This window comes from Stegodyphus dumicola, chromosome 8 (genome assembly GCF_044657685.1).
Source record: "Stegodyphus dumicola isolate Sdum_Otavi_A_Nest chromosome 8, ASM4465768v1".
Lineage (NCBI taxonomy): Eukaryota > Metazoa > Arthropoda > Arachnida > Araneae > Eresidae > Stegodyphus > Stegodyphus dumicola.
This window is the reverse complement of record NC_140775.1, coordinates 11,372,361-11,444,449: the sequence shown is the minus strand read 5'-3', so window position 1 is coordinate 11,444,449 and position 72,089 is coordinate 11,372,361. Positions and strand designations below refer to the sequence as shown.

The 72,089-nt window shown below is 32.5% G+C and overlaps 2 protein-coding genes and 1 non-coding gene across 3 annotated transcripts; 1 reads left to right on the top strand and 2 right to left on the bottom strand.

Moving 5' to 3' along the window:
* Positions 1 to 28,203: 28,203 nt before the first annotated feature.
* On the bottom strand, positions 28,204 to 33,526 carry LOC118197019 (TD and POZ domain-containing protein 5-like). Its single transcript, XM_085821581.1, has one exon. It carries the CDS (start codon positions 33,392 to 33,394, stop codon positions 31,685 to 31,687), a length of 1,710 nt encoding a protein of 569 aa, XP_085677707.1. The 5' UTR covers positions 33,395 to 33,526; the 3' UTR covers positions 28,204 to 31,684.
* A 4,582-nt stretch (positions 33,527 to 38,108) lies between these two features.
* Positions 38,109 to 48,628, top strand: LOC118197017 (uncharacterized). The gene is given in 3 exon segments (XM_085822964.1): positions 38,109 to 39,935; positions 45,419 to 46,478; positions 46,481 to 48,628. Coding segments are annotated over 3 exon segments (3,084 nt in total). The 5' UTR covers positions 38,109 to 38,243; the 3' UTR covers positions 46,813 to 48,628.
* A 9,840-nt stretch (positions 48,629 to 58,468) lies between these two features.
* LOC118197020 (U6 spliceosomal RNA) lies at positions 58,469 to 58,571 on the bottom strand. The gene has a single exon (XR_004759497.2). It is a non-coding gene; the product is annotated as a U6 spliceosomal RNA (small nuclear RNA).
* Positions 58,572 to 72,089: the final 13,518 nt, after the last annotated feature.

Sequence of the window (72,089 nt, the reverse complement as noted above, 5' to 3'; positions counted from 1 at the left end):
ACCAGATGTTGATTTCACACGAGACTATGAAACTGATATTATTACAGCTATTTCTATTTATTTGTCTTCGGGCAGACTGGGCATCATTACAGTTTACTTCTCTGCGGCAGAACACATAGAGGAATCTCTCTCTCAACTGGAATCTGTGATGAAAAATTATAATAAATTCATTGTTACCGGTGATTTTAACTCTAAACATCCAAGCTGGGGCGCAGGAGATGTTGATGCAAGAAGGCGATTGGTATTTGACTTTATCGTCTCTAATAATATAATTTTACTAAATGATTTGAGTTTTCCTGCAACTTTCAAATCTACCATCGGTGAGGGATAGACTGATCTTGTTATGACCTCACCAGGTTTGTCTATCAATTCTGGAGCTCTGCAAGTTCTGATGGATGAGAGTCTTAGTGATCATCGTTATTTGCAGTTGAATTATGATGAAAATATTCATTGTGCTCCTAAGATTGTTTTAACAAGAGATGTCCACCGGATTACAAGATATTGTTATAAAATTGCTCCGATAATGCAGAAATTTAAATTAGATTTATTGAAGTGTGAGGACTCTGATACAATTGAAAAAATTTTTGAGGATCTGTCTATCGATGTTAAAAAGAAGTTACAAACAAAACAAAAGGGAAGTAGGCAGATTTCGTGGTAGACTCCACAACTTACTTGTATGCGACGCCGGATACGTGCTTTGAGGAAAAGTTCGCAAATTTTGAATTTAGCGGACAATATACGTAATGAAAGGAAAATTGCATATAAAAAAGAATTGGCAACTTATAAACGTCTAATTCGGAAGACAAAATTTGAAACTAAGAAAAAATTTTTTCTTAATAATCTTTATTATTATGATGGTTTTTATCGAATTGCCTCTAAAAAAGTGAGACGTGCTGTTGCTCTGTATAATCCTCAGCCCGTTGACAATTTGATTGAACTCAATAGACAGAAGCTTTTGCAATCACTCAAATTGGGAGCACCTGGGGATATTTCATTAGATGAGGATAGACTTTCTGATTGTCCATTGGATGACGCTGTAATTACAGAGGCAGAGATCAGAAGTGCAGTTGAACAAATGAGGCGTCGAAGCGCTCCGGGCCCGGACTGTTTTAATCCTATATTTGTTCAGATTTTAATTTTTGCATATCTGGATATTTTTATAATGCTTTTTAATTACTGTTTTAAATTTTATGTGTTTCCAAGAAATTGGAAAATCGGTGGAGTTGTTTTAATTCCAAAGCAGAATGACAGATATAGACCAATTGTACTTTTGAGTGTTTTTGGAAAAGTGTATGAAAGAATCTTGGTTGAGAGATTGAAGTTTTACCTGAATAGTAGAATGATACTCAGTCGGCGACAGTATGGTTTCACAGCTGGCTGTTCTACAGATGATGCATTATATGATACTATTGACTTTATTAGAAGCTATAAGAGTTCGCATCGCGTAGTGCTGCTGTCCTTGGATGTTTCGTCTGCATTCGATTCAGTGTGCTGGAACTCTATTTTACAAACCATGATTAACCTTAAATTGCCAAGGAATTTGATTCAATGTTATAGGAGTTATTTTAACAATCGCAAAATCTTGTTTAATGCTTTTAAGGATGAAACTGCAGAGATAGAACTAGAGATTTTCATTGGTTGTCCGCAGGGCTCCTGCAGTGCTCCCCTGCTCTGGAATATCATATTAAACAAATTTCTTATTTTGTAATTCCCCAGTGATGTTAACTTTATTGCATATGCAGATGATCTTGCTGTTTTGATGTATGGTGCATCATTGGAAAAACTCGAGAAATCATTTGAGAATGTTATGTTAAAACTGGAAAACTGGAGAATCGGCGAGGGTCTTGAATTCAACTTAGAAAAAACTTTTGCAATCATTTTCCCGCGGGCTGGGATCAAAGTGAGAGCTCCACGATTTAGATATCAAGGAAAAAGAATAAAGTTCGTTGATGTTATTAAATATTTGGGAGTCAAAATTGATTGTAAGTTGACCTTCGCAGATCATTTTAAAACAATTCATCGGCTCTCAGATGATATGTTAATGTTTTACAGGAGATCTTTTTCTAGTGAGACACTTTGTAACAAATCATGCATTCTTAAAGATATTTTGAATAATGTAATTATCCCTAGAGTTTTCTAAGGAATTGGTGCCTGGAGATCCAGAGCCGGGGATTTGGTCAGGTTGAGGAATAAACTCGATGCGATACAGAGGAGCTGGTGCTTAATGATTACAAGATGTTTCCGTACTGTCTCAACTGAAGTGCTCTGCGTTCTAGTCGGCACGCCGCCTCTTTCAATTTTATATAAATTATATTTTGAAAAATTTTTGTTCAGAACTGGTAGACTTGATTTTAAATTGTATAAAGATATTTTGATTACAAGGCATATGTTTGAAAGAATTAATAATATTTTGGTACATCCTTCTGATTTTTGTGTTTTGGAATTTGATTGTAAACTTCCAATAACTGGAGAATTGTATATTTATACTGACGGGTCCAGGCAAGATGATAAATTGGGTGCAGCATTTGTGATTTAGCATTATGGAACTGAAATTGAAAATAAAAAATATAAGCTTAATAATTATAAGTCTGTATTTCAATCGGAATGTTGTGCTTTACTTAAAGCCCTTCAATGGGTTAAGAAAAATTTGACTTGTGTTAATTCTATTCATATATATACTGATTGTATGTCTTTGCTTCAATCCTTGACCTCGGCCCGTCCTACTAATTTATTAATATTTGATATTAAATGTCTATTGAAAATTTTGATGTAGAATATGTGCATTCATTTACACTGGATAAAAGCCCATGTTGGCTTTGTTGGAAAGGCCGACGTGCTGGCTAAAGAGGCGACCACTAATGATGATTGTGAATATAAATAGAAATTTCTGGTTCGAGAAGTTATGCAATTAGAAACATGAAAAATTTTTATGATGATATTTGGAATACTAGATGGAATGAATCAGAGAGGTGCGTGGGTCTTTTGAAGTCTATTAAAATTCAAAATGGTATGCGACCAATTAGTAATATTGATTTAAACAAGTTTTTAACTGGGCATGGAAGATTTCCCGCGTACCTCTCGAGATTTAATTTACAAAATTCAGACTTGTGTGGTCATTGCCATCAAGTTGAACGCAGATCTTGGTAACCGCCGTAGTTGCCTGAACGGTGTCTGGTTCTGTTGCCTTTTCCTGCGTTTTCTGTGTCTGCAGATCCGGGCAGAGAGAAACTGTGTGAGCCTTACCACACACATAGCAACGTACAAACTGTTTACACGACTTAGCAACATGTCCAGGCGAAAGGCACTTTAGGCAACACCTCTTAAGCCTAATTTTATTATTTTTCTCGTCTAACGACAGAGAGCGTGCTTCGAAACAGTTTCGAAACAGTGATGCAGTTTATCGCAAAAAAATACAGTTATTATCTTTCGTCGTAAGGAAACCTGCCGCCGTAGGGACATTCGTTAACAGTTTCGATTTAAATTTGCTTTTCAATTCTCTTTTCGATTTATTGCAATACTTGTCTTTTTGCCCAAAAATTTCAAATCCACTCCTCGCTAACTTAAGTCTTTCCTCCCCTTCCACTTCGCATCATAAAAATTTCATCAAATTAGTTAGGCGAGAAATATTCCGACTTTCCTTTACTTCTCCAAAAACCAGGCTTCTTTGCCAGGCTGTGAGGACTTCCTCCGAGAGGCATGATTCTACCATGGGATATAACCAACAAGCATTGCTTTCCGTTTTAATATCTAAGGATTCGAGAGCTCTTAGTTGTGCTTCAGTCTTATCAAATAATTGCGGCAATGGTAATTTTTCACTACTGCCTGTCTTAACATTCGTTACAATCAACTTTACAAGCTCTCTCACGTATACCTCAATTAATAAATCATAATTCCCAAAACGTTCCTTAAGAGCACTAATAGCTTTTGAATAATTTTTCGCAGACATTGGGTAACTGTCAATAAAGTCTCTAGCGCGCGTCCTTTGTTTCATGCTTTGCACAAGATATTGAAATTTGTCAGTTTCGTGCAAATCAGGGTCCTCGTGTATTTTTTCGAACTGAGACCAAAACGGAAGCCAGTTCAATAATTCGCCATCGAACTTCTTAAGCTCTATTTTCGGGAGCTTCAACGATCTAGTATTACAGGGTGAATTAGTAGAAACAATACCTTGCGACCTAGTTTCTAAATTTATCTGTTCTAAGGCACCTAACTTCTCACTAACTAAGCGAGAAATGGTAATAAATTCATCCTTATAAATATCCCAGCTTTCTATTTCATCGTTAACTTTTTTCAGGCGTTACATGAGTCGAAATTATAAAATTCAAAATCTGCTCGTTAAGTTCCTCAATATCTTTCTGTAACATTTGTAACTCTGTAAATTTATCTTTAATTATACCTGCTGAAAAATCATCCTTACCAATTTCGCTTTTCAAAACATTAACAGTCTTGGTAAAGGAAGAACACAATCCTCCGCGTTTTGCAGTTAAAGGATTCATAATAAAACGATCCTATTCATTCAATAAAGTTATTCATAAAACTGTCTCGTGGATATCTTCCGAAGTTTATTGACGGCATTACATAACACAGTGCTTCGCAGGAATACCTTGATAAGAAACTGCAGGAAGATTGTGTAGATGTGGCCCAGGCCAGTGTAAATGAAGAAGTCATACTTTGAAACTTCAAAATTGGCTGGCAGAAGTTAGGAGTATTTATAGTCTCCAAAGCATGTGTGTTTCGTTAGTACTGTCTAACCCTAGCATGGTTTATGCTTCACGAATGAGCAATGACAAGCTTCGTTAGCGTTATTGGCTGGCGTCCGCTATACAGACTTGGCAACGTATCCTGAGATTGACAACTAAAGACATACTGCTATTTCATTAAATTTTGTCACTTTGCAGAAATTAAACCTGAATAAGAAGCTTTGAACAAGTTAAGCTGTTACTGATTTCTTATATCTAGCGTGATTAGTAGGGAAGGCAATTTTGTATGTTTGGAATGTTCGAAGACCTATTTTGGGTTATCTTTTAGATTACCACTAAGGTAAAATAATATAACCAGGAATATGAAAAGAAAGGACCCATGTATGTTATTTTGTTGAATGCCTGTCCAAAGATGAACTCTTATGTTAACTGTAAATATGAAATAAAAATCAAATTTGTAAAATGAGGTTAAATTAATTGATTATGTTATGCTTTATGGTGACATTTCTGTGTTACTTGGCAACATTTATAACCTATCTTGACCTCATCTGACGACTTTATTTCTGTGAATAAAACTTATTCTGCAATATATAGATAAAATTACCCCAATTGTTGATCACATTAAGCGAGGTATTTTCCATGATTTCGCACACAAACGGGTACGACTTCGTCAAATCGATCACAATATCCTAGTGAGCCGCTGTGGCATTAAGCTGTGTCTACAATTGTTTTCTTTGTCAGAAGAAGTTATTCTCCGAGAGGTGTTGTAACTGATTTCGAATTTTTGTTCTTATTCATTGTCACTGCTAAAAAGTTTTTTGTTTGCTGCTGACGCATGGGGAAGACGGTAATTGAAACATATTTGCGTATTTTTGATCATACCTTATTCTGATCATAACTATTCATTGTTACATATTTCCACGTATAACCAGTAAATAAACTATATTAATTAATTATTAATTCTTCTTAGTGCCAGATAAAAGTTGATTACTGGCATAGTTAATGTTTATTATTGGTAAAAATCAGCTACTGACTTTTTCAAGTTTCACTTATCATATCATGAATATAGCTTACAGACATCGCAGAAATTTATTGAAAGGTTTACTTTCAATCTCATTGGAAAAGTAGAGAATATACAACTCAAATAATTCAGAATATAACCAAAACTACTATAAACAAAAGACTCAAAAGACCTTTTTAAATAGTTTTAATTAACAAAACACAATTAAGATAAAAAGTTACAATTAAAGGCGTTATAATTACACATTTAAGTTACAAAGTAAATCTCGGGGAACCAGCATGCTTAGTTCATGACTCCCTTTACATCGACTGAAAGCTGTTCTTTTTTTGGCTGGTGTTTCTTCCGGAGACCGCTAGGTGGCGCTCGTTGAGCCATGGGGTTACAATACAATGAATATTAAATATAATTAATGAAATTTCGAGAAAACTGGAATTAGAGGTTTGAAATTTCTTTGAGTTCATATAGGTTCTAAATTATTAGTAGTTTCAAACTTTTGACTTATGATTTTTGTTTCAAACTTTAAACTTTCGAAATTTTGACACAATTTAGGTAAGTGATTTCACATTTTTCAGCACAAACTATGTTTGGGAAAAGAAAAAGAAAAAAAAAAAAAAAAAATGAGTCCTTTTTTTAGTCCAAATGGGGAATTTGCCCTGAAGGACTATTAATTTCGTTTTGGCATTTTGCGTTGAAAACTATGAACGGCGAATCCCTTTTCAAATTGTTGCCACCAATATTTAAAGAAATTAAATAATGAAGGATCTGCATGTATGTATGCATGTTTCTCGCTCGCATTGTGATATAACAGCGGTACCTAGAGCCATCAAAATTTGAATTACGAATCTTCCATAGGATATTGGCATGTGGAAGCCCTAATTTGAATTTGAAATTTGTTTTATTATTGATTTCCCATTTTTTAACACTTCAACGAATTGTTGATTATCAAACTCAACGATTTCAAGGCGAGCAATGGCAACACTCCATGAAAAAAAAAAAAAAAAAATTCTATCTCCAGCGTATGAGACTCTGTATCAAATATTCTAAAGATATGCTCATTTTAAATTTTTTTTGCGATATTGCTGTTGAGCTGAATTTAATGGTTTGAGTACGTAGAACATGATATTTATTAAATAAATGTAAGACACAAAACGTTAAGAAAACGCCCCTTTAGACGTAATTTAAATTCTGAAACCTTTCAGATTTTTTTTGGGGGGGTGAGTTGTTACTGTGCTCTTCATTTGAATTAAAGTGACAACTCGAGTTTTCCTTGATACGGCATCGATTTGATTTTTTAACTGCAAATTTTTCTAAGAAATTAAAGATATGAACGTTAAATGGTGCTTGCATATTTTTACTTTTTCCTATATTTACTTCATTTTATAGAATTTTATCTATTTGATGTATCAGCAAACTGATCGGTGTATCTTATTTTGAAAAGGCATATGTGTATATGATATTTAGGCAGTCGGGCAGATGAGTGAAGCTTGGCAATTCGGTCACATCAGTATTCTGATGTGACAATTCTCACATCAGATTTGCTGTCGCTGAGTGTAAGGCGGTATCCAATGATGACACAGAAGGATTTAAATTTATAGCTTCATATCTTTATTCATTTCAAACGAGATTCAATAGATTATTCTTTACTAATAAGATTAACTTACTAATAAGAGACATTAAGAGTATGAAAAAAGACATGAAGAAAAACATCTAGGACACAGTTTACAGGCTTTAACTGTCCCCTATCACAACTCATGATCTTTCTCATATAATTAGAATTTTTTTTAATTATATAATTTTACAATGGAACCTATGACTTATAAATAAACATATAATATATAACTAGATTTAGAACTATAAGACAATAATATATGAAAGAATAATGCTAAATAATAAATTACAATCATAAAAATCCTCAATTTTTGTCAAAATCTTCATTGAGAAGTAAAATTGTTGTTGTAAAGTCCTTTTCATAAAAATAATTGAAATCGAATGAAAATACTGGTTAAAGTCTATTGATGCCAATACGTCCACAAGATAAAAATAAGCTCAAAAATATTATGCACTTTTTTCAATGAATATGGTTCCATAATAAGTTTTGAATAGAAGATGTTTAAAATTTTTGCGGGGAGCATCTCTTCATGTAAAACTTAGAAGATATACAATTTATGCATAATGCATTATGCGCATTCATTCTTCTCATTGTAGGTAATTAACAATACATTGACATATTGACCTTAAAAAACAATTCAATATAAATCTTAATAATATGACACAATATTTAATAAGAACTATAAGATATTTAATAAGAACTATAAGACAATTATATATGAAAGAATAATGCTAAATAATAAATTACAATCATAAAAGTCCTCAATTTTTCTCAAAATCTGTTTTTGTTTGCTGATGGTTGGAGGTGTGCTAGGTACAAAATATCAAAAAACCTCCGTTGCCTAAAAAAAAGGTAACTGGTTTTTGACATTGCACATTGTATCAAAATGTTTTTGTAAAAATACAAAATCCTACAAAATTAATATTTAAGATAAATAACTTGTATGATCAAGTTAAAGCCTTTGCTAGAATTTTGGGAAGTAGAAATGAATATTACCCTACAACAAGAAGAAAAAGAAAAGTTAAGTGGGTTAGAAAGGGGGTCCAAATTTTGAACGGGAAAACTCTAAGAAGAAGGAAAGGCAGGATAGGCAAGCAGCCAGACTGTGGGAAAAAGTCAAGATCGGGAAAATAATTTGCCATAGTTAGGGTTTAGGTCTAAATCAGGTATTAAAAGGTCATAATCAGGAACATTTTTAATAGAGAATTTTGAAAAATTAAAATTAAAATAATTTTGGACAGAGATAGGAATTCTACTAGTTCTAACAGTTAATTTAAATTCACTTGCTGGCTTAAATGGTTTTAGTATAGTTGAATGAACAATTTCTGATTTCTTTTTAGTTAGAGGATTAGGTTTATCAATTTCAAAAGTAACTTCGGAATATTGTTTTAGAATTTTGTAAGGTTCTGAAAATGGAGGAGAAATTTACGTGTATTAGGGTAATGAAATTCTTCATACATTACTAAATCACCTATTTGAAAAGTACTCGGTTTGTAATGACTATCATATCTTTCTTTATTTACATTATGATAATCATCAGATCTTTTTTATCTATTTTTCTAGCTTCTTCTATTGGTGGATATAATTCTTGATTTTGAATTAAGGAATCATAAGATAATTTTCCATACATTAAGTATGATGGTGGCAATTTTGTTACAAAATGAGGGGTGTTATTATATTCTTCAGTTACTTGGGGTAATCATTTTGTTCACGCAATATTACCTTGATAAGAATTTAGTTTACATTTTAATCTATTTATAATCGTTTGATTAACATGTTCAATTTTACGGTTAGTTTGGGGGTCTATTTGCAGTAGTTAATAATTGTTTTACATTATGGTTCCTTAAAAAGTGCTTAAATTTTGAAGATGTAAAAGCAGCTTTCCTATCACTTAAAATCTTTTTAGGGACCTGAATTTGGAAAATTTGTTTCAAGCAATTTATATAAGTATCTGTAGTTACACTTTTAGAAGCAAAAGTCCAAATATACCTGGTTGCATGATCAATAATTATGTGAATATACGTTTTAGTAGAATTATAATATTTTAAACCATCAACGGTATCAATAGTTCAAAAGATTCACTGACCGATGGTAAGTTTTGCAGTAAACCAAATTTCTTTTGTTTACTTTTCTAATTAAACTGACATACTTCACAATGCTTGTAATAATTTCTAACATCTTGAGCAATTCTTGGCCAATAATATTGAGGAGATAATAAATTTAGCATTGAGGACACGCCAATATCACCAAATTATATATGTGCTTTTTCAAGTAACTTTGTACGAAGAGACATTGGAATTGCAATTTTATACAGTCCTTGTTTTTTAATAGTTAACATCATTCATTTTCTTATATTTAGGATTACAAATGTTGTCTAAATTTTGATTTTCTTTTATTTCTTCTAATGATAATAAATTAACTTGCAGTCTTAAATGCTGACAAATAGGATTTCTAGGTAGCATGTCAGCTTCAACATTAGTGGATCCCTTTTTATACTTTACACCAAAATCATACATAGATAATTTTAAAGACCTGTAGGATGTTTTATATTTTTAAGCCAGACTAGAGCAGCATGGTCAATATCTACATTAAAATAATTACCATGTAAACAATAATAAAATTTATCGATTGTATCGATATAAAGAATCCAGCTCAGTAATTGCATAATTTTGTTCATAAAATCTTAATTTTCTAAAATGAAAAGCAATTGGATATAAATTACAATCAGGATGTTCTTGTTTAAAGACAGCACCTACAGCTTTTATAGAGGCATCAACAAATACATGACAAGGGTATTTAGTATTAAACAAAGTTAAAATAATCCTAGAAATTAATGCATCTTTGAATTTTTGAAAAATTTGACATTCATCAGTCCATTTATAGGGGGTATCTTTCTTAAGTAAATTTGCTAGAGGAGCTTTAATTTTAGCAAAATTTTGAATAAATTTATGAAATACATTAATACTTCCTAAAAATCTTTGTAACTCTTTAACATTGTTAAGGGGTTGCAATTTCTTAATAACCTCTATATTTGCATTACTGGGCTGGTATTTACCTGCTTGAATTTCATTTCCTAGGAAATTTATTTTTTCTTTAGCAAAATTACATATAGTTTGTTTTAATTTTATATTTTTGCTTTTTCGCATATATTAAATATTATTTTAAGATGATTTAAATGTTTATCATCATCAAAATAATTTAAAGCAAATTGAATCTGATATTTGTTTAAAATTTGTCTAAGAGCTCTTTGAAAAACAGCTGGGGAATTCTTCCAACCACAAGGTGAAAATGTCTAGTAAACTCATAAAGTTCAAAATTTGTTGTAAATGCTAATTTTTCAGTATCCTTTTTCATTTAATTTTATATGCCAATAGCCTGATGCTAAATCCAATATATTGTTCCGTTCCAGTCTAATATTTGAGCAGTATATTTCATAGTACATAAGTCTGAAAAATTATCATTTCTGGTGACGTAAACGCATATATATTCATAGCAATCCTGGGCAAATATCTCAACATGCCATTTCATGCCAGAGTGAGAATTAAAAACAAATTCTGGACTGCGTAGACTTCCCCCTCTTAACCCACGGCACATACTAAAGTTTTCAATAATCCACGTGAAAGTAAATTGGTTGTCTTTTTTCTTCTCCATTACATACAACGAGTTTCGTTTGGCACAATGATGTAAAGTAATCTGCGCTTTTCTTACCCAACCTGTTATCAGTTTTTCTTTTATGATATAAAGAGATAAGTCTTTATCTGTCGTTTACGTGGCGACGATAACAGTCAAGGGGAGCACACCCACTTTATTGATATTTCTCCAAACTGCATTGCTACTGAAAAGAATTTATAATGAGAGTGTACTTATTCTCTATCCTGCTGTTTTGTATCTCCCGTTCTACTGGGCCGATTGACAAAATTCTAATTGCATTTCTCATGTCTCGTAAGCGCGACTTAGGATATATATTAGATTTGTATATAGCATTGTTCTAACATAGGTTAGGTATTTTGACACAAAACCGGACTTTTTGTGAAACAACACACCATTCCCCCCCCCCATTTTCTGATTCTACGACTCAAATTATGCCTAGATATTAAATTCTGTAATTTTTAGTGAGAAATTTATGGAGAAATTTAAAAATTTGCTTAGGCCCATTTTTTTCAGTTTGCGCCAAGAATAATTCACTTGGAGAACTTCTTAATTTATAGCAACCTATTTTCCTTCCTTTTTTTTTTTTTTTTCTTATCCACGAGCGGAAAAAAAAATCATCGTTCATACTTTCAAATAATATTAACAAACCACATTTTCGTTATTATCGCTTATAATAAATACGCCAAATTTCAAAACGCGCCAAAATGTAAATTCACGTATATCTTAGAAAATTTTGAACAAAAACTCTAATTTTTTGCAGGTATACTTAGAAATACATCTACTTTAAAATGATGGCGAAAATTTTATAGGTTGCAATTCAAAATTTTTTTCGAAAAATTCATAAAAAATTATTCAAAAATACAAAAATAAATCAAAACAACGGGTGAATTTTGTTTGGAACGAAGCTAAATTTCGAAATATGAAAGGAAGAATCAAATAAGTTTAATAAAGAAGATATTAATAAATAATATATCAAATTCAATTAACATTGAGGAGCTAAAATATTGAGAGCTATTTTTTTTTTTAACTACTCGTGCGAATTTTACAAAAACTTGGCAGTCTGGTATATTTTGAGTCGTAGAATCGAATTATGTAAAAAAATAGGCATGCCATTTCAGAAAAAGTCCAATTTTGTGTCAAAATACCTATGAAATCTAATACATATTTTAAGTCGTGCTTTCGAGACAGGAAAAAAGCTAGTTGAATTTTGTCAATCGGCCCAGCAGAACGGGAGATATAGAACTGTCCCTTTTTTATTCGCAGTGTACTAATAGTCACTTTGTTTATGCTTCACCTTCACCCAATTTTGCATTCCCATTCTTTGGTTGCAGCCCTTAATTGTATTTCTACCGAACTTGGCGACTTTGCATTTCAAAAATGAGCGTCGTCGACTTGACGGAAGTAACCCTGTTGGCAGGAAGGAAATGAAGCATTCGCTCGCACCAAGCCGAATCGATACAAAAATTCGGGGTGTCTCAATGCAGTCTTTCCCAGTTCAGGCTTCCTGCAGGCAACAACAACAACAATAAAATCGTGCCATTTCATTCATTTATTTCTTTTCTGCAGGTATTCGTGATAAAAAAATAACAAAAAATCTGCCCTTTTAGCTACTTTTTCAGATGATGGAACAGTTTTTAAAAAAAATTATTAGCCTTAAAAAATTCAGAGGAATTCCTAGTTTAAAACTCTATTATATGCCTACCACACTGACCTCACTCATTCAATATTAAATCTGTTTTCTATTTGGGAATCAAATATTTATTAACGAGACAAGCAACTAGAAAACAAGGTAAAAAAAAAAAAAAGGAGTATTTTTTAAGGGGATGAAGAACTTAGCACTTAAGTCAAAAATGGAAGCCAAATTAGTAGCTCCGTTTCGTAGGTATTCGGGGGGAAAGTGAGGATTTTTCAGCTTTGCCTAGAATTTCAAATGTTTCTCTGCAACGAAACCCATATTGTTCAAAAATCAGTCACTAAAATAATGAAACTGTTTTATTAGATAATTATGTTAGCAGCATGGCTTATGATTTTCGCGGCTCTTCGGACATTTTTTAGTTCACGAGACGGACATTTTTAGTTCAGATGTAAGGTTAGCTCAATCCCAAAAAATTCCCAGCTTTCGCTTTTATTTAAGGTACAGAATTCTCAAAATATTTTAGGGACTATTATATAGAAATCGATTTGGTTAAGGCAATAATAAGGCGAACGCGCGCTAGTCAGAATCTCTGGCTCTCTAACGAAGTCAGTGGATCTTCGACTTAAATACCGCTCTTACTCATTTGCATTAACCGTGATTCTAAAAACACATTCTGGTAGGAAATTGTAAGCTGAAATTAGGAGGGACAGGAAAGTAGCTTGAACTAAAAGATAATATTAAAACCTTACAACATTATTAATATTTGCGGAAAGTATATTTTTATAATGGTTTAATTGAGTGGATAACTCTTGTAATAACGACCTTTTGCTTCCAACAGGAAAAGAATATTATAAAGTGTGGCCATTACAACAAAAATTGCTTTAATACGCAGTTGGGGGCTCTTTGTACCACTCTTTGCAATGGAATAGTATTGACTGTCCTAATATTCCCAGCGTCCTTCAATATAGACAGACATTATCTTCGAAAATCAAAGAAACGTTAAAGATTCAACATTCAACTATTTAGATAAATATTGTACGTTTTCCTTAAAAAAATGAAAAGACATAACAAGATATTTTATTGTAAATCGAACAATTCATTTTCCCGCAATATTTTAATAGATTTAAAAGCTTTTCATACACAGTAGAGCTTAGAGTAATTTGGCACTGTATAGGTAATTTTCACAAATATTTAGGGAATTATTATATGTAATGAACAGTTGACTGCATGTTTAATGCTTAGCTGAAATCAAAGTTTGGCATTTTCAAATAATTGAAAATTATAATGACAAAGGTTTTCAGAAAGAAATGCAAATTCTATAAACAAAGTGAAAACTCTTTATTTCATTCTATAAATTATGATCATAAAATTTTTCTAAAATCTTTAAGTTTTTCGGAAATTTTCTGGAGTCAATTTCAGTACCTACCAAATCCCTAAATTAAAAGTAAATACACTCAAATATATTCCCTGTTCTAAATATTATATTTGAGAACTTCTGCACGTATTTTAAAAATTTCATGTTAAAACAAAATCAGGTAACTTTCGAATCTTACATCTTGTTTAATTAGTTTTTAATTAATTTTATGCATTTTTGGAATTTAATAAAACTTTCACATATGATAACATTTTACTGAAGTATATCAAAGAAAGACCATTTGTTTCCTACTGCAGTTCAAATCCTAGTTTTTCTAAGATTTCAAAATGCTACTTTTACAGTGTCTACATAATTATGCCTCACTAGAGGCCAAGCGATTAAGATCTCTGAGTGCTGGGGGTTTCTATCTGGGTTCGATATCAGGCGAATGGGTAGGCTGCATTTTTTTTTTTTTTTCCCCTTCTGATGTGTAACAAACAAGAAGCCAATTTTCTTAAGAAGTCCTCCGAGCAGGCTTTCTTTCATCCACGCAGATATTCCAATAACCTAATCCTAGGTAACTGATCTTCGGAAGGTTAGGTTAGGTTAGGTTATTTTGAATATCACAGAGCCACACGGGTTATCACCATAAGATGAGGGATGCCTTAGTGGGGATTTTCTAAGGGAAATTGGCTCGCATTCACACTAGCGAGGAAAACCAACCATGCAGCCAGCTCTTTCGCCTGGTATCGAACACAATCGAGGTCGAGCTACCGGTCTTAACTACTAGGCCACAGGTGGAAAATATTAAAAAAAAATATATATATTCCATTTTTTTTTAATCCATGATTGAGTTTCATTCGTTTATGTTTTGTGTAATAATTATGCCTACTGATTTTGTTATCAGCCAATCAAATAATTTTTTTATCAGCAACTTTTTACACATTTACATCAGTTTCATGCAAGAAGGGTTTTCTCCCCCTTAATACTAAAAAATTTAAGGTTTAATAACTACAATACAATTCTGAAAATTATTTTTTGATACTGAAATTTTAGCACAGTACAAACGATATTCACTCCATAGGATAATAAATCGGCTGAATATTTATTAAATATATTTGTATACATGAAGTGTATTGAAAAACTGATCGAAACTACAGCTTATTCTAATAATATATATTGTTTAAGTAAAGTATCAGATAAAAAATTGTAGGAAACTGCAGTCTGCATACCAAACACAAATCAGTTGCAAGATCAACTTGTAACTAATAAACACTTATCGCTATGCACAAGTTATTCGATCCCATCGATGCAGGAACATGAAAAATGTACAATGCCCTCGCCGCAGCTTGAGCAACAAAAACAGTTGATAACACTTGATATAAAGAACGAAACTGAATGAAACAATAGCTGGGCAACATTCACATGATTAAATATAACAAAAGCATACTAAAATTCAAAAATCAAAATTTGAGATTATTTCTATGGTGAAAGAAAGATATAATCGAACTTCTTCTGATATCTTTTAAACGACATAGGAATGGGTCTGAAGAACAAGTTTGATAATATAACGCCCTAAATTAGATACAAAATGTTAATCGTGGAATTAAGTATTAGATACATTTTTAACGTAATGTAATATTCATATCTGGTAGACGTTTAAACATACGTTATTTAACCAGTAGCATGCAAAGCAATTTCTTTTACCCGTAGATCTCAGTGCCATTTAAAAAACCGCAAAGAATCAGATGAAAAAAAAAAAAAATGTTATTATTAATAACGTGATACTGAACACAGAATGGCATACGCGTGTATTAGCCGTCAGTTGCCAAATACACAGCCGACTATAGGCAATAAAATATACTTTCGACATGCCTAGACAGATACTATAACATGAAGTTTATTCTTCGCATATAGTTGGGCAGTGGCATTAAACGGATTGTTATTTTCCGAAACTTGTCTCTACTGTAACGTCAGAACACACGTGTCGGGTGAAAGAAAAGACCGGTTTTCTTTTAAAATATTTATTTTAAAAACTTAATAAGAAATTCTTGAATTGTAATTAAAATAATCAAATCATTTCAGCCATAAATCATACAAAGGCCGCTGACGCGGCGACGACGCTGAGACAAAAAACGTCTAGGTATAATACATATTCTTTGGCTGAGATGCGTCTGCTTTCACTCGTTTACAGCATCAAAATCTCACACAAAAGAGACTCTCTTTTGTTTTATTCAAGCATTGTCGGAAAATACCTGGAATGGGGTAATTACTGCCCCTTATGTCCGGAAACCGCACCAGAGGTTTTCCGCGACACCTTTCCACAAAGTTCTGTTATCAATTTGTCTCTGAACAAAACAGGAGGTTCTTATCATTAAGCATCTGTGTGTCCGAGGTGTGCATATGTCGTCACACTACCGCACCAGTGGCCGAGTGGTTGAGGGCACCAGTGGCGAGTGGACTTTTGAATTTCGGTAGTTCGAGTGAACGAATGCATGGTTGGCTTTCCTGGTTTTTGCAGTATGTAACGTGAATACGAGCCACTTTCCCTTATAAAAGCCTTCACGAAGGTATTCCTCCTCTTGGGCAGATAGCCCTTGGGTACCAAGCCTGGTTTGGTTATTTAAACGACGAACGAACTATACGAACTCTCTTAAGCAAGAAACCAAGTCATATCATCGAACTAATTATCAGTTTTTATTCTAACACTTTGTTGGAATTTGTCAGCATTATGTTTCCAATGTATATCTCACATCATGGGCAATTTCATTCCGTGAGAATTGGAATATCGCAAATTTTCGGCAAAATAATACTACAAGCTTCAAAACAATGGATTAACTGCACTTTATTTATTTCTAAATATAGTAAATATGTGATGCAAATTGCACTAATTAATGAATACGATCCAAACAAATGTTGTCCCCAGCATTTGCAAAGGGAAAAGAATTGACAAAAATATGACGCAAAGTTGTTCTAATCGCTGTGCTAATTGTAGTAATGCTGTTCTATAATGCTATGATGTTCTAGTATGAAGCAATACTGTTCTTATATGTGCTTGTCCTAAATGGTCCGATGCTGATGCTGAAATAAAAAAATATTTGATGTGAGGAACACATGACTGTCTTGTACGGACTATTAGATTATGCACATTTTTTGCTGCATCATGTTTAAACTTATTTCCTCGAATTTAATTGAAGATATATTTCTCATGCAATCAATTCACTTCTCACTTCGCTGCAAGGCAAAAAAAAAAAAAAAATGTATAAAAACTCTAACCAACTTCATTAAAAATTTTTAATTACAGAAAATCTTAAAACACTAAATATGGTATCAGTTAGAAAAGCAATTTTTACCATGTAAATGAAAGTTTCTAGGGGAAAAAAAAAAAAAAAAGCAGTTCGACCAGCGGGCAGGAAGACAAAATTGAAAACGAAAGTGACCCCACTAAGCGAAAAGACACTGCAGCTGACTAAAGTCATTATTCTACTTCGAATTTAGAATGCAAATAAACGGCGGCCTCGTTAAACTTATCGCCACTGAACTAAATGCATAAACACCTTAACCAGAATATAAGAACAACATAATTCAGTCACTTTTAAAGAAAAAAAATCACAATTCATCAACATGAGACAGAGTAACCGAGTGAGAATATATATGCGTTTGGGTGAAGCCCGTTTCAACGGAAAAGGGAGGTGCACAACTAGATGTTATAGCAATCCCATATACAAAATTTCAACCTTTTGAGGCTATTCGTTTTTGAGTTACGCACAGACGTCACAAAGAAAATCTCTTCTGAATCCCTTTTAAATCCATATTATTCCATTTTAGAAAAAAAAAGAGTCTTGTACTCTCCGTAGGTAGAGAAGTCATGCAAAAGCATCGTTGAAATGGATATTTTCATTGAAATAGGATATCAGAAATTTTTCGCGATTGCAGTATTTCCTTTACTTCGGACAAGAAAGTAAAAAGAGTCCTAAAACTTTTTAAGTGCATTATGTATAGGAGATATCACAAGAAATCTAAATGAGTTTATTTAAAGAGCTATGTCTCTGGCTGTTTGCAGTTATTTCAGATTAACCTATAGACAGGAAATGAAATACTTGATTGAAAATTTTATCACAAATATTGATTATTAAGAATAAATTCTGGCGAGTTTTACTAATAAAGAGGTTATGTTTCGTAATAAGAAATTTTAAAAAAGAGGCTTGAAATCGTCTTTTCAACAAATAAAAAAGAACACTTGCAGTCCAAAGCAATTAAAAATATATTACTTCTTCCAGCATGCAATTAAAGTTAGCTCCTTAAGTTAGCTTATGTATAGCTGTCATCAAGTTCCTTTTTAACATCGAGTTAAAATTTTTATTGCAGTAATATTTGATTGCATCAAAATTTGCTGTCATTTTGGTTGCCGACATCACATTAGGAAGAAAAGTCCTATGCGATATTTATACTTCATTTTCACCTTTCAAAATGTAAATGTACTTCATCGTTTTGACATGTATAAAATATCCTATTGCATAAGATAGTGTGGTAGAAAGTATTTTTGCATATCTTCTAAGATTTTTTGCGTTGTCCTGCGCTTGTGGTGTAAGTGGTTGAAACATACATCTGGGAGTATGGAGATCCATGGTTGGAATCCCGTCGAGGAGAGTTTGTTTATCATGTTTCTTGATCCAAAAAGTCAATAATTTTTACAGTGGCATTCGAACGTAAAACGCAGTGGATGATAGGTCTTCACAACGTAAACAGAGTCGACAGAGTTTCGTGCCTCTCTCTAGTCGTTCATTATTGGAAAGGGCATACAAGAAATTTTTGCATTCCTCCGTGCGTGATTGCCTTTAGTAAGTGCTTTTGTAAATGATTGTCAATGGGTAGATAACTGGTTCGAATCCTAATTAAGGAATGGTTCATTTTTCATATTTCCTGCTCCGAAAAACTTAACAATCATTAATTTATATTACAACCTTGTTTATTCCGAATAATATAATATAAATTTATGTATATTTGTCTTACATATTTACAACTGGCCGCCGAGACGGTGTAGTGGTTAGGGGAGCCTATTGCAGTACCGAATGGCCCGGGTTCGAATCTCGGTCTTTGAGGCATGAGGGCACTCTAAATATACATATAATGAGCTAAAAGTCCTCCTGTGTGTATTTGTGGTAGGGAAGAGGGTATGCTTGCTGAAAATAAAATGAAGATTTTATGGGCCTCGGCTGTCAGTCACCTATTCATTATGGGTCAACATTTCTAGCCATCAAAGTTCCTGCTGTTTATTACTTTTGAGTTTGTTTCTATTGCATGTTTGTCTTCGAGTGTCATCTTTCTAACAAATGCAATAAAGCCTCTTCATGTTATAATGGAGTGAACCATCGTCAATCCGTTGCAACTTTCTTTCACCAAGTCATCTTATTACATATTGTTACGAAATGTACAGGAGCGGTAAGATGGCTTCCCCACAAAGCAGTTTTAGGGTTGCCATAAAATAACAAGGAAGGCACGGTTGTCACATTTGGCAAGAGATCGCCCGTTTGGCGACAAAATTCGCGATATGCCATGGACGGATGGAGAACCTTCTGGAACGCATTCTTACTGGTTTCGCCCAGAATGGTCTCAATACAAGCCAAAAGCTATATAAACCCTGCTTGTCCGCAGTCACTGAGTGTGTGCCTCGTCTAGCGAGCTGATAGTCAGTCATTGAGTGAGTGTGCCTCGTCGAGAGGGCGAGAGTGTGTGCCTCGCATAGAGTGCAAGATAGTTAGTATCGAGCTGGTGTCTCGTCTAGCGAGTCAATCCCTGCGGAGTCGATCATGTTGACAGCCGGGCAGCGAGTGCCGAGTGGGTCGTCGAGTGCACCGAAAGAGTCTCGTAGTGTATCGCGGTTAGTCCATCATCGAGAGAGCGTGTTGAGCTCCGGTAACGACTGAACCAAAGAGTCGGGAGCTGTGGTGTGTCGTCGACTGCATCGCGAGTTGTAGCGTGAAGAGTCTCGAGAGTACGTGGAGTTCCGAGGATGACCAAGCAGAGTCGGGAGCTGTACTCTGGTGCTTTGCCGTGAAGCTGTCGTTACCGTGATAGCCTGATAACCTGGAGCCAGTGTCGCTGATCGTGTCAGCATGTTTATAACAGTTCGACGACTGTAAACAAAATTTTAGAGTTGTCCTGATTAATACCGACCAATAAAGTGTGTTTCGATACTTCATCAAGTGCCGTGGTTATTCACTCCAAATCCACACGAACATGAAGGAAGAAAATAACCTAACAACTGGTGTCAGAAAAAAAAAAAAAAACGTAACAATATATACACTATATATATGTTATATATATATATAATCTTTCTATTATACTTAAAGAAGGTGGCTCAAGTGCTAACGCATCGCATAGCAGCTTGGAACTTTGGGATTATAGTGGCGTACAGCAGGTAACTTTAGCCTCCTCTTGCCAGCCTCTCATATGGGTGGTCAAGAAGGGGAGGTTGACGTTAATGACGACGAGAAAAGTAAACGGGTGTGTTAGAGGTCATAAGGGGAGATATATTGTAAGAGAAAGTTGTTTTTAGGTCTCGTTCAATATCAATATATCAGGAATAAAATCTAGAGTGGAACTAGAGACAGAACTTTCCTCTACTCTTTATTGTAAGTCAGTTGTTACCAAAATGTGTACATGGTACCAAAGTGCAGATAAGTTATATAGGTCGCGAAAGTTTTGAAATGCTCTTATATTCTTTTATTATATTCTTTTATCTCTCTTATTTTCTTATATTCTTTTATGTATTATTAAGCAATTTAATAATATCAGTATGAACGTTTTGGATTATTAATAACATATATCTACTTATAATAGCTAATTAAATTATATTTATCGGATGATTTTATTGATTATACCTATTTATTTATTTACATTTCATCATTACATTATTTTCGCCTGTAGATTTCCTTTTCCTTGCTCCTGAGCAATATATATATATATATATATATGTTGGTCTCGAAACCGAAAAACTTGGGTGTGGTGTGGTGTATTTAATTATGGCAAAGCACACTAGGGCTATCTGCCTAAGGGATGGGATGCCTTCGTGGAGGACTTTCTAAGGAAAACTGGCTGGTATACGAGTTACACATGGAGAAAACCACGAAAACACCCATGCGGCCAGCCCGTTCGCGGCATTCGAACCTCGGACCGAACTACTAGTGTTCAGCGACTTTACCGCTCGGCCACTGGTGGGGCCGAAAAATTTGAGAAACGCTGCTGTAAACAAATAATCCGATCCAATTCAAACTGAACAGCATTAATTAGCACTAAAATAGTCTATGAAAAGCATCATAATTTTTTAAAAAAGCTTTGTTTATCTAACATGAAATTAATTACTTAATCATCTTACGAGTAAGGAGATTTTGTGTGTTTATTTAATTGAATACGGCGAACTATATGAGAGGTGGCTAACAAAGTCATGCTTTCGTGGAGAATGTTTTAGGGAAAATAGGCTCATTTTTTCATTAGACTTAAAGAAAACCAGGAAAATATTTATAAACAGCGATAAGCTGTAGCGAAGTTCGTGCAGCCCCTTTGTTATTTTTGCATATGTTCTGCCAGTCCAAAGCTTGGATAAAAAGTGGAGGAAAGCTTTCGAAATTCTTTGAAACTCAGAAATACATTTTAAGCAACTTATCAGCGTCATAAATTTTATTCAATTATGAAATTTAATTTTGACTTTTCGAGATGTTTATCATACTTGCTGTTTCATTTCACATTATTCTGTATTAAGGTACCATAGCCTTAAACATTCGTCTCTGTCGCAAATCGCGATTTCTGCGAGTTGCTGTCATTCTCTGAGCATAAGCTCTTTAATTTATCTTTGAAATTATAACAACTCATTGCTTTTCAATTCAACAAGTGAGTAGTTTAAAAACAGTCACAGATACTCTTTATAGGTATTGTCTAATGACATTTTACCAAATATAAGCAAATAATTAATTTTCTTTCTTTTGTTTTTTTTTCATATAATAATAGTTTATAGCTTATCATTACAAAAATTGAGGTAATTAAAAAATAAGCGTTTTAATAATATAGTACATAAACATTAATAATTAAATATTTATAACTGTTTTACCTATATTTCTTACATAAACATTAATCATGAATTATTTATAACTATTTTTACCTATATTTCTACGAATATTCACACCATTAACGAAATTAATGAAAACCGTTTGAAACCAAAATATGATTTGCACTAGTGAATTCTAGTTCAGAATAATGGACTCTCCATTGTTTTGTATATTATTGGAATAATTTAAAGATTACATCTATTAGATTAGTCTATTAGATGGTTTTGCAGTAGGAAAAACGAAAATGCAACTCATTTTGATTAACCTTTCTTTCCTTAACAAATCTATTTACCGTACACTTAATCAATTAGTGTTTAGGTAGGTGGAATCGTGTGCGATGATATCTACTCTTAAGACTTTTGCAGCTATGCTCCGTACTTGCGCTACCAGAAACAACACTTGGAAGCTCGCAAGACTGAGTATTGCAGTTGTTGGCACAGTCCTGTACTAGCGATATTTCTCAGATACTTGGATACTTCGTACTGATATAACATAGCATTCGAAATACAAAATCTTTACAATGTAATTTATTGATGTGACAAATATGTGCCTTAAAAAACGATGCATTTGACTTATAGTTTATACTTATAGCTTTCATTAGCTTATTTTCGTAGTACAAAATTGCATTCATTCAAAGAATACCAATTTTATATATTTCCCTCTGTTAAGCAGAATGCACAGAAGCTAGAAGACCCCTCATATTTTCCTTCAAACCCCATCTCCCCTTCTTCTAATGTCCCCCTTTCACCTCTCTTGGTAACATGGAATTAAGAAGTAAGACTTTCTTATCTCCATGCTTGATAATTTACGATTTAATTGCAAATGATCAGTATTCTCCTTCCACGTAGCAGCACCACAGGTTCGGGGTTTTATTCCCGGGCTGGGTAAGGTCAACACCTTCTTCAACAGCAAGAGAGTGTTAAGTTTGATCCAGCCGGGAAATTGAGTGGGTCGACCAAGTTCGATTGGGGGCAAACACCAGTGGTCCGGTCATGAACTTATCTCCTAATTCCATGGGTCCTGCGGCAAGCTCATTACTTGTTCAGGGTCGGTCGCCACGCGGTGAGCAGTTGTGTCGCCAATGAATGACTATTCAACTATTGCTCACTATGCGGAAAATGTCTACTATCTGCGATAACCAGGCCGAGTGAGCCTGGAGATCTGCGGCATTATTTATAAAAATATCAGAGTTGTAAAGAAAATTACATACACAGAGTTTTACATTGAATATGCATTGTCACCATAATTCTGTAGATATATATATATAAACAACTTCTGATTAATACATATTTGTTTTGGTTCCTGGAAAATTGAACATAATAAGCGGTTGATTTTATTAACCTGCGAGTTTAATAAACAGTGGATACGGTAATCTCTCTCTATATATAAGCGGCTGAAGTGTTTGTCGCCGATAGTTTATTGGTTGCTTCCGTAACTGTACTAGCCAATGGTTTCTCATATACATTTGGTTTTCAAATTTAAGTTCAGAATTTTCTTTTATTGTTGCCAAAACTATGAAATACATTGTTGCCAATAAATGCATTTTCCTTTAAAATTATTAAATCTGTTTTTGTTCTTTAAACTGAATTTTTAGCTGAACGCAAATTGAGCGTGTCAGGGGGAACGTGAACACTTGTTTGCATTGGCAATCATCTGTTTTTGAAATGGTTTACAACTGTAATTATATCTTTATTCCACGAATTCTGTTCACGAGTATATTTGTTATTTAGTATTCTCGCCAGATTGGGATCACGTATTTACACTTTGCATTTTAAACAAAAATTCATTTTGTGCAGTAAATAAGCTAATTCAGATTAATTCAGTTTGAATTAGCAAAACAAATATGTATTAATCAATAGCAAAATCACCGTCGTTTATTAAACTCCTCTCTACCGCTTATTAAACTCGGACTGGCAAAAAAAGAACTGATTGTTCAATTGCAAAGTATCTTACTTTTATCTATTAAAGCTGTTTGTAGTTCATCCATTTAACTTCTTGTGGACGTTGCTTATTCATGGTTTAGCTATGGAATGCTCCAATAAAGCGAATTTGACTGAGAAAATGCTTTCAGAGCTTTTTGTCCGCAAAACAACAAGATTTGAATTATATATTTTTGCGTAACATCTGTATGTACGCATACAGTAACGAACTCTTTTTCCCAAAACGGATTGTAAAATGGTTTCAAAAGAGATTTCTTCGTGACATCTGAACGCACGTGTGTATGTATCTCGCATAACTCAAATACGAATAGCCGTAGAATGTTGAAATTTTATATATGGATGCAGATTTCTTTGCAGATGATGAACAGTGATCTGTCCTGTTTGCCCTCGAAATCAGTAGTCTTGACTAATATCTGCCTCAAACACAAGGTCAAAAACATAAGAGAAGAAAAATATATATAAATGTGCACAAATTTTTACAAAGCTAAAATTTTCTATTTTAAAATATAATAGAACAATTACATAAGTACGATAACATTCACGAAATCATAGTATACAATTCTATATATACCAAGACATCATTATAAGAAAATATACACAAATTTATAATACACTATTTCGATAATATACAATTCGGCAAAATAATAGAACATTTACATAGATAACACAGACATACACAAATTCACAACGTTAAATTTCTTAACCCAAAACGTATCTATAAGGCAAACGTACGCAAATTTATAACGCTAAATTTCGTACCCCAAAATATAATAGAAAACTTATACATGTAAGACAAATCATTTTAATTACAATTTATAATAGCTAGGACAGCGGTCATTTCGTATGACCGCCGGGCTTTCTAGTTGTTTTATAACTATATGGAAATTTCAGAAAAAAGAAAAAGGAAAAAAAAAGAAAAAAATCTGAAATTTTTCAGATTTTAACGGTTGCCTAAAAGGTTTTCTTAAGGTTTTTTACGCTCTTGCTGAGATCGCAGTCTACCAGTCCGTATCACTCACTCCTGATGACATTTTTTTTTTTTTTTTTTTTTTTTTTTTTTGTGTGTGTGTTTCTTTAGCTTTATTTTTAAGCATAATTTTCTTCGCACTTACGCCATATACAATTGAACAGCAAAATTGCAAAAATTTCAAAAGCAGTATAGCAGTTTACTTTTAGTTCCTGATGCGGCGTTAAGTGTTGGCATACATTTGTCTGTAATTTTCAGTTCATCATATCAATGTTCAGTTTTCTGACTAAGATGGCTGTACAAAGCACTCTTTTTTTTTTTTTTTTTTCCTTTTTTGTCTTTTTATTGTTAACGTTTCGGGTGTTTACTTTATTTATTAAATATCCCGTTCTTGGCGCTAGGCCACGTAAAATTCGAATCAAGCAAATTCAGAAAATGTTTAAAAAGAGCATATTTTTAAAATTTGCGATAGACAGTCTCGCGCGCCGAAGCTAAAAATGTTTCATTCGTTACAGTATTGCCTCTGCTCGCTTTGATATCGTTGAGTTTTTTAATCAAAAATTCGTCAAATTTTTACAAAACATAAATTAGATAATAAAACAAATTCAAAATTCGGAATTCCAGGTGCCCATATTCGGGTGCAGGACTAAGTTATTCAAAATTGTATAGCTCTAGGTACCGTTGCTTTTTTGTAATGCGAGAAACAAGCAGACATTCATGTAGATTCTTCATGATTTAATTTCTTTAAATATGTTGCAAGATGATAGCATTTAGCGGTAACGATATGAAAATTGATACGCCATTAAAAGTGATTCAAAGCAAAATGCCGTTTCGAGAGTAATATCTCATTAGGGGCTAGCGTTCCTATTAGGCTTAAACAGACATCACACAGTCCCCCAAAAAAGCATTTTTTTGATTTACGTAAAACAGAAAATATATTAAAAATATCATGCAAATTTCATTAAAAAGATTTTGTTCCCGTGCATCCGATGGTGGCAAACAATAACATTGTCAGATTTTTTATTTATTCATTAAACGAAGATATGAGCAAAAGGTCGTTCAGACATTAAGCTAAGAAATAAATTTAAATCGATTATTATTATTATTATTTTTATTATTATTCCTTCATTTCATGATATTGTCATCCACAAGCAGTGTGTGCAAAATTTCAGCTCGTTAACTTATCAGGAAATTGTTTAAAAATCGACGAAATACTTCTGACCGTAACGGCAAACACCAGTGGGAGCTAAATAAAGGCTTATAAAAAAACGTATAATATTTATTTATGTACCAAAAATATACGTATTTTCAGTCTGAATTATTTTCAGAACTATGCTATCTATGGCTAATCTTTAGAATATGGTAACAGGTAGTTTGGCGACATTTTGGTAAGGCGATAAAGGTTACTAGCTAGGACTTTAGCAATAATCTGACAAGTACACAGTTCGAATCACAGATTATTTTGTCTTAGAGAAATGAGAGATTATGAGACATGTCATGTGACATTTTCCGAACAATTCCGATCGTGATTTTAGCTAATAAGCACTTAGAAACAATTTCGCTGCTAAAGTGCAGAATCGCCCACTTATTTGTTTGGCGCTTTTTACAAAAGTAAGAAGAACTGGATTTTTGTCAATTTTCTTTGACTTTTTAAGTGAAAATAGGTCGATGTGTACATGGACAAAGTCAAGCGTGTGCGCAATGCCATTTTTGTGCAATTCTGGGATGTTTTTTCAAGTGGAAATAGGTCGACGTGTACATGGATACCGCGTATGTGTAATTCTTAAAAACGCGCGAAGCAGGCTTATTCACAAAGCCTACAGACCGTTTCTGCTGCTGTTTCCTCCGATTGGTTAAAACAGGAAACGTAGGGTTACAGAATCTAGTGCTTGGCTGGCGACTTTTGGTTCATCGCCTTCACAATTTGTATTTGAGCGTCGTGTACCAAAAAGTGGGCACAATCTAGCGGAGAAACCGCAGCTCAGCGGTAACGAGCGCGGGAAAAGATCTTAGGCTTCTAAATCGCCGGTTCTGCCCCCGCTTGTAGCTTTCATAAACTCTGCTTTGCACGGATTTATTTTCATTTTAACTTTATTGAATGACTTTGTCTTTTTCGCCTTCGCGTGTGGTGTTAAAAATTAAACTCCTTTATTTTTCCTATTTTTGTTAATTTTAATTTTTCTTATTTTTATTTTTATTAATTTTATTATTATTGTACTCTTTGTAGTAGGTACCAGTAGCAAGATTACTATCCAAAATCCCGAAAAGCATTTCAATAGAAATAGTGCTTAATGGAATGAAATATAATTTTAGTTATACTTACTCATAATTTAGGTAAAAAGAATAGGTATCCGACGCCCTTAAATGTTTACTGAATGTTTTCCTTTGGTTCATTTTTTAATATTCCTTTATTTGTATAAATGAGCTACGGAAATTTACACGACAGAAATGACGAAAAAGTGCATATGCTATCTCCGTGTAAACACCTTTTTCTTTTAAAACAATTACGTACTTTTAAAAGTTTAAATTCAAATACAAATAAACTATTAATAAGATCAGTAGGTTATTTAAAATATATTCCACACAATTCCTCTAAGCTTTCATTCATAAACTGGCCCACCAGCGGCCGAACGGTAAAGTCGCTGAACACTGGAAGTTCGGTCCGAGGTTCGAATCCCGCGAACGGGCTGGCTGCATGGACGTTTTCGTGGTTTTACTCATGTGTAACGTGTATACGAGCCAGTTCCCCTTAGAAAGTCCTCCACGAAGGCATCTCTCCTCTTAGGCAGATAGCCCTCGAGGCTTTGCCATAATCACACACACACACACACATTCATAAACTAAAAAAATATCGAATGAAATAACGTTTGTTTGGCGTTAATTACCACGCCTACAGGGCGATAACTCGCCATTTCAAATATGACCGCCAAGCACATGTTTCCTCCAATCAGAGCAGCCGGTAGAGAAATGGTCTGTAGGCTTTGTGAATATGCGCGAAGCAGTGGGCGATTCTGCACTTTCTCCCAGTTTCGCACCTAATCTTCGTCATGATTAAGCGCTTTTGTTCCACAAAAGTTCTAGCATAAGCGTAATTCGGCTAGCAGATTGTTGGAAAAAATGTTGAGTTTAAAAAAAAAAAAAAAAGCCCCTTTACTTCGTGAAAAAAAAATGGCGTTCAAAAAAGTAACTAGCAGGTTACTGTAGCAGGGTTGGTCGCCAAATTTTCGCCACAAATCGCCAAGTTACCATAATGTAAAGATTCACTCTATCTATTTCTGAATAAGATTATAAAAGTATTTTAATTGCTTAGGTCAAGGGTTCTCAAACGTTTCAAATTTTGTACCACATAAACTTGAAACAAAAATATGTGTACCACCATAAAAGCATTTCGAAATTAAAAATGAATGCATCCTAAATGGACTGTATATAATCAAAGAATAAAACCCTTTAAATTTATATTATCTAATTACGAGTATATTCGTACATGAAACTTACATTACAATGAAATATAAATAAGTATACTACGAGTATACTGGAGCGCCGCTACAATTCTTGGAAAACGGGAAATTGGTTTGGTTTGGTTTATTAGATTACGGCAAAGCACTAGAGGGCTATCTGCCTTAAGGGAGGGATGCCTTCGTGGAAGACTTTTTAAGGGAAACTGGCTCGTTACACATGGGAAAACCACGAAGGATTCCAACCTCGGACCGAACTACCAGTGTTCAGGGACGTTACCGCTCGGCCGCTGGTGGGCAAACGGGAAATTTTTCGAAGCTCTTGGAAAAGTCGTCATTTCATATTAAAGCTAGAGTTGTAAAAGTGAAAAGCTTGAAAAATATTTGTGTTTTCGAGTAATAAATAATTAAATAAAATGTTAAAAGAGGCGCAATTTTACATTCATTTAATTTTTTCTGAAAAAATTGTACCGCTAAAAATACTGTAATGTACCATTAGTACCATTAGTACCACAGTTTGAGAACCGATGGCTTAGGTGAAACAGGAATGGGTCAGCATTAAGATAAATAAATTATTTCATATAAAGAAAGTGTGTTTTTTACTCCCTTCTGCAAAGTTTATACCAAGCTTCCCTAGCAAATCGCTGTCTGAGACGTTTCTCCTCTATGGTTTCATTGATGTTATACAGTAGGGTGCCCGCACTTATTGTTCTAACTTTATAGGAATAAAATGAATAATGAATCGTAATGCATTGCTTTTTTTTAAGCAGAACGTGGTGCCTACTCTAACACAAGAAAGTACCAAACCCAAGGTGCGAGAAGTAAGTAAAATACATACTACAGATTTATATAATACAATATACAAATGCAGTACAAAAAATATACAAATACCATAACCAAAATATATAAGAAATTATATTATTTTTAATGGGATTCTTAATTATTAATAATATCGGGAATTAAGATAGCCATTGGCCTTCTTTTGTTGCTTGAATCATTTGTAATTATAAATTCTAATTTCAAAATTATTAACATTTCTCTGTTTTTTATGAAAAGTTTTAGCAGGGTGACAGTAATGCGTTCTTAGTTGAACAATTTTGAGTTTCAGAACATTGTTCTGGACAGTTTGCAACTGCTTTCTGTTGGTTCTACAAGAATACATCCGGACTGGACAGGCGTCAAATAGCACGCGGCGCAAAATGGATTTGTAAATGAATAATTCGTTCTCAATAGATAGAAGTTACTTAGAACAATTAAGGCGTAGAGTCCAACTTTATACACTCCAAACTTCAGAATAACAGAATGTATATGTGAGAGACCATGCGAGCGAATTAGTGAGGATAATTTCAGGTAAGACCTCGGTTATGCTTAGATTATTAGTTATCTGAAGTTATTCAGATAACTTCAGTTATGTTTAGCCTAGGACGTTTCGCCTTTTAAAAGGCATGACTATCTTGGTGTCCTGTTCCATATTAGCCACAGAGGTTCCCCTCCTTGCTGCCTATGTAATTTTGGACAACCAATGAATGATGCTCATCTCAACTCGTGTTCTGGACTCATTTGTTTTAATTGCACGTATAAAAAAGTACTGGGAGGCCAGAAAATAAATGGTGTAATTGCTAATCACTTGCGAACTTGAAAGTAAAATATTTTGTTTTAAAGAAGCAAAAGTAATTTACTTTTCTAATTGTATAAATTGTTTGAATATAAAGACAACTGACTAAAAATTCGTCATTTTTATAACAAAATAAATAAGCACTTGGTTCGCGAATTCTGTATTCCGATTACCTACGACCTGAAAATATTTAGATCGAGTATGGACCCATTTACTTTAATTATTCGGTATTCTATTGCATTTTCAGGTGATTACACTGAGATAAAAATTACATAGCAAAACTGTGAAAAAATAAAGCTCTACTTGAAAATATATAAAGACATTAGTAGATATTATTACAATCAGTGCAGTAATTTCATCTCGGGGTTGGGGGGAGGGAGAAAAAAACGGAGCGTTCGCGTGTAGTGCAGCGAAAATTTGCAAAACTTTTCGCGCTTAGAATTTTAAATTCACGGTTAAGATTTTACATTACACTTTTATTTATTTATTTATATATTGAGAGAGAAAGGTTATGTGGCAAAGAAATAATGACGTAAATAACGAGTATGTAATTTAAAATAAAAAATATATCACATATCTTTTGACTGAAAATTATAAAGATAAACCAATTAAACTCTGAAAAAGTGTCACATCATTACCAAGATGAGCATTTAAAATTCACTGGGAATGGTGTTTTTGTGCCATACAAAGACATATTTTCGTCATTAAGGACACTTAAAAGAAATATTATTCGGTACCGAAATTATTTATCAGCGCTGACAAGTAACGGAAGAGAACTTATTGTAATATCGGGAAATGGTTTTACTTTAATCCGGAAGTCCAGCAAGAATTAAAGTAATTCACAAATCAAACTACCGGTTTTAATTTTGAAAAAGGATTAATCAGCAGTCTATTTTTGTTGATCTTGTAATGAAAAGATGCCTAAAATTATTTAAATACAAAATTAATCTAACAAGTATGATAAAAATTAAAAAATAATTTGAGGAAATTAGCGGATTTATTCGATGTTCGCGAAATAGTAGAACATTATTCCGGGGATTTAGATAATTTTGTGTAATATACTAGGATGCAATAAAGTTGCTGCCAATTATATATTGATAATTTAGAGAAAAAACAATATTCTTTCCCTCTGAACTTTCTTGGATGCTGGAAAACAATAAGTTATTGATAACAACCAAAAAAAAAAAAAAAAAAAAAAAAAAAAAAAAAATTCTGCTTTATTTTTTAAGAAAAATTTAGAATTTTTACAAATCAATCTTTCAGAAGAATCACAGATTTTATAAATGAATTTTATATATTCTAAACATTATGTTTTCAGAATTCCAGTTTATATGAATGAATTTTATAAAGTTAGAAATGTATAATTTCATAAATTATTCAATATTATGTATTATTGTATATTAAATATTATTATTATATATTATTGTATATTAAATATTATTATTATATATTATTGTATATTAAATATTATTATTATATATTATTGTATATTAAATATTATTATTATATATTATTATAAATTATTTTATAAATTCAAAGATACATAATTTTATAAATTGTATATAAAAAGTTCATTTTTGATAAATGAACTTAAATTATAAAATTTATAATGAAATTAATTTTTGCATGAACTATTTTTTCGCTTTCTTATCAATTACTACATCTAGTAAAAGTTTTACCCAAAAGTTATCTTTTGAGATATTCTTCCATTCATCACTAGAGAAAACTTCCTCTGCATGCGCAGAAGAGAATTCGAATACACTCTTGTATAAATCTTCATCGGAATGTATACTGGCTAACTGGAGAACTTTGCACACATTGTTAACACTGAGATTAGATTTCAGAAAAGATGAGCAAATTTCCTTGAGAGCAGAAACGTCATACTTATCAGCTGCTACATACAGACGCTCAGCTGTTACAGGCAACACGTTTTTGATATTTCCAGTGTATATGAACAGAAGAAATTCATCCATTACATCCGCTTCGATATCTGAAATTTCAACCTCGTTTCTTACAGACTCGCTCATCTTAGTTTTGAGCATCCTCGCAAACACAGATGATCGGGCGCAAAGAATACTTTTGTGAACGCGTAATGTCTTGGATCCGACAATAATATTAACATCAGATAAAGTTCCAGTTTTATACAGATTCCGAAAATCTCTGTTGAAGTTAGGACAAGTAATAGAAGACACTAATGCAAAGGAAGATTCTGCTGTTTTAGAAAAGTAGTCTTGATTAGCAAAGCTAAATTCACATTTAAGTAGGATAACCTTCGAATCTGGAAAAACGGGTAGCGAGAATTCTGCACATTTCCAAGTTTCATCCGTTTGGAACAAGTGTTCATTTTCGGAATTTCTGACATCGAAACAAATCCTACTTCTTACGAATATTGGTCTGTGCTCCCGATCACCTAAACTCCTAATACAAATATAAAAGTTTCTAGCATATTTTGAGTGTTCTGGTATATGACAGGTTAAATTCCATTTACAAGACTTTAGAACATCTACAGAAAACTCATGACTATATAATAATGTACCAGTTGGGAAGCTGGAGGTGTTTTGTATTGGGCATTCAAACGTTATTTTGTTTGTATTAATATGGGTTTTTACTTTCTGTGCCACAACATGTACACATTTTAAAATAGGAAGTTCATATTTCGCAGCAGCCTCATACAGTTTTGGTAAGATTTTAGATCTAAGGCAATCTATTTTCCCAGTGTAAACGTATTTTACCATGGCTTCTAACACGTTTGGAGCGATATCAAAAATTTGTTCATGAGATTCGCTTGAATCGAGTTTTTCTGCCAGTCTGGGCCACCTCGCCCATAAAATAGCTTTATGTACTTTGTAAGTTGCATCGCCAGCACATAGCTCTACATCAGCAAATAATTCATTTCCACAGGATAGTTCAGGAAGCAGTTCTTGTTCAGTTTGGTACACTGGATCCATAACGCATTCTATGATGAAAATGTCATTTATCAAGGATTTTAAAAAAGAATTTCCCTGTAGATAAGTGCTGAATTTCCAGCTGCTCTTACTTGAAAATATATTCTTAAGGTAGTAGTATGAACTAAAAATCGATTTTGCGTTGGTCTTCCTTCCATAAATGCAAAATCTTATATTGCAGTTTTCTGGGACATCATCATCTCGCACGAGATAAATTGCTACATAATTTTCAGCGGAATCGCCTTTCGGGTATATTTGCATGAGCCATTTCACGCCGGGTAAAGAATCCAGCACAAAACTCGGGCTACAAAGACATTGTCCCTTTGACTGATGGCACATGCTGAAGTTTTCAATAATCCAGGTGAATCTAAAGGTATTATCCTTCTGCTTTTCCATGAGATCTAACCGGCTAATTATTCAGTGAAACGGAACAAACGCGTCCGAGATGCGCATGTTATCTAACCATGCAGTAATTTCTCGCTAGCTTGTCAGATAAAAGCATTGAACCGCTTCCTCTTATCGCAGACGTAAAGGTGATACTATCCCAGCTGGTATTGTTTAAAGGGGCAGAAATTCCCAACCTGGATCAAATCGGCTGATAAAGATTAAATTACTTGAGGTCTGAGGTTATCAGAAATTATCTACACGCGATTCAAAGCTCGAAGCTGAGAGTTGCATTCTAATTGGGAACTATTAGAAGTTCTGTTTCCTTTCAAAAAATTCCCTAGATAAAATTAATATTTCCCATTTCATTTTTTTTTAACAATCATGACATTATTTGAGAAGTCATTGAAACATTCCGATGCAGTTAACTTTCGTTTAACTGCGGTTTTTCTGGACACTGCCCTTTTTTTATTCCCACTGTTGCCATGTGTAGCTTGCAGATAGCAAGCTGTATACCGGGTGTCATGAATTAATAAGTACACTGCAGGTAAAGCAAATGCATGAGTGCGGCCGGAGGACAGGATGCAAGGAGAAAGAGGGCGTCACTACTTTGTCACGTAAGATTTGGACACTGCGTTTACAGTTTCCCGGTTAATCCGAGGGTATTTAAGTCCCCTCTAGTGGCCAAATGCTAAAGATGGCTTAATACTGGTAGTTCGACTCAAGTTTGAACCAGGGCGAACGAGCTGCTTACATGAGTGTTTTTCGTGTCCTCCCCCATATGTAACATGAATACGGGGCAGTATTATTTATCAAGTCCTTCACAAAAACATCTTGCTCCTTAGACATGTAGCACTCGTATGCTTTGCCATATTCCAACAACGTAACCGACGGCAGATGAGAAACACAGGAAAGAGAAATATCCCATATTCTGATTAAGAGAAAAATACTATTAAAATTTACCTGTAATTCAAAGCAGTTTAATTTGAAGAATAAATTCATTTGGTTTCTTAAATTAAACCTGTATTCAAAATCTGAAAGAAATTAAATCAGAAGAGAAACACGCCAAAGTGAAACATAAAATTCGCAAACCAGCAACCTTGTGTTTAGCGTAGATTTATTCAAGAACTCAATCGATTTCGAGGGCAAACAGCTACAAGTCCCTCTTTATCAGGAGCAAAGAAATCTGCAAGACTGAGATTCTCTGCAGTCTTGCTAACTGAGTCTTGCATATTTCTTGTTCTTGATGAAGACGGACCTGTACCTATTTGCCACCGAAATCGATTCAGTTCTTGACTAAATCTACACCCAACACAGGGTTCTCGATTTTCCAGTTTTATAAACGAAAGTACTTCAAGTAATGGAAAAATAATCAACATTAGAAATAAAGGGAAAAAATTATAAATAGCATTATGCAAGAATATTTATAAGAAAACTTCAACAATGCCTTTGAATTCCAACTGGTATTAGATCTTATTGGCCCAAAGAGGCGTTAGCCCAGAAGGGCTGTTAGTCTCGAAACGGCATTTTGCGTTGAATCACTTTTAAAATTGTTGCCACCAAATATTATCGCCCTTTATTATGTTTAAAGAAACTGAATAATGAAGAATCTGCATAAATGCATGTATGTTTCTCGCATTGTGAAGAAAAAAAAAAGGTATCTAGAGCCATCAGATCTTGAAGAACACAGTCCTCCACCCGAACATGGGCATTTGGAAGCCCGAATTTTGAATTTCGAATTTGATTCATTATCTTTTCATATTCTGTCAAACTTTAACGAATTTTTGATTAAAAAATTCAACGATTTCAAAGCGAGCAGTGGCGACACTGTACGGAATAAAACATTTTTATATTCATCACGGGAGATGAAGAAGGTTAGAATAGATGGAGTAAGCCTGACGTCACAAAAACGAAGCCAAGGAAATGTCAGCCATGGACCTTATAAGAGATGTCTTATAAGGTTCATGATGTCAGCAACGTGACGTCAAGACTTATCATGGCCGCCATACAGCGTACGGGTAATACTACGAAACATAATATACTATAGTTAAATAAAATTACACTGAATTTGAACGCAGGGTCAGAAAAGTGTTTTCAGGCATAATTTGCATAAAATATCATTGTAATTTCCAGTAATATTTCAGGTTTTACCATGTTTACATTTGTATCACTTTCTTGGTAAATTATATATACTAAGTGAGCGTCATTCTGGCAGCTGGTGTAGAGCCAGTTTTTGCAGGAAAAGTTTTTTTTTTTTTAATAAATGCCTTATTTGTCATTTTGCAGTAAAATAAAAAACAGTAATCAATCATCTAGGCTAACCGTTTAATATAACTATATATATAACTATATCGCCAAAATATCGTTGATTATTGTACTTCAGGTTTTAATATTTAAGTAATTAAGTTTATTTTAATGTTATTCGCATTATTTAACGTGTGTTCTTCCTTATATATTTATTTTTTATTAGGTAATAATACTTTTAAATTTCAGGCCATTTGCTCTGGCATACTTGTGAAACTATTTCTAGTAGTAATATGACATACTATCAGGAAATTTAGTACGCATATTTTTTACTTATGTACGTTGTTAATAAATATAAAATACTTGAATTTATTTAAAATATAATTAAATATATTTCTTGCTCCCTTTAACTTCAAAATGTCTGCATGAAAGACATTTTAAAATCCCGATTGCGCAGATACCAATATCGATCTTCAATGGAGAAACGAAGACCTATTAGAGTTATAAAAGTAATGGTTTGAGAATTATATAGAGATATGTATGTAAGATATAACAAAATACGATAGCTGCTGTAAAAAATAATTGGCGACCTCAAAATTAACATTCTAGATTTTGTGATCTCCCCCTAAATTCATCTATTCCCCAAAATTCTTAGCATATTTAATTATGATTGAATAAGTGTCTGCCAAATTAATTGGATATGTGTGAAAATAAAGACTGGAAATTGTAAGAAAAATAAATAATATATCAAAGATTAAATTAGCAGCGTAAATTAATTTTCCTTCTCTATTCTAAAAACAGTGACCGCTATTTGCACTGCGTCATTTCGAGACTAATCTATGTCATATGATTCTCACATAATTCTTCAAAAGTTTCTTTCAAAAGCTTTCTCAAGTTCCCGTAATACAGGAAAAAATAAAAATTCGTCGATCGTATCAGGATCAGCATCTGAAATCTCAACAATGTTCTCTTTCGATTCGATCATTTCGGTTTCGAACATTTTAGAAAACACAGATGATCGAGCACAAAGAATAAACTGATTTCTAAGTGAGGACTTTTTAAGGGAAACTGGATCGTATGCACATTACACATGGGGAAAGCCACTAAAACGCCGGCCAGCTCGTTCGCGGGATTCGAACCTCGGACCAAACTACCTGCGTTCAGCGACTCTACCGCTCGGCTACTGGTGGGCTTGTTAGCAGAATTATTTCTACTTTATAGCATAAAGTAACAATGCTATAAGACTGAGGGTTTGTTCATGGAATAGTACTTTTGTAACCTATTATACTTTAAAAAATCATTGTTTCTCTGCAAATTTAAAAACAAAACAAAACAAAAAATACTGTTCATAGCATTCTCATTATTATATTGTAAAATAGATATTGACTATTATTAGTTTTCTATTTAAAATGTGTCGAAACGCTGGTTTGACAAGGACTTCAACTGCAGGAGACCCTACACTGATTGTTTTTACTTTAGTACTTGCATTGTGAAAATATTACTAACTTTTAATTATTTACACACAATAAAATCTTTCGAGAAGGAAAAACATTTAAACTAAGCAGTTCTTATATATATATAAAATTAAAATAACAACAATGTAATATTAAAAAAAAAAGGTATTAGTAATTGTGTGACAAAAATTGCGAAACGAATTAATCACACATACAGGATAGATTAGTTTAACTTTAATTATATATTTTATATTAAAAGTATTTTCTTTCATGTTAATTATAGAATAAATTATTTAAAATAAAGCATTTTGATGCGTGTGTGATAGTTGAATGCAGCAGCAATCGGCCATACTCTAATAGCGAATGAATTTTATTTCTTTTCCTGAAAGAAATAATTTTCATACAAAAAAAAAAAAAAAAAAAAAATTAAAAAAGGGAAAAAGGGAAGAAATATTAAAAAATATTTTCTTTCTAATTTCTTACTTAATGAAATATTTTTCCGATATTAACTGTAAAGTAAATTGCGTGAAAACAGTTTTAATGTAAGCATGGAAAAAAAACGAAAAAAAAAAAAAACTTATTTTGCTATTAGATTGCAATGCAAATTAATCACATTATAAATTTAAAATTTAAATGATTCAAATTGTTTATTTCTAAAAAGATTTAAGTAAGCTTAATTCATTTACTCCTATCTACCGTTGCTTTCATGGTATCCCACATCACTCTTAGACCTAAATTCCTGCGTTAACTTCCCCCTTAAAAAAGGGGATTTTCCTTAATATAACACAGCAGTGTATTCTGCTGCCTGTTGGTCATAATACTGTTGTGTGCCATTTTTCTTCGAACTACAAATGCAGCCTGTGAGTTAGTGAAACAATAAAAGAATATTCCTAGAACTTCAGTCAGCGCGCGCTATAAATTTCGTCTCTGGTCTGTGCTGCGATTGGTCTAAAGCTCCTTGAAGCTTTCTCCCCTTTTAGTAAAATCAGATCGACCCATCCGACCACTAACTGAGGACCACAGAATGGCTTTCTCCGATAAGTTGTGATGGCTGTCCATACCGGATTTTTGAGTCAATATTGTTCGCTCAAGTTGTAGACAGATCCAGTGATCATAGAATAGCCGTCCTGTTAACAGTAATAGAACTGGAATAGTTCGCGAGAATGGAGGAACGTAAGCTTGATAAATTTATTTTCACTTGGATTATTGAAAACGCAAGCATGTGTCATCATTCTAATGGAGCAATACTGAAGAGTCGCAGATTTACTTTACCTTCTTTACCCAGTATGACATGGTGTATATATCTACTTTCGCGCTTAAACACGGATAAAAATCAAGTAAAGATTTACCTCAAGAGAACTGATGATTTTCTAGAAACTTGCAGAGTAAAATTTAATTTTCAGTTCTTGGATTCCGATGGAAAGTTGATTTACAGTAGTGAAGAATATGTAAGTCAATTTACAAACGATGCTGGTCGGGGACGCACTAAACGTTTTGCAATGAAGCTTTTTACCTGTTCCCTCATAAATGACATTCTCATTATTAAATTTAATATGGAGGCAGTACTTAAGGCAAACAAGGAAGAGACACTTCTTTCACTTCCGTACAGAAATGCATCTTTCACGGACGTCGTTTTATTTACTGGTGGTGCTGTTTACAAAGTGCATAAAGCTATTTTATCGGTGAGGTGGCCCAAATTGGTAGAAAAATTGGACGCTCAAGATGCGTCCCAACTAGTCATGAGTATTACGCCAGACGTTCTAGAGGCCATGCTCGAGTATGTTTATACGGGAAAACTGGATTGCAGTAAACCTGAGATGTTAGTCAAATTGTATGATGCTGCAGCAAAACACGAACTGAGTTTACAATGCATGCCTGTAGTAGTACAGAAAATGCGAACCCGCATAAATGCACAGCAAATATCGTTTGAGTGGCCGATCGAAAATTTCTCCCGCCTTCCTGTTGAGACAGTATTATACAGTCAAGTATTTTCTGTTCGTATGTATAAAGATGCTTCCTATAGATGGACTTTGATCTTTCATAAACGTGATGCGGGTTTTGATATTTCCATTTGCAAGATACACGATGAAAGAGTAATTCCATTTTTCCTGAAAAGCAAAATATCGTTGTGTGGATCTCATTCTCAAGAAAATGAGCATATGTTCGAAGACAATAATACTTGGAAATGTGCGGAATTTTTCGAAGATATTTCCACAGATCAGAGTGGTGATAAATTATTACTTAATTGCCAGTTTACGTTTTCTGATTGCCATTATATTAATGAAATGATGGAATTCTCATGTGCGTTTACATCATCTATTCATTGCCATGATTTTAGTATAAATATTCAAAATCTTTTCGAAACTGGAGAATTCTCAGATGTTGACATAAAAGTTGATTCGAAAACGTTTTCTGCTCACAAATTTATTCTCTGTGCTCGATCACCTGTGTTTTCTAAAATGTTCGAAACCGAAATGATCGAATCGAAAGAGAACATCGTTGAGATTTCAGATGCTGATCCTGATACAATCGACGAATTTTTATTTTTTCTATATTGCGGACACTTGAGAAAGCCTTTGGAAGAAACTTCGAAAAAATTATACGCTGTAGCTGATAAATACGATGTTCCTGCGCTTAAGAAAAGGTGCTCGTCTTTCTTCAAGTCGAATCTTGATTGCAAAAATATAAGCGAAATGCTTCGATTAGCTGATTTGTATTTGGATGATGATTTGTACGAGAGTGTGTTAGAATTTACCAATGCACACGCAGAAGTCGTTTTCTTAAGTGATGAATGGAAAAAAACCGAGAAAGATGACTTGGTGGCAAAATTTTTGCAAGATGTAATACTGAGAAGGAAATAGGAAATTACTAAGTTAAAAGAATACTGTTCACAATACTGATTATTGGATTATTTCGAATCTCAAATTTTCATGAAACTTATATAAATGTTATTATTTCCATTTTGGTAAGTTGTGGTGTAACATCCAAGTTGAACAAATCGTTTATTGTGATTTCATTCAGTTAATTTTAATTTTATTATATATGATAATTAAATGTGTTTTCTGGTAAAAGTTTACAATCGGATGCCCCTTGTTTTTTGGCTATTCTTTTTTGACGGCAAGATCGGCTCCAGGAAGGCACAATTTCAAGATGGCCGCTACATAAAACCAAAAGAAGAAGTCAAAGAATTGCACGAACACTGTGTCCATGTACACATCAATCAAAACAACATCCTAGAATTGCACAAACTAGGCATTGCGTGCTGCCTTAAATTTGTCATCAATCTATTTTCATTTAAATAAAATCAGGAAGCTAAAACACAGTAAAAACTATCATGGGTAACCAGAAGTGAGGTTTTATCGCGAAAATTCGAAATAAATTGTCGTTAATCGAAGGGGCACCCAATTCTCCACCAGACCGGAGTTTTCGGGGAAAGTGCAGAATCGCCCACTGCTTGGTGCGTTTTTAAGAATTGCACTAACTCGGTATCCATGTGCACATCGACCTATTTTCACTTAAGAAGTCAAAGAAAATTGACAAAAATCCAATTCTTCTTATTCTTGTAAAAAGCGCCAAACAAATGAGTGATCGATTCTGCACATTAGCCAATATAATAATTTCTTCAGATTTAAATTTTGTACATAAATTTCGTTATATAGCTCAAAAATAAATAAATAAAAAAAATCTGAAGGGGTAAAATAGTAATAAAGGTTAATTAGTATTTAAATAAATTGAACTTCATTTTTTTTTTTTTTTTCAAGTTTTTAAGCCAGATTGTCATGTAATTTGGAAAATGAAGCTTCAAAATCTGCAATCTCAGTTTCTAAAACTGTATACTGAGTAATTTGCATAGAATGTGTTCTTTTCCTCTTATTGTTTACTTATTATTAGATTATAGTATTTTAATTTTAGCTTAGGTTTAACATGCATGTATTTAATGCTTGGCCTAACATTTTTTGCTCCAACCGAGATAATTTCGTAAACGTACAACAGAAATTAAAATCTACTATAAGTGCTTATAAGGTTAAATAAAGAAGTGGTTAACAGCGATAATAAGTTGTTTTAAAAAATTAAATTGAACATACCTTATTTTTAAGAAGTTATTAGTATTTACCACTACTTTGAATTTTCTTTAAAAATTCTTTATTATTTTATGGCATCGAAAACTTCGCTGCAATTAAGTTCCATGTTAATTTAACAGCTTTTAAGATTGCTTCAGCCATTTTACGTTTTTCTTCAAACCATATACTATAAAGAATGCTGTATGTAAATAGTACCGATGTGCCTGGGATTTTGCAAATGTGTTTTATTACTTTCACAAAATTGGGCTATGAAATATTTTTGTCGTTGAAATCACTGAAAAGTCGTAGCCATTTTTCTTCACAATTTTTAGTTTTTCCCAAATTTCTTAATTAGTTGAACAAAAGGCTTTTGTAATTACTATTTCAATAAAAATTGGTCCACGCTTATTACATTATTTGAGACAGTTTCATCACTTTTTGTTCACCTGAAGTGTCAGTTTCGGAGCACGTTGACTCTTCGTTGTTTTTCCAAATAAAAGATTCTGCTCCACTAAAAACTGTTTCCTCATAGCACAGTGTAAGAAAGACATCTGTCATAAAATGCTGTAAAAGTTTTAGGATCGTATTGATATTAATAGTGTAGATTCGGCACTTTCAAAAATTTTTCCGAATAACCAGAACACAGGGCCCAACTAGACCGGGACTCAAGGATCACACCTTGAAAGCGGGATACTGCCGCTCAAAGCAGGATGTTTGGCAAGCCTATTAATATTTCAACGTTTTAATGTATCTTAACTTTATATTCTTAAACACGAAAGTATGTTGGTTTTTCGTATTATTTACCTTATGGCCTCAAATTGGCGGATCGCATGCGGTCACCCAAGCAATCTTATGCGAAGACATTTCAATTATATTTTTTTTAAACGCGGTGTTGCAAAATTTTCAAGATTTGAGTTATTTGAAATCCTAGGTTTCATTACTTTCATTTTTACTGAAAGCAGACATGAATAATGCACCATAAAATTTATGAAAAGCTAATTAATTAACATTGTGATGTAAATCGTATTCAAAGATTTGAAGCTATATATTTTATTAACTTTCTTCGAACTTGCCAAGAAAATAAAAACTTAGTTATGAAGTTTTGCACTGAGAATAATCACTTTGCTTGCTTGGAAATACATTTATAGGTGAACAGGTACTTTTTCACAGTTGAAAATTGTTAAGAAAGAACCCGATTGATTTTTGAATATCTACGATGCATGATGATGGTAAATTCTAGTAATTTCTGTGCGCGGCAACAAACTTTATTAGAATCGAAACTCCATCAAGTGTCAAGCTGTAGTAAAAAATATAGATGTTTTCTAATTATTTACATATAAAAATATGTATTTCTATTTATGCATTGAAGAAAAATTTAGTAAATAAGGAGAAAGACACTAGGTTGTTATTGTTTCAAAATTTCGATTCCTGGTAGATTTTCTCAACGTTTCAAAACGTAGAAAGTTTTCATAATTTATTTATTTTAATTTAAATTAAAGTTACTTAAAGATTAATGAAACATGTAAGAATTATTTGAATGAAATATCAGTCTAAGAATAAGGGAACAGCTTTAGTATTGGTCCTTTTGGCAATTTTTTTATTTGGCGATAAACTTCGGTCGCCAAGGTAGACCCGATTTTGAAGATCGGAAAAATATGGCGGATTGTCAACAAAACCCGATCTAGACTAAATAACAATCCTAAAAAATAAGCTCTTAATCAGAATAAACAATCTTTCTCTAATTTTCAGTATTTCTAGTACTGCAATGATAAATTCTTGAAACACTACTGTAAATGAATTTATGACAATTATTATGTTATGAGTAATGAAATTTACAAAATGTTAATATTTTTAATTACAAAATATAATGTATTAAACATTAATATTTTAAGTAGTTAGTTCATATTTATATTTTATTATATTAGTACTTAGCTAATATTTTTAATTTACAAAAGGTTAATTTTTATGTTTATGAATAATGAAATTTACAAAAGGTTAATAAATGCATTTCAAACTAATATATGTTACTTTAGTTTCTTAGATTCTGTTATTAAAAGAAAATAAAAAAATATTTCAAAATGAAGGAAATCAAATTAAATTATAATGGGCAAGTTTTGTACTAGTGTTAGAAATATTTTTTATGATTAAATATTGTAAATGGTAAAAATATTAAGAAGTGTGTATTTTTTAATCCCTCAATTTATTACAAGTAATTTATGATTATAATTTAAAAGCTAAAATTAAATTATCATAATGAGTAAATTTTGTACCAATGGTAATAATACAACAATCATCGTAAATGATGATTTCTGTGAAAAATTCGAACAGTCATTGGAATCCACTAGTGGTGCAGTGATAGCCACTGAACAGTGGTAGTTCAGGCCGGCTATATGGGAGTTTTAGTAGTTTTGCGTAGATGTAATGTGCATCTGAGCCAGTTTCTCTTAAAAAGTACTTTATGAAGGCATCCTTCTTCTGCTAGCCAGGATATGTATTTATTTTCTATTCATAATTCTCTCTTATTTTCTTATTTCTTAATTCTAAATCTTACTTCTGAAGAGAAGAAGTGTTGCATCTATAGGTCGAAAAATATGGTCAATATGTTTGCAAAATCCTGTCAGTTTTGGAAAGCATTTAAATAAACTAAATAATTTGTATGCGATGCAAACAAAAATGCATTACACTATTTCATGTACTGAATAATTAATCAGGGAACAAAGTATATTGTAACGTTCCTTTATTTTGTAACCAGAGTTATTTTATGCTTGGGATCTTTACTGTCAATTTCCTCCATCCGTTTTCTCACCAGAATCCAAATGAAGTTTTTATTTTCTAAAACAAACCGTGTTTTGCCTTTTGAGGCCACATTAATAGGTTGCTAGATAAGAAAAGATTTGTAGTCTTCAGCCTTGCATTATAATTGCTGATAGTTGAATTCCAGGCCAGTTAAGTTTTTAACCAACTTTGCATTAAATTGATTTGTGCAGCCTTTGGGCTACAAATTTATTTGAATTTAAATTTTACATTTTAACTTAATTGTTATCATAAGTTATCTTGCCACAAGTGGTTGACTGAGTCGTAAGCACAAAGTGTGCCTTCTGTTCTGTACATCTAAACTTTATAATAGAATAAAAGTATATCTTAACTTAATAAGAATATATCTAAACTTTATGATAATAACATTTAAAGACATTGAAATCAGTATCTAAGTGCTTGCCATGTAGTCAAATTTTTATATATAAATTGTACTTTTATTATAGAGTTCTTATTACAAAAAATTCAGATTTCTATTAGATAAAATGTTTAAGTAATGTAGAAAATTTGCATAAAATTTAAAATAAAAAGTCGACTGTTGTGTAAACATACTATTAATAAAAGTAATAATACTCAGTGAAGGTTATTCATATACAGCTGTTAGGTTGTAAGATTTACAAAATTTGAGAACTCTAAATTATAAGCAATATATTCCATAATCTAAGCAACATTATATTTTTTATAGTCAGGCAAATTATGAAAATGTTATAAAAGCAATAATGAAACCTGATTTTGGTCCTGATTTGAACCTATGAATTCATGCAATTACACATCCCTATAGTTCTAATATGAGGTAAATAAGTATTTTTAGACCATGGTAATTTTGATCTCCTTAGCAAAGGAAACACCAAGAGTTTACTTCATGTTAAACTGAAAATGTGTTTTTTTCCCCCCTTAGGAGGGGAGTTTATAATAATATGCAGACTTGACATATGAAAAAAATGTCAAGACTCATGTGATGTAATATTAAAAGCGCCAGTTTTAACTATAAAAAATTCGGCTTTTTAAAAAATATTTTAAATGTTGTGCTTTCCTAACACAAAAGTAACTTTAAGAAAAACACACAATTTATCCCTCCTGCCATCAAAGCTCTGATACCTATCAAATTCCTTAAAGTTTCGTGGACAGAAATGGCGGCATGTTTGAAGCTCAGTATTTAGGGTTACCAAGGTTATCATAATTTTACATTTATCGCTCCAAAATGTCGCCAAACAAATTTCTTGCCAAAAAGGACTAATACTAAAGCTGTGCCAGAATAAGAATGTAGAATTTAGCTGTCAATATATTAGAATTGCAAAGTGTAATTGACAATAATGTTTTATAGGCAGTAAAAACTATAGATTTCGGCTAGTAAAAAAAAATAATATGAATTTCTTTTCCTTTGCATTTACTTTGCGATATTATTATTATTATTGTTGTTTATGTATGCTTTGAAAAATATTTAGTAAGCAAAATTTAAAATATTTTTTATTTTCTTAAAAACTTTTCATTTTATTAAAAAGAATTCTCTCCGGTCAACACTTTCCAAGCATTCGGCCCGAATGCAGTCTGAGTTTGAGACCGCTGATTTAACTAATGTTGAGCAAGCCCATGGTGCAGAATTCAAAGTGCATAAAGCTATATTGTGGGCGAGGTGGCCTGAACTGGCCAAAAAACTCATGGAACAAAAGTCTTCCGAACAAGATTTCGACATTGCGTCGGACGTTCTGGAAGCCATGATCAAATATGTTTACACTGGAAAATTAAATTTTAGCGGATGTGTGTTGAGTTTCGAGGAGGTCTATACCACTGCAACAAAATATGGACTCCACATTCTCAGCCCTACACCTGGTAGCATAAAAACATCTGAAACTCACATTAATACTGAAAAAATTTCCTTTGTGTGGCCAATAGAGAATTTCTCCAGCCTGCCCGTTAACACAGAGTTGCATCACGAACTTAAGGTAGATATCCGAGAATTTAATAAGTGGAGTTTAATAGTACACATCAGCGAAAAAACGGAAACTGATCAGATTTTTGATATTTTCTTTTGCAAAATACCTGATCGTAAACTCAAACCAATTTTCGTGAGAACCAAGATATCCTTCGATGATGATAATTCTTCTGAAAATGAACATTTGTTCGTAAAGGATGAAAATTGGAAATGTGCTGAGTTTTCGCGGAATATATCTACAGATTCAGATGATATATTGTTACTCAGATGCGAATTTAAATTATCCGATGGCAATTTTTCTTCTGAGACTCTGGAAACTTCTTGCATCTTTTCAACTTCGATCGGAGAGAGTAATTTAAACAGAAGCGTTCAAAATATTAATGAAAGTGGAGCATTATCTGACGTTACTATAATAGCTGGTTCGAGAAGATTTTCCGTGCACAAATTTATTCTATGTTCACAGTCTTCGGTGTTTTTCAGAATGTTCGAAACCAAAATGACAGAATCGACAAACGACCAGGTTGAGATATCTGATGTGGATCCTGATATTATACATGAAATGCTTCTTTTTCTGTATACAGGAAATGTGGAAAACTATGCGCAGAAACAGCTATGCAGCTTTATGCAGTAGCTGATAAGTACGATGTTTCTGCTCTCAAAAATGTGTGCTCGTCCTTTCTCAAATCCAGTATTACTGTCAAAAATGTGTGCAAAATTCTCCAGTTAGCTGATTTGCATTGCGGTGAAAATTTGTACCAAAGTGCCTTAAAATTTTTTTCTGATCATCTGCAGGAAATTTATTCAATCGATGAATGGAAAGAGAGGTCCAACAACAATTTTTGTGTGAAACTTCTGCAAGATGTGATAACCCACAAAATGATTTACGTACGTTTTCGTAATTTCGTTAGCAATTATAAAAGTTAAAATCCCGTAAGATTTGTATGTGTTTTGTAATTATTATAATTCTTAAAATATGTTTTATGATTTTTCCAGTTTAATGATGTGAAATATTTTAATACTTCAAGAGGTAAAATTTTTTCTTGAACTTACACCAGTAAAAATTTATTTTATTTTCTTCAGTATGAAAAATCAAAATGCAAAGAAGTTTATACTCCTGTAATTCTGGTTTATGATTATCATCCACTTTCCTAATTTTCATAGCATGTTTCAAAGACAAATAGCACTTTTAATGAGCTGCAACGTTTTCTAATCTGTAACTTAGCTATAATACAATGTTCCTAAATTTTAATAAGATAGTGTGTTTTTATATTTGAGTTTGTTTCCTAATTTTTAACGTTATTTAATCTATTAAATTATTAACATCTATTTTAATTGCTAAAGTCTATGCTTTCATTATCTCTTGCCTTGATGCTTTTAGTTGTACCATATAATTGGTTTATACTCTCTTTTTTATATGTAAAACATTCATCCCAAACTTTATGAAAGAACCTTTTCAACGTCGACTGCAAAATATATGCAGTGCATGTATGAAACTTGACTTAAATCTGTGAGATCTTAGTTTAAATTTATATGTTTACCTTCTGAACTTGTAATCAGTTTCTAGAGAGGAAAAAGTGAAGGTATTCAGTTACTACTAAAAGTACATGATGCCTGAGTAAATAAATTAGTAGAGTTTAAAAGTATGATAATATACTTAATGCTATGCCCCTTTGTGAAAATTAGTAACACATAGTTATTTTCAGTAATTTTGGCTTAACATGAGAAATTAATTGCTAAATGCAGCAAATTCCACTTGCTTAAAGTATATATGCTCATGGTAAATTTTGTTTTATTATTTACAGCTATGAGAAGCTTAGTTTTGCATTTTTTTTTATTTTTTTATTTTGTAAACTATTGCTATAATAATGTTATTTGTGTGGAAAATTAGTTGTGTTTATTTACTGTCCAAAACGGAATTTTTTTTGAAGTATACGATGAGAGTATACGCTTAGAGATCATTATTCGAAAAAGTAAGAATGCCGTGGACAAGTTTCATGTAATATAGGGATAATTATTTTGCTCTTTTTAATACATACTGCAATTTTACATTTAATTAGTCTTACGTGATGATATAGATTTAAATGTATAATATAAGCATAGCTTATGGTATTTTAATACAATGCTTAAATGAGAAAATTTCACTTATTATTAATCTCGATGAAAAGGAAGGTATTCAGTTGGTAAGTTAAATACAGGGAGGATTTCGATTTTCTGATAGAACATATTAATAAATAATTATAGTAGAAAATGACAAGGATGAAATATTAATCAAATACCTATTAACTATTTGCTGTAGGTAAAGTTTATTTATTAATTTTATTACTCGGATTGTATCTTTCTAGCTCTTTTCTGGATTTAAGTTCATAGTTTTATTATTTTAATTTATTGATTTATAATTTTAATTATTGATAAAATCCTATCCATGAATTTTATGCAAACTTTCATAAAATGTTTTTGATAGTTTATGCAAATTCAATTGGGCTTCAAATGCAAAATTCTTTGGGTTTAAAACAAATGAATGGTTACCTGTATTTGATACAGTCAAAAGGAAAAATAATTAATGTTTATTTCAAATATTATTTATAAATATTATTTATTTCAAATATTATATTATATAATATAAAAGGTAACATCATGTCCAGTCCACCCCCCTATGTCAAAACAAAAATTTATAGCTTGCACTTTTTGGCCTGTTGCTAAGTAATCCACTTTTGTATAAAATATTAATCAATTTTTGTTTCATACTGGTGATCCATTTCTGGAGTTCTTGAACTTTTTACAGATTTAAAAACAGTAATTTTAGCATTATTTCCCTGAAATTACTGCCTATACGAAAATGAGCCCTGTCCCAAGTACATATTTATAATGCTAAGGGATTAATCTGAAGACTCTTTGAATCACATTGCACTGTTTGAATTTGTGCAATAGTTTTAATTTATTCGAAACAGATATCAGAATTTTACCGAATGTGTTCATATGTGCGCAACCGAGAAGGAAAATTCTAAACCTTACATATCTGGAACAAACTTTGAATGTAGAAATTTCAATTTCATGATCTGATTCAATTCATGATGTAGTTTTCCTTATCTAATTTAAAAACGTCTTACCTAAGAGGCATATGCGGAATTTTCACTAAGAGCATGCTGCTGAATACTTTTTAAAATATTTGTTCAAGTATAAAATAAAAAGGTTTGAATTAGATGTAAGAGAAAGCTGTCTATCGTATTTGGGAATTGAAATATAGTTGAATATCGCGTAACTTGTAAAATTCTGAAATACATGTATTAAAAGTTAAAGATCGTAATTCAATTTTGATTGATTTTTGCAAATCGCACCATCATTACTATAATATATTTCCACGTAAAATCAGTAAATAAAGTACATTAATCAAATACTAACGTAATGTCGAGGACATTAAAACCAGTTTGAAATTTTTCTGAGTCAACAAAGCCCCTAAGAAATATGCACATTAAATTGTGCCTACATATTTTTACTCTTACTTAAATTTATTAATTTTATCTCTTTGTGGAATCGGCAGATTGATGAATGCCCCTGAAGGCAGTTCTTATTTCGTGGAGGCATGTATATAATTTAAAAACGTATTTAATATTTTTTGCATGTTTTATCCTATCGTTGTAAAATTTTGAAAGTATTTTAATTTGCTTATTTTACTGGACATCCATTCTATAAAGATCGCACGAGACAATCTCAAAACTTTTCCTAATATTAGCGACAGGGCTTAATTTTTTAAATTAGAAATGTTGGAATTCTTTAGATTTTTTTCAAAAACAAGAACAAAAGTTAGTAAATAAAAAAAAATACGGGAAATTTTTTTTAAAAAATTAATCTGAAAGAGTTCAGATTTTAACGGTCGCCCAAAAGAGTTTTAACGCTGTCGCTGAGCTCACAGCCTACCAGTCTGTTGTAGCGCGCAATTCTGCTAACCTATTTCTGGGTTAGCGTTTCTGTTAAGCGTCATTTTCTTCGCAGTTACACCATATACAATTCAACCACAAAATTACAAAATAACAGTTGAAAAGTAATAAGTCTAAAGAAAGAATTTGATTTGCTGATGTAACGTAGTTTCTAGCAATTTTTCTCCAGAATTACAAACATTATCAAAATAGAAACGCCGTGAAGGGTTGTAGTAAGAAATAAAGAATGTTGTACTTATTTACATTCAAAAATGTGTATCTATATATGTATATATAACTTCGTTTCTAATTTCTATTTTACATTTTTTTTTTTTTTTTTTTTTTTTTTTTTTCATTTTAATTTTTACTTTCTTTATTTTCCTATTATGATTTACCTGATTGGAAATATTATTTTTACATTAGTATATACAAATACTGCTTAATTGCATTACAGTAGTATATACTAATTTTCACAATTTTATTGGCATTTTGTGTATAAAATTTAGTAACTAAATAGGGTTTTCTTTGCTTTTACACCACATAAAATTGAATTCAACTGCAAAATTACAAAATAAAAGTTGAAAAGTAAAAAAGGAAGAACCTGATTGGCTGACAACGGTAGTTTCTAGTAATATTTCTTCAGGATTATAAACATTATCAAAATCGAAACACCGTGAAGGGTTGTAGTAAGAAATAAAGAAAGTTGTATTTATTTACATTAAAAATGTATCTCTATGTATCTATATATAATATCGTTTCTAAATTCTATTTTACCTTTTTGTTCATTTTTCATTTTAATTTTTATTCCTTATTTTCATATTAATTTTTATTCCTTATTTTCTTCTTATGACTTAGCTGATGGGAAATATTATTGTTTTTACATTAAAGTAGGATGAACAAATATTGTTTAATTACTTTAAAGTAGTATATACTAATCTTCACAACACAGAATACAGTGTTATTTTGCCTTTAAAATCCATCGTTATCATTCTTTCGATACATCTCGAGGCCAACATCCAAACGAAAACCCCAGAGCGAATTATACAATGAACAACTGAGCGCCATGTGACATTCAACATTGACACTACATACATATGTATATAGAGAGTATATATACATATAGAGTACATATATACGGAGAACATGTATATATGTATAGAGAGAGAGACAGAGAAAAAGTAAGAAATTTAGAACCAATTTTCCCCGAAGACACAAAAGAAGTCAAATCCAATACCACTTGCTTCTATAAAACAATTGCTCTGAAAAACCTTTAGCTGCATTTACTGAGTTACATGTAAAACTTGAAATCTTAAATACTCTTAACATTGGAATCAACAACCACAGATTACATTTTAAAGGCATTCAATCAACAAAAATAGTATTAATTCAACTACTAAGAAACTAGAACATTTTAAATTACACGACTTTAACAATATTGTTATCAAGATTTTAGATATCATGCCTCTTAAAAATAGACATTTTTAAAAAATCTATCTTTGTTTTGCAGTTCAAAACGATTTATCCATATGGATTAAACTCTTCTATCAATAATCAGTATGACTTTTAAGCTACAGTTTACGAACTGTTAAGTCTTTTCGGCAAGGAAACACAAAGAGCTACCAGAGGAAAAAGCAAAAAAGTTAAGACTTTTATAAATACTACTTTACCACAGTGCAAATTTCAGGATTTATCTGAAGAGCCAAATTTCAAGAAAAATATTCTTAATTACCTTCATTCACTCTCTCACAGTCATTCAAAATTTCTTCATTAGCGGAAACAGCCTCATCAAAGATTTAGTACTTTGCCAAATTTAAATTTAATTGTACTTCCTTTAGATATAAAAAAAAAAAATTTCACTTTCTTCACAGAAGTTTTGATGATCTCAACCTCCATAAAATATTTAAAGAAGCTCAACAAAATTTCCAACACTTGAATCTAAAATAATTGTATGCTTCAAGCACAATAGAATCTAAGTAGTTATATTACCAACCATCACGAAAAGGATCTTTCGTCAACTTTGAAGAGAAATTCCAAGACATTATTCAAGATCATGAAGTAAAGCAACTTATGAAAAAAGGAACTAAATTGAAACCAATGAAATACATTCCTGAATTCCATTTTATCGAAATTATTTCTGCAGATATTGATAGGTTCATATTTAAACCAAGTTCTCTACTAAGTTTATCTTCTTATCTGTTTAAGGAATGGGAAAATGAAATAATTTATCAAAGCAAAAAGAAAATTGATTACCTAAAAGGATTTAAAGGAATTACAAACTGGAAAAATTTACTTCTGAAGTTTTCGCAATTAAAACAACAATTTACCATTACTAAAATTGATAAAGCAAGCAATAATTTCAGTACTTTATGAAAAAAGCTCTATAATTCTAATTATTGAAAATGAACTGAAAAATTTAACTACATATTGTAATTCTGAAAATAAAGAAAGGAAATAACAAAATTTCTCTTTTTACTGTAAACAATAGATTTGCCACTTTTATGCAACTCCAAAATTTGATAAAAATCATGTCAAATTTAGATTTATAGCAAAAAGTACAAGAAACTAGAAGATGAATTTTTATTACATTTTCACAAACTTACTTAAATCAATATGTCATTTAGTTTTTGATAAAACTAATACTGATAAATCCTACTCTTGTATTATTAACGACAACTTGCAAACAGCTGAAAAAAATTAAAAATTTACACTATCAACTGCTATGACTTTGAAAATCTCTTCACATCTCTTTCACTTAAAGAAATGTATGAAAGTCTGAAGCTACCCTGTCTATTTTCCTGAAATGCTTACTAATCTGTATTTGCAAAAATGGAAAGACTTTCTCTATTTCTCGCTTTTCAATAACTTTATAAAATATGCAAACATCCTTTACCTACAAACAAAAGGTATTTCAATGGTAAATTCTTGCTCAACTCACTCATATAAGCTCTACTTGTTATCTAAAGAATATAGATTTCTTTTTTTAAAAAAAAGTTTTCATATTATGATTTCAATAAATTTGAACACACTTTCAAATATATTAATGATATTGTTATATTCGACAATGATAATCTTATTAAAAACAGCAGCATCAATTCCAGCTATTTTTCCAGTGGCGGGCTTAAGCCGTTTAGGCGTTGGCCATTATTAAGGACGGAAGCGACGATCACTTCATTATGGAAGCCGCCGTTGTCTCCTATGAAGAAACAGACAAAGTACATTCATGCCTTCTTCGAGATTCGAACCCGGGCCTTTCGTAACGACATTCAATGTTACCGATCACTTTCCCATCTGGGCGGCATCTTCCATATATTTAAAAAGTAAAAAAGTATATAATGTAATTCTGTGGAACTTACGTCTTTCGTATATTTAAAAAGCGAACAAATATGCAATGTGATTCTATAAAAGTACTGAATGTTTTGATTAGCTATATCATTAATTAAATCAATCAGATTAACAAGTAAAAAGTTGATTTCTTAAGAATTGCATCCCATTGCTTTTAAAAAGTCTAGTTTGTTAATGATTAACAGACAGATTGAACATGAAAAAACTAGATTAGCCAGAAATGATGTAGACGACTTGTGTCGCTTTACCCAGAACATTAATCTAATCTAAGCTACATAAATATTGTACAACAAGACAGAAATTTTAAACTTTTTAGGCGAGTTTAAACTCTATAACATTGTTTAAGTTTTCTAGTAAAATAGTTGTTTAACGTCATTTATAACTTAATTTCTTAATGTCTGATAGTGTTTATTTTCAAAGCTTTTCTTCACTTTTGAATACCGACTTACGTAACCAATTAAGCTTATTCTTCATTTTAAAATGCTTGAAAATCAGGCAAGTTTTTCATAACATTTTTCTGTGATATATAATATATATTATTCTTTCCTGTGTTTTTTAACAGTCCGTGATTTTAAGCTAAGCTTTCATATCCTATCAGTATTATTGCATTAAATCGAAAGCTGACTGTAGAACTGCGTTTCTAAATGATAAATAAAAGCTGAAATTCGAAGCACCTCAGTTAATCATAGTATTAAAATAGCCTTATCTCCTTTATTTATTTCGCTAAAAAAAAAAAAAAAAAAAAAAACGAGCTGCATGATTGTATAAATCTTAAAACGCACGAATATTTTCCTAATTTGACAATTTCGAAGAATTATCTCACAGAAACCCTTGTCTTCAGCAGTAGACAGAATATCACATCCCTCTTACCCTAGTACTGAGTGTAACAGAACTTAAAAATTGATGGTTGCTGTCCTTTCGGTAAAGACATAGTCACAAACTTACAGTCAAAGCCTTAGTGTTCGTTGAGAACGTTCCCAAATCAGACTTCACACTTTTGTCCCAATTTGAGCTTTAAAGGGAAAGATTCGGTAATTTTATTCTCAGTTCAGCCCGATCAAGAAATACCCCCTCATTTCATTTGTGACCCAATCTGTGTTTTTACACCCTCTTCTATAAATCAAAGAACATAAAGTCAGTGCTTTCAACGACATAACACTTTTTATTTCGTATTATTTTAATGGAAACAACTCATCTCTCAAAAATCTTAGCCATTAATAATATTTTGTCGTGATTTTGAAGCTATAATATAACTTTGCTTAATTTCATCTAAACAGTCTCAGTCGCTTCAGCTAGATGAGAATTCTAGAAAAATTTAAAGCTGTGTGACGGAGATTACAACAGACGTTAGAAGGTGTAAAATAACCTTTCATTTAATTCACAAAAAAGTTAACAGAAGGTACATATTGTGCTTACGGAAACATTTATGGCGTAAATAAAAAAGTAATGGCGCAGGTGGGTTCAGACTTAATATTGATTGGCTTGACAAGCCTAATGGCGAGAATAAGGCAACGCCGCAGATAAACTGCTCTCAAGCGAATCGCAGCGTAGCCTTCAGCTTGCTGAACGCGTTGTTTTCTGCCATCTAAAACATTCCTTTAATAAATACTAACAGAAAAATTCATGCTCGCTTTCAGAAGAGTATATAGCTAGTATATATATCTATTCTGACTGATATGGCGACTTTATTTCTGTTAAAAAAATGTATTCTATTGACAATATTACCCAATTGTTGATCACAATAAGCGATGTATTTTCCATGATTTCATACATAAATGGTTACAACTTCGGCAAATCGATAACAATATCCGAATGATAACATCAACCGCTATCACATAAGGGGACGTCTACCAGCGTTTTAATTTTTTTTTCTGTCAGAATAAATTATTCATCCAAGGGATTTGTCAGTTAATTTGATTCATTTAATAGGATTTGATTTCGAATTTTATTTTCATTCATCGTCATTGCTAAAGAAGTTTTTTAGTTGCTGCTGACGAATGAATGAACTAACATTATTCCATCAAGAAAAATATTTGACATACTTTTTTTCTTAAAATCTTAATTCTGAAACAAAACCAACTTTAAACCCTTCTTCTGCTGCACTTAAGAGATGAGATTTTCTGTGAAGATCTTCATATAGATATTTCCTTATCTAAAATTTAGATAAATCAAAGCAAATGGCAATAAATGTGAAAACAAACCGAATTGCACATTTGAGAATTCGGCATCTCTGAATTTTTTTACAAAATGGATCTCGAAAATTTATTCGTTTGAGAACCCAGTATAATTCGACAAGTATTTCACCTGAAGTATCTTAAATAAACGTATATTTCGGAAACTTTACGCTCATTTCAGGAGAGCCATTACATATATATTCCTCCACGTCTAAAAAACTAACACTTCCAGCTGAATTTAATTTTTCAGGTTTTGCTATTTGTAACGCATTAAAATTTCATAATATATAAAAATAATTATTTCTTTCCTTTTTGACAAAATTAAAACATGGGAGTTATATTAAAACAAAAGTATTAATCTAGAATTAGATTTACTATTTTGGGTAGGATGAAGTTACGAAGAGAAAAATATGCCTTAAGCCATTTTGTAGCGCAGTTAACATTGCTTTGGCTTGTTACACCAGCTTCCATTGGATTCTAGGTAAGTTATGAATTCATATTTCAACATATTTTTCTTGCTATTACTCAAAAGAAACAAAAAACTAGACCTGTTAGTAAACATATTAAAAACTAAAAATTTATAAAATATATCAAGTCTGGTACGAAAACGCTAACAGTCGTCACCTTGATAACTATGCACCAAAAACTGCCTGATTATACATTACAAGTAGGTATCGGTGTTAAATATAACGCATAATTAGAAGTTAATTAAAGTGAATGTTAAACATAATTGTAAGTCTGAGGCTTATGAAGATGAATATTAAACACAAACCACATCATTTATTAAAACCAATCAAATAGATAATTTGTACAGAAGCACTTAAGAGATAAATTCTACTCTTCAAATACCAAATATAAATGGAGTAATACACGAACTCATGAAAATATGCTAATATATATGGCATAACTGCACTGAATTAGGTGCACAGGAAAGGAAAATTACACAAACTTGATCTAAATTAATAAACAGATATTTAAATTTATTCTTCATCTTAACGTATTTTGTAAAATGCTAAGTTGAGACATTTTCTAAGTAAAGAAGTAAAACTGTAATCATTAATTTATTATTAATTAAGAAAAGATGTAAATTCTACATGAAAGAACAGAGAAAAATATTTTAATCTCAATGTACATTATAAAATGTAGTAGGAAATATAAATTTCGTACAGATGTGAATTTGCATTATATGAGAAAAATGAAATTTGTTATTCACATCTATCATACACAAAATTTCCATAATTTTCACCAACTTCTTTGTTACTTACCAATAGACATATAAAAAATTTATAGCTAAGTTCCTAAACAGGCAAATTAATAGAGAAGTCCAAGTGAATATAAATCATTTTTTAAGTTTTCTCTGAAATACTATATCCTGAAAAAGTTTCGCAGCAAAGTTAATTTTCGCGATATCTGTCCATTCATCAGAAGAAAACATTTCTTCTGCATGTTCACATGTAAACTCAGACACACTTTCGTACAAGTCATTGTCAGAATGCATACAAGCTAACTGTAGAATTCTTTACAGATTTTGAACACTGAGGTTAGAGCTAAAAAATGATGAGCATTTTGTTTTCAAGGCAAGATCATATTTATCAGTTACCTCGTAGAGTTCCTCAGCTGTTTCCTGCAATGAGTTTTCCAAATTGCCTGTGTAGATAAACAGAAGGAACTCATCCATTAACTTTAGACCATTTCAACAGCTTCTTGTCCAAGAGACACTGCTGTATTCATATGAAGTGATAGTTAGATACATTTCCCAACCTTAGGCTGTAGATTAAAACTGAGCAATAAAATATAATTTCCATCAGCAGATTTTATGTCAAATTAAATCTGAATCATCTGAAATGTTTAGTTTATTCCATCATGAAGAAGAAAAATCCTCAAAGATGCAATTTTGTCCTTTTTGAAAAATTCATTAAAATATGTTTATCCGTATTGGCTCTTTTGTTCCCTCTGTGCTCATCCTCGGAGATGTCAGATTATCAGATAAGTATTTTGACAATCAGAAAAAATTCATGGATAAGCATCGTATATAATTTAGGGTGTCCTTTACAAACTTAGACAACAATGCTTTCATCTTTTGATGAATAATCGTACCGAATGATATCATCTTCTCAAAAATATTTCTCACATACAACGCTCACTCGGAATTATTTTATCTAGAAATCCCGTTTTAATGTATCTTTTGGAAACTTGAATATCTATATATATTCACTGGTTTTAACATATTTCGATTTGTAGACTGAAACGCAACATTGTGCGGGCATGAAAGTAGACTTAACTCATTGTAGCTATATTTATTAAGAAATAAGTAAACTTAGCCACCGGTTGTAGGAAAAAATGTCACACGGAAAAAAGGGAAACGGAAAGAATATCCCCGGAAAATAAGGAACGGAAAAAGTGTCACCCTTCGTTTGCAATGGGAAATATAAGGCATGTTTAGAAAGATCGCCAAGCTGGGTGATAAAAGTTTTATCTCAATAACTGTAACTTCGGATGACCGTAAACATGTGCGAGTAGAAGCAAGAAGATGTGTTGGCTGCTTGTTTCTTCTATGGAGCCTACCTCCATGGTTTCTTCGTTTTAAGGTTAAAAATAGAGGGTTGTTTAAGAGGGGGAAGCTTTCGCGATGGAAGCCAGGGGGGGAAGGCGGGTTGTCCAGCGTCGGCCCAAGGCGTTTTGCTTCCGGAGTACCTTTGCAAATAAATGCAATAACCTCCACAACTTCGCTAAGAAAATAAATTGAATAATTAAGAGTTGAGCATAGCTAAAGTGAGAGAACGAAACCGTTAAGGGTTTAAATACTAGAAGTGAATGAGAGGTCCACTCAAAGGACGAAAGTTTCCTTCATCTTTCAATTTCGCTTAGGAAAGGGTCAAAGACCTCAAGCGATAAGAAAGATAGAAGAAGAATTGAGGCGATTTCCGCACGCATTGCGTGAATGAAATCGAAACAGTTGAAAGAAAATAGGGTGAGAGGAACTTGCCTCCGGCCCCGGGAAAGTTTATGTCATAGCTACTCTGGAAAGCAGCAGATTCGCTAATGCCTTGGGATGAGCGGGGAAGGGAGCCGGTCTGACGACCAAAGATGGCTGAGGAGGCGGCCAAAAATGGCGGAGGAAAAATGTGGAACGCTTCACGATCAAGGAGGTTAGAAACCTCCTTGTTCACGATTTTGCGTGTCATCCTTGCGCAGGGGCCATGCTAATCTTCTCTGTATCGTTCCAATTTTAGTATACTGCCGAAGCGAGTAACATCCAGTGTCGGTCATTGTCAGGTCTTTAGTAATTACTCTCCTGGCACCGCATGTAGTTAAGCCTTAAGCTGCGGTTTCGTGAAACATTTATTGACACACAACAGAAAACTAATTCATCCTGAGCTTTGGTATAAGAAACAGTTGTAGATGCAATTTCAAGTTACGGTTTGCGATAACAATAGGACTAAATTTTTTACCTAATTAATTTTTGCATAATTTTTTTTTCTCATTTGATTTTAATTAAAAGTAACGCATCTGCACAGGAAACAATTGTTTAATTTTGCACTTAAGTTTGAAAACAAGAATACCACAGTTATTAAAATTAAGAGGTTTATTTCAAAATTATTAGTCCCTGAGGGACTAATGTTTTCATTTTGCGACTTTGCGTCGAATCACTCTGAATGTCCGTTTCACTTTTCAAACTGTTGCCACCAAATATTGTGATAAAACAACGGTACCTAGAGCCATCGAGTTTCGAATGACGTAATCCTACTGCGAATATGGGCAACTGGAAGCCCAAATTTGAAATTTGGGATTTGTTTTATTATCGATTTTATATTTTGTAACGAATTTTTGATTAACAAACTCAAGAATTTCAAAGCTAGGCATGGCAATGTTGTACAGAAAAAACATTTTTATCTCCAGCGCGTGAGACTGTGAATTGGAAATTCTAAAAATGTCTCAATTTAAAATTATTTTGCGATACTGCTCTTGAACTGAATTTTATGGTTTAAGTGCGAAGAATATGATATTTAATAAATAAAGGTAACACACAAAATGTTTAAAAAAAGGCCCCTTTGGACGTAATTTAAAATCTGAAACCTTTCAGATTTTTTATTTTACTAAAATTTTAAAATCTTATTAAAATGGATCCTATAACCACGCGATCTGGATTTAAACATTTAATATGCAATAAACCCTCTTACGGCGACCTCTTCCAAAATAATTTCTCAGAGTAGAAATTAACACTTGTACCGAGCATTATCTCTTTAAGACGACCACTTCCACCAAAGACCAAAATAATTAGAAACGTGGATGATCGTATTAGAGAGGATTTAATGCATTTTACAATGCACCAATCCGTAACCTACTCAGAGCCGGACCATCTAGTAGCCCATAAACGATTGGCGACCATCTCCTTAAGACGATCACTTCCAAAAGTGACAGGCATTTCTATGGGTATAAACAAACGCTTGCACTGAATACCATCTTTCTAGGGTGGTGATCTTCACAGAATACCAAAAATCAACTAGAAACATGGATGGATTAGGATTATTCAATTATGGCAAAGCGCACGAGGGCTATCTACCTAAAGGGAGGGATGCCTTCGTGGAGAACTCTCTAAGGGAAACTGGAAATTGACTCTTATACATATTACACATGGGAAAAACCACGAAAGTGCCCATGCCGCCAGCCCGTTCGCGGTATTGGAATCTCGGACCAAACTACTAGTGTTCAGCGTCTTTACCGCTCGGCCGCTAACAGGCTGAAATCTGATGGGTGGCTGATGGATATCTTAGAAAGGATTTTTACTTATAGTAGTTATATTAATTACAATTACGTGTAAAGCTTATGGAAACTTAAAAGCGGCCGAGCGGTTAAGTTGCTGAATACCCTGGTTGTTAGGTCTGGGTTCGATTCCTAGCAAAGCAGCTTTTCGTGGTTTTTCCCCTATATAACGAGCTAGTTTTCCTTAGGAAGCCCTCCACAAAGGCAACCATTCTCTTAGGCAGATACCTTTCCTGCGCTTTGTTACAGTCAAGTAAATCAAACCAAATTAAAGAAGCTTATTCATTCTACTCTCCAAATTGAGCTCCAAATAAGTCATACGTGGGAGCTTTTCGTATTCATAACGTAAATCGTATCAAAATGGAAAATTAAATAAATTTAAATTATTTAACTTGGTTATCTAGAATTCCAGTTTTTAATTTATCTCTTGTTTCCAAAAATCTGAGCATGAATAATTGTGTAATAAAGCATAAACCGATAACTTTGAAATTCAGAGAATAATTGAAATGGCGTTTGACCACTAGCAGCCTAGAGGTAAAAATCGTTGAATATTGGTAGTTCGACTGGCGTTCAAACCATGGCAGATGTGCTGCTTACCAGGAAAATTTCGTGTTTTTCTCCATGTGTAACATAAATACGAGTCAGTTTCTATCAGACGTATGAAATAATTTTTGTCAACTACCCGCTATAAACATTCCTCCATGAAGGCATCCATATTCACTTCGGCAGATAATCTTATGGTACTTTGCCATAACCTAAATAATCTGATTTGATGATCATTCTAATCTTTTCTCATACTGAAGCCTATGATGCTTTAATTAATGTTTTATTTATCATAAACTGTGTTAACTGCTTTAAATTAACCAAATTAGGATTTTTTTCTGTTAGATTTCCTTTTTGAAATTTTTGACATCATTTTAGAAGCCTAAATATGTCAGATCGTTTTAGTAAGACATATTATTTGTAACTGTTTTACATATAAGTACAGAGATTCTCATGACGGCGAACTCTAAAAGTGTTTTCTACAACATAAATAAACAGGCTTTTATACATTTGCCTCTCTAATGCAACCATCTATATAAGTGGCCTAAAAATCGCTTGAAGCGGCCGTTAGTGGTCGCTTCAAAAAACATCTTCCATTGGAGAACTGGATTTTCTAGAGGCATTTCACATTCATAAAAATCTTTCTGTTCTAGTTAACGATCCTAATTCCAATCCAAATTTGCCTTCGGTTTTTAGAGAAATTATGTTTTAGTTCTGGTTTCGCCAACAGATGGCGCCACTTGCTTATTCTTGTCCAGGCTTTCTTATCTTATCTAATCATTATTTCCTATCTTGTTCATTTGCGGTTTTGCAGCTGAAGATGATGGTTCGGTAAAACCATCGAAACTAGTCCTGTGAAAAATTTTTGTAGGTATAACGCTGATTTTTGTTGTTTGACTTCTGAATTAGTAAGTCTCATTATATTTGCATTTTTGCGGCATTTAATAATTTCAGTTACATGTCTGCCTTATAAATTATAATATTGATTTTTCAAGGTCGTGTAACAACTTTCGATATAAATTAGAATAGTAATAATCTTTTACATTCCATTCGGTTTATTGTATTCGTATGAAAGCCTTGAATCAATTGTTGATCATTATTTTGTACGTATGCTACTGCAAAAATTTAAAAATTCTTAATTATGATATTTTCCAATATTCGGACTTTAAATGCCCAAGTTATTTAATTCTATGCGAAGATTTAAACTTTGTGCATTTACAATAAGAAGATCTTAATTCTGGAACTTTTTAACATCTGAAGCTGGTTAAAACTGGTTGAAATGTGTTGCAGTCGCAGTTCGTATGGAAAACCATTCTCACACTGATTTGTTTTATGCTCAATTTATAGCAATTTCCCTAAGTAACTAAATTTTAGATTTATATCATTTTTTTTTTTAAATTGTGAAAATAAACAAAAAGAAAGGAGAACATTTTTCTTACATTATAATTATTTTCAGTTCATCTTTTATGATAAATAGTGTATTTTTCAATTTTCCTCAACTGTCAAATCTTGTTGTATTTCTAAATATCTTTAGATTATTTACAGTCCCTGCAATTTTAGAGTTTTTATGTTAAACTCTAAAATAGTTATTAGAAGAATTATTAGAAGCATTTGATGTAATTAATGACGCACGTCGCCCATAGATTCGCAAATTTTGAATTTTTAATATTGTTGCAAGCACTTGAGCAGAAAATTCGTCTTTTCTGGCAAATTGCAAATTTTAAAATTCAAAAAATTCAACTCCATCAATCCAATTTTCAGACTCAATTAAAGGCACTGAAGTTATTTTACATTTAAGAACTCTCGGTGATTTACAACTCCTCGGAATTGGTACTCAAGAAATGATTTCAAAAATGCTCTTTACATCTATTAATAATTGTTCTATCCCTTGAATAGCTAGTATCTACCGCATTTTCTCCTCATTTCTTCTTTGGTAGTTATTTGAATCATGGCAAAGCACGGGAACTGTCTGTCTAAGAGAAGGGATGCCTTCGTGGAGGACTTAATGAAGTATGAGAAAGGGAAACTTGATTGTATTTACCTTACACATGAAGAAATAACTAAATTATCTTGCAACCAGCTTGTTTGCTGGGATTTGAGCCCCTGTCGAACTATCAGTGTTAAGCGACCGCCAGAGTCGTAGCTACGGTTTTCAGCGCCCAGGGACAACTGAAGATATCGCGCCCCTTACTGCTTGCCAAGGATGGAAAACATTTAAATCTACAATGTCGTAATATCAGTTTGGCGCCCCTTGGATTCTGTGCCCAGGGACAGATGCCCCTCCTTGCCCCCTTCTAGCTACGGCCCTAGCGACTGCTGGAGCGCTGATGAGCTGCATTATGTATTCTGCTTAAGAATATAGAACACAAATTACTGTCAATTTTATTATATCATCAGTGTTTGGTAACTTTCCTTATGAAAATAAAATTGTTAGAAATATGAGTGAAAAGACATGTAAATATTTTGAATTTGGATTCAACTTAATCCCCTTCATGTAACATATAATGCTGTAATTTACATAATAGCATTTAAAATTTTTGAATATATTAACACAAAAGGATACGGCAATGCTGTTATGGCATTCGACAAAATATGTCTCGTTTACGTATATACACCAATCTTTGCAGAAGGAAGAAAATTATAGATAATGCAGAAAATTTCTAAATTCAATTTTGCCAAGTAAATTTTACATAAAATGAAAAAACAATTTTCAGTACACATAAATAATTAATTGAATGAATGTAAATTTTTACTTCAGAATACATAAACTTATTTTCAGCTCAATGTAAAACTGTTCCCACGCAAAATTTATATTATAAGAAAAAGTTAAATGTCTGTTATGTCGAATATTTCTTCACTTAGATTGCAGAGACATTCGATATTTTATGGAAGCGGGAGACTTGAAAAATGAGCAACCCCCTCTCCGGGAATCGAACCCCGGATCTCTGGAATACGCGCCCAGCGTGCAGACCACTACACCACGAAAGCACGTCAAGAAGGCTCAAGTCTAAAATTTATGCATATTTAGTATTAAATTTATATTTTGCATATTAACATTTAAACAAATACCTGACTAAATTACTCCTGGACGGTTGTGTATAAGCATATGGTTTGTTTGATCAAGTGCGACTCATTTGTAAAGTATTAAATGGTGTACTCGCTTGCAAAACCTTTTGAATTTTGTGTTTCTTGAAAAATCGGCAATACTAAGTATGATTGCTAAATATTACATTCTTTTTAAGGGAACATTATAGTATAATAAAAAGAATATTTTCTCCTGGGATATACTTTTATCAATGATATGTTACTGTAGCGCAGTTTTGCTAAATTCCTATAAATCAGTTCTAATTATTCTAAGCTGATTTACTAAGACTTGGAATGATGCTCAAGGCCGGCGCTAGACGTTTTGCCGCACGGTGCCTGCTTTACAACTTCAAAATTCTGCCTCCCAGCTCTTTCCAAAGTTCTAAAAATTTTGCGTTCTCTCAATTCTGCCGCCCGGTGCGGCCGCAGCTATTGCATATGCTCTGGCCCTGATGATACTAGGAATGATTAGGAAACGATAATTATTGTCATTTCCTCATAAACATGATGCTTATTAAAAATTACAGATGTTTTAATTAATAAAAACCTTAAAAACTGGTTGTTAGTAGCTTTAATTTTGACTCCATACACTTTAACAATTAAAAAAGCCAAAAGATAGGAAGTTTCTTTGTCAGCTCTTTTTGAGTCCTTTTCTAATACTGCTAAAATTCTGCATGATATTTGTTTTAGAACTGCTAAGAAACTGCTAACAAAATTTTAAATACAAAAGTTATACTGCAATTTTAAGTCTGAAAAGTAATTAATTCAGACTTGAAAGCTCTTGAAACATAGAACTTGAGCTCAAAACAATAAGAATAGAACTTTGCATTCATTTTTTTAATTATACGATTGTTGCTTCATTGATAACAATGTTATAAATAGTTCATTTAGAATTACACTACAATTACTGCATTAGAATCCATATTTCTTACTAATTATTTAAACATGAAAAATTAGAACTATAATGTTTATATGTACTTTTTAATCTCCAAAGTCATAATAAAGTTTTCTCATAAATAGAAAATTGACTGTTTTCAACAGTTTTCACCTCTTCGTCAAGAAACATTTCTTTTACGGTCCTAATTAAAAATTACAGAACAGCAGAACATAATCTATCTCACGAAATTTGCTAAAGCAAATTCTTTCGCATTAATTTTGAATTTTATTTAACTAAAATTTATTCAATATTTCGAGTTCTGGATAATCAAATTAGCGGTATCATTCTAAAGCTTCAAAATGTAATTAAGGAGCTCAGCTTCGTTTTTAATGATTCATTTTACCACGCCACTGGGGAAAAAAAAAATATCTGAGTTTTCAGATTTTCAATTACGTCCAAAGGGCGTTTTTTTAATGTTTTGTGTGTTACCTTTATTTATTAAATATCATGTTCTTTGCACTTAAACCATAAAAATCAATTCAATAGCAATGCCGCAGCATATCTTTAGAATTTCCGATACACAGTTCCGCGCGCTGAAGACAAAAAGTTTTTTCCCACCCGTAGAGTGTTGCCATTGCTCCCTTTTAAATCGCTGAGTTTGTTACTCAAAAATTCGTTAAGGTTTTGCAAAATATAAAATCGATAATAAATCAAATTCCAAATTTCAAATTTGGTCTTCCACATGCCCATATTCGTAGGAGGATTACGTCATTCCAAATTCGATGGCTCTATGTACCGTTGTTTTATCACAATGCGAGAAATATACATACATTTATGCAGATTTTTTATTATTTAAAGGAAAATCTGAAAGCTTTCATATTTCATATTGCACCCAAAAGGATTTTTTTTAACGTTTTGTGTGGTACCTTTGTTTATTAAATATAATGTTCTTCGCACTTTACCATAAAATTCAATTCCACAGCAATATCACAAAATATTTAAAAAGCGCAAAATTTAAGAATTTCCAATACACAGTTTCGGGCGCTGGAGATACATTTCTTTTTTCGTACAGTGTTCCCGCTGCACGCTTTTAAATCGATGAGTTTGTTAATTAAAAAATTCGTTAAAGTTTTGCAAAATTGGGAATAGCTAATAAAACAAATTCCAAATTCGGAATTTCAAGTGCTCATGTTTGGTTGGAATACTACGTTATTCAAAATTGGATGGCTCTAGGTACTGTTGTTTTTTGAAGATGCGAGAAACATTCATGCATTCATGCAGAATCTTCATTATTTAGTTTCTTTAAATATAATGCACGGCAATAATATTTTGTAGCAACAGTTTGAAAAGTGAATCAACGCAGAAAGTGAAACCACGCAAAATGTCGTTTTGAGTCTAATAGCCCTTTGGATCTAACGCCCCTTTGGGCTTAAAAAAAATATATATAAATGTTAAATTAGCAAGTTAAAAGTCAGAAATAGAAACATTTAACCGATAAGAAAGTCAGAACTCTTTACTACCTCGCTCGAAAAATGCAATTTTGAATAAAATGATAATTTTGCTTCTTTATTAAATTATTCTTATAACAGGGCTTGCATGAATGGATTATATTCTACTACAAGAAATTTTTTCATACTAATAAATTGCCAGAGTTAGCGACAGAAAGTACAGTAAACCCTTTGTAAGATGATCACAGGTTCATAAGATTTTGGGCTTTTGCGAATTAGAGAAATAGCTCTCAGCACCGATGTCTAAGTTCTCAGAAATACTGATCATCATAGGAAGATAATCACCAGAAGAAAGCTCACTGTTCACATTCGGAAGTGCATTATTCTATAAATGAAAGTACATTAAGCAAATTCGATTGCGTGTATGGCCGTATCTATTTATATATAGGAAAAATTTTAATATAAAATAAATATAGCGTAAAATATATGTTACCGTTAAAGCGTATAATTAAGTTATTTCCTCGAATAAGTAAGTATTTAGCGGGGGGGGGAACTAGGCAAGCCGGTTTAGCTAATTATTTTAAAATAACTATATTAATTAGTTTAGAATATAATATTCTATAAACTAACCAATGATAAATGCCGCCCAGACGGTGTAGTGGTTAGGGGAGCCAACTGCGATACCTAACGGCTTGGGTTCGAATCCAGGGGAATGCATAGTTATAATTGTCCGTCCCTTCATAGGAGGCAAAGGTGGCCCACCTATTAGGTGACTGCATAATAAAGTGACAACTGCTTCTGGTCAAGTCAGAGTCGGCTGAGGGACCATCATTCATATTTAAAAAAAAAACTTAATAACAAACAAAAATTCTCAAAGGTTTCAGGTTTTAAGCTACGTCCAAAGAGGGCGTTTTTTTTTTAACGTTTTGTGTGCTACCTTTATTTATTAAATATCATGTTCTTTGCACTGAAACCATAAAATTCATTTAAAAAAGCATATCTTTAGTAGAATTTCCGAAACACAGTTCCGCACGCTGGAGATAATTTTTTTTTCGTATAGTGTTGCCATTCCTCGCTTTTAAATCGTTGAGTTTGTTAATCAAAAATTCGTTAAAGTTTTACAAAATATGAAATAGATAATAAAACAAATTTCAAATTTGGGCTTCCAGATGCCCATATTCGCAGGAGAATTACGTTATTCAAAATTCGATGGCTCTATGTACCGTTGTTTTATCACAATGCGAGAAATATGCATATATTTATGCAGATTTTCATTATTTACTTTCTTCGAATATAATGCAGGACTCTAACATTTGGTGGCAACAGTTTGAAAAGTGATTCGCCATTTATAGTGATTCAACGCAAAATCGCAAAACGAAAAGAATAGTCCTCCAGGATCAAAGTCTCTTTGGACTTTAAAAAAAAAAAAAAAAAAATAATGATAAACCGTTCAAGTGGGAAAAAAAAAATGACACTATAAAATATCTGTCGTTTTATAAATTAACTGATGATAAACCGTTAGTGTTTAGAAAATTATATTTCATATTACGGATAGATTAAATAATAACGGAATGCATAATATAATATTATTGCTAGATTCGTTAAACCGTAATAAAAAATAACAAACTATACTACGCCAATAGTTCTGTTTAGCAGCTTTCGTGTGCCGTCTTTACTGACAATTCGTCATTTATCAACACTTTAATGTGAACAAGCTGTTAGCTTCCAGTTAGGGATGGATGAAATTTAGTTTAAAGACCGGCAATCATTATTTAACTGAGGAGAAACATTTGCTCCCCGTGAATTCTTTCCTTCCGGGTGAGGTGGGTCGGTTTCTTTAAGGAAACAGGTGAAGCAAATCACGGGGCAGAACATACGATTTTTCCGCAGGCAAGTTGGAAAAACCTGCTATCGAAATGACCTTGCTCAGCTGCAGCTAGCTCAACGTCTTAAGGCCCGTCCACACGAGGACGCTCCCGACGTAGTTGACGTAACTTTTTTGACGCCGGCGTAAATTCGCAGGACGCAGAAGACGTAAAACTGAGTACGCTCCTGTTCAGCTTTTTCGCCCGCGACGCGCGCGTATAGCCAATAGCCGACCGAGTTCTTATCACGTGTCATAATCAGAAAACCTTCTTGCTTACCCGTTTCAATATGGCGTCAGAGCCACACAGAGATGAGTTTTTGCTTAGAAATATAACTGTATACAGCAATAAAATAATCAGCATTGTTCACGTCATTTTCAGATTTCTCAAACCGTACATATTAGTATACATTTAAAATTCTCATTAAAGGGGAAAACTGTATTCTTATAAAGCAATGATCCGACCAGTATATCCATATGCTTCACCTATTTATAACACCGTAAGTAATAGGAACTTAAATAAATTACAGTTTCTACGAAATCAAAGTTTCTGCCTTACAAAATTCTCCTTAATTATTATAAATATTGGCTATATCATGTGTAATAAAAAGCTCTATAAATATCCCAATATTACATACACCAAAAACTAACTTCAGCAATATAATAATTTCTAAAATAAGGCAGTTGACTGTGAAAGAGTATTCAATAAAATACAATTACGAAATTTTGGAGGAAAGTTACAACTTGTGTCATACAGCAATAATTTATTGAAGTTTAATTAAATTACCTTTGCAGCGACTTCTACTTGTTACATTATTTTTCACAAATGCTGCTATCACAGATAGCTGAGTGGTCAGCGCGCTGCTTTGGTAGCGGAGGAATGGAAAGGTGGCAAGTTCGAACTCAGCCGTAGACGGTATAATTCAGTTAGCTTTTCTCATTTTGAAACGTCTTTCTTATATTTAATCATGAATCATTATATTCTTATTTTACCTATTATTATTGTTTTCATTTCTTATTTTATACATTATTATTATTGTTTTTAATTTAGTTTAAGAATGTGCAATGCAAATAGAAATCCTTATGTAAAAATATATCTGCATCTCTTTATCATATATCATCTATAAATTCTCTCTTTATTTTTACTTTATTGCATATTTTATCATGCACATAATTTCTCATAAACTGTCCGAAGTTTGAACCTCATTCTAAATTCAAAAATAAATAAAAAGAAAAACAAAAGACCAAAGGAGAGCGAGTTAAAAAAATATGAAGTTGGTTTTATTATATGGTGGATGGTGTATATAAAGAGAATTAAGTAATTTAATTCTCTTTATATACTGTATTCCAAACCAATTTTATAAATCCTAATTTTCATACGATATAGAATCTGCAAGTCTGTCAAACTGGTCGATACTCATCCTGAAGGAATTAAAAAACAAGTAATATACCCCCCCCCCACAAACAAAAAAATTAAGTCAATTCCTACTTAGGTCCACAAAGAAAAGTTTAAAAATGTAAAAATAAATAAATAATAAATAAAAATAAAATTTTTTTTAAATTAAAAATTTAAAAAAATTTAATATGTGAAAAAGCTGTATTAACATCAAGTGTCATTCACTGCAAGTTTAAAAAATTGTATTTGAACTTGAGTGGATGAATAAAAAGCATTTTATGTACTGAAAATTTAAACAGGATATAGGGAGAGTGTGAACTAATAGTAGGAATTTAATAATTCCAGATATTCCTTTCGCAAACAAGGCACTAAAAAAGAAAAAAAAAATCTCTTTGAACAGGTCGCTCTAAATAAATCTTTCGGACTCATTCTTGCCATTTTTTGCGGTATTGCCTCTGCTTAATAATTGCACATAATAGTAAAGTTTCAGCTATAAAAAAAATCATCTGATTCGGACAACTTGCCGCAAAACATACAGAAGAACAGCGAAGTAATAAGATACAGCTCTGTTGACGCTATATTACAGCGTCACGTGATTTTTGCGCAAAATAATTCTATTGGTTAAACGCACTATTCGCAAGCGTACTCGTTTGGACGCTTTTACGCTGGTAACGTAAAAGGCGCGTTCGTCAGCTACGTTTCGAGCGTACTCGTGTGGACGGGCCTTTACCCTTAAAATCTCCCTCAAGAGAGCCCGCTATAACCCTGCCCGTTTGGCAGGTTTCCCCATCTCCAATCGGCGACATTATTTGGCGAGATTTTAGAGTTCCTTATTTTCCGAGTGACATTTTTTCCGTTCCTTATTTTCCGGGGACGTTCTTTGGTTACGATGATCACATTCACGATGATGTGGAGGTTATTGCATTTATTTGCAAAGGTACTCCGTAATTCAAACGCCTTGGTCCTTGGTCCAACCCCCATTGCCTAAAGGGACAAGGATCCACGCACCCCTGACGACAATGGGTAATGGCTGTCATTATCGCGGGGAGAAGTCTTCTTGATGTTTTGAGATAAAAGCCTTACACTGTTTCTCAGGAAACAAATTTATTACCAGTTACAAAGTGAATGTATATATAAAAGGAATTAAGAATTTTCGTTTTAGAACAATTATTGAATAAAATAAACAAGTTTTTACAAAATAAACTTTTATTTATGACTCATAAAATTATTAATGAATTGAAATGAGAAAAATAATGTATTATATAATTTACTGGGAACGCGTGATTAAATAATTCTCTTTAAAAAAATTTCGACAAATTTATATCACGAATAACAAACGTGCGGTTCTCTTGATAAATTTATAAATCTTATACTTTTGACAATGCGATTCGATATTTGATCTCGTTATTTAAGAATCTATTATTCTTCTTATAAAACTGTACAGGAATTTTTCAAAGGGGCTCTTATTCCCATTAATCTGTACGACAAATTATTTTTCTCCTTTTGGTACAATTTTTTACTTCCAAAATTCCTCTTACCTCATAAAAGTATAAAGTTTAAAAAATTCACCCAAAATCAGAAATTATATTGATTTTTTTAGCAAATTTTATTTCAAAAACTACTTTACGCTTTGTAAAGTGATGCAAACTTAAAATCTGTGAGATTTTTAGTTTATTCTTTAAATGGAAATATGCGCAAAAATTTTTTTCAACATTAAATTTTAAGACCTCTAAATCGAATTTTATAAAACTCGGTTTACCACGCGTATTTCCATCCGTAAACGGCGCGAGTACAAAATTTGAACTTGGTAGGTTATCAAGAAATAGTCTAAATATCGATGACGAGCTTCTGATTATAGCGACAAACACCGTGATTGAAATGCATACAATTTTTTAAACAAACTTGCCGACTCTTAAATATAATATTTTTTAACATTTTGACAAGTTCGGTAAATGTTGATATCAGATAACCGTCATTTTTATAACATTCTTGGTATTATAAAGCATGTATGTGACAGTCATACACGATTCCCGACAGTTATGTTCATTTATCAAAGTGGCTGCTTTTGAGACAAGCACAATTATATAATGTGATGTTCTACATCCTCCACTGTCTATGATACTCATTATCGATATGTAATTATGTTCTATATCTATACAGAAATATTGGTAAGACCGAGAGAGGTCAACAAAATTTTCGCAAATATTTAATTATTTGAGTTACATAATTACTTATACTAGCTCAGGAAATTTTGAGTCATTTAAAAAATAATCTTTTCTTTAAAATTCTTTTTTCGCTCCCCCTTACGCTTAATGACTTTATTCTGATGAATGGAAGTTATGAAAACTAAAAGCTGAGTATATAATTACAGATCTCCCTAATAAATGCTTTACAAATACAACTCTTCATATTTCAGCAGAAGTTTTTGAAAACGCATTTATATAGGTTGTTGTAGAAATCGACAAAATTTTATGCCAATTTAAAAATTTTTTTCTTCCCCTAATTTTCAGTTGCTTATGAGCGTATTAAAAAAACTTTTCCGCTCAAAATTTTATCTGTTTTAAAATATTCGTAATCGCACTCGATTTGATGTTTACAGTTTTTTCCCTGCGATTTCTCTAAAAAGAAAGAATTATAATTGTATTTAATAAAGAAAATTTAATGGATTTGGAATCTGCGCAAGAGGACTGAAACTATCATAGAGAGAATTTCTAAGGGAAACTAGATCTCATCCACACTGAACGTAGAAAAACCCCGGAAAACTTTCATAGAACAAGCGCGTTCGTCAGGATTTG

Coding starts and splice junctions, on each gene's coding strand:
- LOC118197019 (XM_085821581.1), bottom strand. CDS start 33,394: ATGGAAAAGCAGAAGGATAATACCTTTAGATTCACCTGGATTATTGAA.